We start from the raw sequence: 72,089 nt of genomic DNA on the forward strand, positions 1-72,089 counted from the left end.
TATAAAGTCTTGAGTATACTACATTAATTCTCACAAGCCAGGGATTATCACAAGCCTAACAACTAAGAAAAACCCAGGATCAGAGGAATTCTCAGCCCAGTTCTACAAGAAGTTGAAAAAAGAATGAACACCAATTCTTCTAAAATTATTTTATGAAATAGAAAATAGAAAAGACCTTCTAACCTCATTCTATGAAACTGATATCAACCTGATGCAAAAACCAGACAAAGACACATCAAGGAAAGAACATTTCAGACCAGTATTCCTGATGAACAGAGATGTCATAATTCTCAATAAAATTATGGCAAACAGCATACAAAATCATATTAAAAAGATAGTACAACATGATCAGTGGGCTTTGTCCCAGAGATGCAGGGTTGGTTCAATACATAGAAATCAATAAACATATTTTTTAATTAAATAGATGTAAATACAAGAATAAAAAAATTATCTCAATAAATGCAGAAAAAACATTTGACTAAATACATAGTCAAAACACTAGAAAACTATGTATAATAGAAATATGTCTTAATACTATAAAAGCTATCTATGGTAAACACATGGACAATATTCTCCTCCTCCTCCTCCTCCTCCTCCTCCTCCTCCTCCTCCTCTTCCTCCTCCTCCTCCTCTTCCTCCTCCTCCTCCTCTTCCTTCTTCTTCTCTTTGGAGTAAGGAGACTTTACTGAAAACAGAAAACAGGGAACAAAGGTTTACAAACAGGAATGTGGACTCCTAGCAAAACAAAAACAAAGAACAAAAAGGGCAGGGAGGAGGGGTGTTGGAAGGACAAAAGTGGGTAGTGAGAGCAAGGAAAAGGCTTAATATTTTTTTTTCTTTTTCCCATTTCTTTAAAAAAAAAAAAAACACAAGGAAACACACACAGGGACACACAACCATGTGTTTACGAGTAGAAACATAAATGGGGCAGAATCTAACACTCTGTTCTTCTCTTTCCCAAAAGCAAAACAGAAAAAGAAAAGGCAGCCTGGAGGCTGTGCCCCATAGAGACCCCTTCCGCAGTGGTGTGTAGGAAGGGGCAACCTGCGGGTTTGTGCAACACCTGGCAGCAGCGCAGGGAAAAGAGGCGGGGGGTGGTGGTGGAGGTCATGGACTCCACCCCCTAAAGGAGCAGGGGGTCCAGCTTGTCAAGCCCAGGGCACCCATGGGGATCCCTGGGAACCGGGCCCTCTCCGAGTCCTGGGCACCCTCGGGGAGGTGGTCGCCAGAGTTGCACCCTCCCAAGTCCAGGGCGCTCACGCCATCTCCCTCCCCTTGTGAGCCCGCCCCTCAAGGAGGGGGGCCGCGCATGCACCCAGTGCTTGGGCTCTGTACAAGGGCACCTGATGCTGGGGCAGCAGCTGGCAGCCACTGTTGATATGGCTGAGGACGTTCTGCTTGAGCTGCGCCACCTGCTCAGTCAGCAGGCTCCTGGTGGACGCCAGGTCGTGTTCTGGCTCTTGACCTCTTCACTTTCTCCTCCTGGGAGAGATGCTCCAGTTTGCCCTTGGGGCACTTGGAGGCTGCAATGTGGTTGAGCAGCCGATTGCGCTCAGCCTGGATGTGTTACTATGTGTCCATGTGGATGAGCGATATCCGCAGGCTCTCGCTGAAGCTTGGCAAGTCTGGCACCTTCTGTGGCTCATCCTTGAGCACAGCTAGGCATGGCAGCCCCAGTGCGCGGGGGGCGGGTGGGGGGCGGCAGTGACGGGGAGAAGGGAACGGGATTGGAGGTGAAGGGGACATTTGCAGCACCCCCGGCCCCACCCCTGTAGCTGCTCAGGTTCCTGAAGACCGATGTCAACTGGGGGGTGAGGGTGTGGCGCTCGATGCCTGACAGAGGGTCCTATTGCAGAGGCTGCAGCAGCAGCAGCAGCAGTGGGGCTGCACACTCGCCAAGCTGGTGCTGCTTTTCCAAATCCTCCAGGGCCTTGACAAAGTCCTCGGTGAACTCCTGCTTCTCGTTGGCCAACACCTTGGGGTAGAGGAACTGTGTGCTCCTCGGTGTAGTGGTAACCAGCCCATTGGTCTGGATAATGAGGCACTGGAGCTCAGGAGAGGGGAGCTTGAGCAGCCTCAGGTAGGGCTGGAGAGCAGGCTGTCAGGGGGCACCTGTTGTGTGTGCAGTTTGCAGATAGGGGGGGCCAGAGTTGGCTCTGCTGGCACCTGTTCCCTCAGGCTCAGCTTCAGGGCATCATTCTTCACCGCTGCCTGCCGCCCATGTTGGCGCCTCAGGGACAAATGGGCCTGGGACACAAAGTTGCTGCCACTGCCACTGACGCTGTTGCCCAGGCTTCTCAGTGCCTCATCACCATAGAAAAGTGTTTCCACCCTCTGCTGCACCGAAGGCTGGCTCCGCTGGAGGAGGGTGGCCAGGGCCTTTGTCCTGGGGTCTTCCCTGCCCAGTCAGTCCTGGGCCCACCATGCCAGTGGGCTCTGTGCCTGGCCCTTCTGTGGGGGCTCCTCAGAAACATTATTATTGAGGGAGAAAAAATTAAAGCATTCCCTCTAAAATTGAAATAAAGCAAAAAGATGCCTTTTTTTTGCCATTTTATTCAACATCATCCTTGAAGCTCTATCCAAAACAATTAGAAGAAAGAATTAAAGGTAATGAATAGAAAAATAGGAAATCAAACTATCACTATTTGCTAATGACATGCTTCTATATTTAGAAAATCCAAAAAATTTCACCTGAAAACTTTCTTGACTAATAAATTTAGTAAAATAGTATAACATGAAATAAACACTCAGAAACCAAATGAATTTTTATAATGAAGTGTTTGAGTCTGTAAACAAGTCTGGATGGCGCCTGGCAAAATGCCAGAGGAAGTGGTTTGTGAAGTAACAAAATGGGGCTCAAGCGGTAGCGCGCTCGCCTGGCATGCGTGCGGCCCGGGTTCGATCCTCAACACCACATACAAACAAAGATGTTGTGTCCGCCAAATACTAAAAAATAAATATTAAAATTCTCTCTCTCTCTCCCTCTCTCTCTCTCTCTCACTCTCTCTTTAAAAAAAAAGGGAGCCATTAAGTGTGGAGATTCCTTATTGGTTGACTGCTGTATCTAGTTTAAGCTAATTAAGATAAGCTGCGTGGAATGTATAAATACTGCTCCTGTCCTACAATAAATGGCTCCCATTCCTGCTGTATCAACGTACACAAGTTCGTCACCGCCCCCCCCCCTAGTTTGCTGCAGCCGGACTGCGGCAGATGGTGGCCCGTTAAGGGGAGCCCCGGGACATTCGGGGGTAAGTGACGAGGAAAAAAGCTGCCCGTCCATACATAGGACGGGAGCAAATCTGCTCGTCCCTAGGCAGATAGGGCGAGAGGAAAAATGGCCACTTGGAGAAAATGGAGAAGATTGATACAGTATGTTTTTGTCTTGTTTTGTCTCAGTGTATTGTATTGTCTTTGTGATGAAAATATGGAAGTGGTGTTAAGTAAATTACTAAGGGAAGAAGGCACCCCAGTGGAACCAAGAGCAGTTAGGGCATGTTGATGGAACTCAAGTCAGAAAGAAGAAAGTTCAGAGGAGGAAGGATTATCAGGAAAAAAGTTGCAGCAAAAGGCTACTACTAAACGCCACTGCGAGAACCCAAATCCAAACCTGACCTGGAAGCAGTTTGAGACTGGGACTCTCCCCAGGGCCATCTGGGGCTGCCTGGGACACTACAGCTGGCAGAAGATGCTACCGGCGTCCCTGAAGTTTGATCATTTCCAAGGCCAGTAACTACAATGTTTCTCCCACACCTGGAGGCTGATGAGTAATGAGTACTATTAAGGCTTATTTCAAATGTAAAAAACCTTGAGATAATGTACTAAATTATTCAGAAGGTTGTTTTCTTAGTGGAATGCTACAAGATTTTCTTTAGCATCATTGCTGGAGTTCCTGCCTTTGTCCCAGTGCCGGTGAAAACGAGGGTGGAAGAATTTCCAGTGTTGCTGAAAACCGGACGAAACTTCGGCTGAGAAACGGACGGACGAGACTTCGGATCAAGCTAGCTGCCTGCAGAACTTACCTGGACTGTGATTTAAGCTAGCTGCCTGCAGAACTTACCTGGACTGTGATTTACCTGGACTGTGAGTTAATCTATTGAGACACTGCTTTACTTGGACTGAGACAACAAACTGTAATCTACAACAAATTGTATCTTTACAAATTGTGTCATTGCTGGTATAATTTTTCCAAGGGCTTCTTGCATGGAGCCATCAAGTGGCTTGGTATTGTGGCATTTTGTATCCTCCCTTTCTGTTTATAGCAGGTTATTTATGGTGTTTGTGTAAAAACCACTATGGTCGTTATTTAAATTAAACAAAAGGGGGAAATGTTAGAGTCTGTAAACAAGTCTGGATGGCGCCTGGCAAAATGCCAGAGGGAGTGGTTTGTGAAGTAACAAAAGCGAGACATTAAGTGTGGAGATTCCTTATTGGTTGACTGCTGTATCTAGTTTATGCTAATAAGATAAGCTGTGTGGAATGTATAAATACCGCTCCTGTCCTACAGTAAACAGCTCCCATTCCTGCTGTATCAATGTACACAAGTTGTTCGTCACCCCCCCCCCCCCCAGTTTGCTGGAGCCGGACTGCGGCAATGAAACAATGAACCCAATGTAAAAACAAATTAGGAAAACCACCCCATTAACAATGGCCTCAAAAAGAAAAAGAAAGAATAAAATAAAATACTTGGGAATCAAACTAAAAAAGAGGTAAAATACCTCTACAATGAACACCACAGAACACTAAAGATAGAAATTGAAGATCTGAGAAAATGTAAAGATGTTACATACTCTTGGATAGGCAGAATGATCATAGTCAAAATGGTGATACTAAAAAAATAGTTATAGAGATTCAATGCAATTCCTTTTAATCTCCCAATGACATTCTTCATAAAACTATAAAAAGCAATCATGGAATTCATTTGAAAAAATAGGAGAGCCACAATAGCCAAAGCAATTCTCAACAAAAGGAGTGAATCAGTAGGCATCATGATACTAGACCTTAAACTATACTACAGAGACATAGTAAAAAAAGAAAAAAAAAAGTACCAAAAGACATATAGACCAATCCATACTAGACAAAGGTGAAAAAAACATAAATTGGAGAAAAGAAAGCCTCTTCAACAGTTGGTGCTGGGAAAACTGGAAATCCATATGTAGAAAGATGAAATTAAACTTTTATATCTCACTGTGCTCAAAAATCAACTCAAAGTAGATAAAAGATTTAGACATGAGAATGGAGACCCTAACAAAAAAAAATTGTCCACATCCTCATCCTGTTAGCTTAGGACCTGACTTCTTGAACAAGACTCCTAAAACACAAACAGTAAAATTAGGAATCAATAAATGGGATGGATTCAAACTAAGAAGCTTATTCTCTGCAAAGGAATCAATCTATAATATGAAGAGAGAGCCTACAGAATGGGAGAATAAATCCTTAGCACAAACACATCAAATAGAGCAGAAATCTCCAAGACATATAAAGAACTCAACAAACTTATTGACAAAAAAAGAGACATAACCCATCAACAAATGGATGAAGGAACTGAAAAGACACTTCACAGAAGAAGAAATACAATTGATCAACAAACACATAAAAAAGACCATCATCTTTAGCAATTAGAAAAATGCAAATCAAAGCTATTTCAATATTTTATTTCACTGCAGTCATAATGGCAATTATCAAGAATACAAGCAATAATATTGTTCACGAGAATGTGGGAGGCAAAGGTACACTCATACATTGCTTGTGCCACATCAATGTACAATAGGTCAATTCACAATAGCTAAGCTACGGAACCAACCTAGGTATCCTTCAACATATCAATGAATAAATAAAATGATATATATATAAAACATTTATATATAATATAAATAATAAAACATTTATATATAATATAAATAATATAACATTTATATATAATATAAATAATATAACATTTATAATATATATATATATATATATAAATGTTATATATATATATATATATATATATATATATATATATATATATATATATATATATATATCTGTGTGTGGCTGTATGTTTGTGTGTTTGTGTGTGTGTGTGTGTGTGTGTGTATGGAATATTACTCAACCCTAGAAATAATAAAATTATGCCACTTGCTGGCATATGTAACTTGAGAATACCATGCTAAGCTAAATAAACCAATAGCAAAATTTCAAAGGCTTAATATTTTATCTGATGTGCAGATGCTAATTCACAATGGAAGGCACTAGGGAAGAATAAATACACTTTGATTTATAGAGAGGTTAATAAGGGAGGGAAAGAGGTATGCGGTTTTGAAGGATCATGAAATGGATCAGATATTATTACCCTGTATGCTTATACAATTACATGATTGGTGCAATTCTGCATCATGTACAAAAAGAAAAATGTGAAGTTATACTCCATTTATGTATGCTGTGTCAATGCATTATACTGTTATGTATAGCTAATTTTAACAAATGCCAAAAAGATAGAATCAAATAAATTACAAAATACAAGAATTAAAACACTGTTTTACTGAAATAGAAAGCAACATATAGACCAATGCACAGAAAAGAGAACAAGGATAAGCCCAGACATTCACTGCACAATCATCTTTAAGAATGGAGCCAATGATACAGAATGAATAAAGGATAGTTAGTCTCTTTAACAGATGGTGCTGAGGACACTCAATATCTGCACAGGGGAGAAAGAAAACAAAAACTTATCTTACATCATATCAAACATCAACTCAAAGAGGAGAAAATGTAACAGTGAGAGGTGAACCTGTATAATTCCTGGAAGAGAGTACTGGGGTCCCATTTACCAATCTCTTCCCATCCTACTAAGGTGACAAATATGATCACTACACAGTGTTATATGTATTAAAATATCATGCTATATAACACAAGCAGATGAAGTTGCTATTTTTTAATCTAAAATAGAAAAAAAGAAAGAAGAGCATAAGTTTGTGAGCAAAATATACAAAGAAAACACAGAAGAAACACGTTACAAGATTGCTCTAGGTAATGGTCCTTTGGCTATGACAATAAAAGGACAGGGAAGAGAACCATGAACAGAGAAGTATAATTCCATTAAACCAAAAGCTTCTGCACAGCACAGTAAAGCATGAACAGCAAAGAGATTCAACTGTTGGCATGAGAGAAATGACTGACACATCACCTGAGAAGAGTATAAAATCTGAAACACAAAATATCCCTATGAAAAACCATTAAGTGAGCTGGGTACAGTGGGACATACCTTGAATATCAGTGATTTGAGAAGCTGATGTGGGAGGAACACAAGTTAAAAACCAGCCTCATCACGTTAGCCAGGCCCTAAGCAACTGAGTGAGACCCAGACTCTAAATTTAAATAAATAAATAAATAAATAAATAAATAAATAAAAAAAACTCTGGGGAAGTGACTCAGTAATTAAGTGCTGTGGGTTCAATCTCTAGTTGCAATATATAAATATAAACAGAGAGTAGCATGCTGTTTGCAAAGAAATGTGGTTAGCGTAAAATGTGGTACTGCTCTTCGATGGATATAAAATTTTAATTGCATAAGATAAACAACTTCTAGATATTTGCAGCATAATTCTGTAGTTACACTTTACAATAGTATAATGTTCACTTACATGTTTTCAGAGTACATATATCCTACTTAGTGTTCTTACTATTGTGCAAGGGAGGAAGGGAGGATACAAGGGACTGAGGGAGGGAAAGATGATGAAGAGAGTGTCGAAGCCAGAAGGCAGGGAAAGGAGGACTAGCCCCATGATGCTCTTCCTACACAGTCAGGATTCCTGCTCAAAGTGGACCTGTTCTTGATTGAATATTCGCTGTTGCTATCACAATTTTTATTGATTTTATCTTACTACTTATTTTTCAAAAGTAAATTCCAAGAAGGCAATGGACCACAAGTATAAACACAGCACATAAATGTAACCTGCAGGTATAGTGCTTTTGGACACCTCATAAACATTGAGTTTTCATTCCCATTATCACAAATTCCAGTGGGCCACAAAGATATGGGAGCTAAGAGAGAGTTGGGTACAAAGTGACCATGTCCTATCCACAAGTATAAAAAAAAGGGAGCATGATGAAACCCAGGTAGGACACACATTAATGTCGAACCAGAATTAGATTCAAATATAGAAAGAAGACAGCTTTGTCACTCAAGGTATTTCACTGTGTTAACCCAACTTTCCAGCTGAGGATGTGAAGGGATAGGGAAAGCAGGGTAATCCACAGTCACTTTTCTCCCAGCTCTTTCAAACTCATTAACAAACCAGCTGGAGAAATTGTTCACAGTTATCAAGGTGTAATAAATGCAATTGCACTGGTTCTGTGTAACATATTCACTGCTTTGGTATTAATGAACACAACATGGATGTGTAAGCTCTCCAATGTGACTTTCTCATAAGTTTGCATTTAGAATTGATATGGCATACAAAAAGATGAATGTTAGAAGTCTTGCTAATAATTTAAAATTCTGTAGTAAGAAGGACAATTAAAAGACAAATTGTACAATGACATATGAAGAGATCACAGAAGAAAGAAATAGATTTCTGTGGCATGATGTCAATGGTAGAGGTCACCTGCTTTTAGACAGGGAGTCTAAGTTTTCATTTTGCATTGGTCCTGACAAATTACACAAGTTGCCCTAAAAATACCAGTAAAAAGGTGTATACTTCCCTGGAGAAAATGGTGATTCTAGCATCATGAAAGATAAATTAAAAAAAAAAATGAGCCTTAACATATGAAGGAGGAAGAGAATTAAGAGTAGGAGGAGAGTCTCTCAAGGTTTCACACATGTGAATTCCTGATAAATGACATAAGAACTAAAGTAAAAATCCTGAAAGAGTGAAAGCTGGAAAATATGAGCAATAAAATTAAAAAAAAACTTTAATATTAAATTATAAGTGAAAGCAACAAATAAATGTATATTTACTGAGAAATATTGACTACATTGATAAAAATGATGGGAAAAAAATCTTTCATATACAAGAGTTCAAAACAATACAGGAGAATAGCATCCCATCCTGCATGTGGAACTTAGTATCTTTGTCATTTTATGGGTGGGCAGATTCAGTGACTTGATTGCAACAAATAGTGAAAGAATAAGGAAAATATTACAGTCCCAAAGGATGAACTTGGCACAAACTACCTTGACAGTGGATGGACTGTAGCACTTCAAATATTTCAGTGTCCATCAGATAACCTCATCATGCTGTGACAACAAGGCACTTCAAATCAAAGAAATCATACGATTTCTTCCAAAATTATTTAATCCGTTATCTTTATAGGTGACTAACAATGACCATTTTCACAAGCAGGAAACAAACCATAAGGATACTCTCTTCCTCAGTGTTGAGTGCCTACCTTTCAGTGATCAAATAGAATAATTAGTTTTAATTTGTTTTTAATTAACAAATATTTACTGCACATGATAATGGAGTTGAGCATAATATTTCCAAATGCATGGTACACAGTGATCATATCTAATTATCTATCTTCTACTTTCATTGATTGCCCTGCCCCAGCACACTTTGTACTCTCCAGAAATTACTATTGGGCTTCCATATTACTTCTAAAAAATCAACTCTAAGGTGTAGGTGATAAACATGGTAATAGAAAAAATATTTCTGCAGTCACAAACAAACATTTGCACGAATGAACTCTCCCCACATCTCTGAGAACATAAATGTTAACACCTGGTTGAGTCTCCCTTTATCTCGTTGTAAACAACCAGAAAAATGACCTCCAGCTATTGCCTTCACTATGCTGACCTTATTTTTTCCATAAATCTTCAATTTGGCTTCAATTCCCACCACCTGAGGACAGAGGTTCCACTGAGATTATCAGAAACCGCTATGGCACCAAAACTCAAAGTCCCTCCTTTGTCACCCTGTGGCTCACTTTTTAGTGTTTTTTAGAACAAGAGGTTCTGCCTTTCTTTTTAAAATCACCTCTTCCAGAAATTCATGTCATTACATTTTCCTGGTTTTCTATCTCCTTAACTGAATGCCCACACTCTGTCTTCTTCATATTATTTCCTTCTCCGTGGCTAAATATAGGTGTGTTCCCAGCTCAGAGAAATGCTCCCTGTACTTATATAACTTCACCCAAACCTGAGTCATGCTCAGTCTCATTGCAGTATTTTTCACATTCCCCTGCCTTCCAAATATTCATTTTCTTCCCAGTCCTCTCCTCTCACCTTATGTGGATATCAAGGAGAAATCACAAACATCAACACAAAAGCCTTCTTCAAGACTAACACACTTTTTTCCTGCCTCATGTGGTTTTTCTGCTCCATACAGGAATGCTTTTGACAAAAAGCTCTGAATATTCACTTAGGCTTACAGATGCCCAATGAACAACTACAAGTGAGATAACACTTGGCATCTCTGAGATATATTTATTCTATTTAATGGCTTTTAATAATCACAGCATAGAAAATAGAAAGAAATACCTGCAATATTAGTAAGGACTCCTGAAACATTCCAGGCACAACAGGTGTAGAAAGAGGCCATGATTGAATTGAAATCCTTATCCCACTTCTGAATAAATTTTGAAAAAAATATGTGTGTGTGTGTGTGTGTGTGTGTGTGTATATATATATATATATATTCTCACACACACATACACACACATATACACTGGGTAGTTAGTGTAATACTCCCTTTCATAGCTGGATGATTAATTTCATACATATAATTAATGAAGATTTGTACATAAAAAATAAAAAGCTGCTTGTAAAGCAAGTACTGAAGAGTTTTCTAAAGTATTTCTTAACCAAGCCAGCCAATAAGTAGGCAGATACTCTGGTGGAAGATAGAAAAAACATGTCAAAAGTACAGTTCTGATACCATCTAGTGTCTAATTAGGACTTAGCACTTCTAACAATGGGAAAGTACCCACATTAAGCAGAGCAGTAAGTACAAGTAGGGATGAGACAGGAATTCTTGAAACCTAAAAGAGGGGTGAGGAGATGCAACTGGAGAAGCAAACAAGGAAGGGATCTTTAAGGAGACCTTTATCTCACAGCTAGGAAAGGATTGGGGCAGCTAAATAATATGGAGAAGGGTGTGTTTTAGAATAATTGAGAAGGTAAAACATTGCCATGGATGGTAACATTAGATCAGATGCCTAAAGGGGGTCAGTACTTCATGTCTCTTTAGTGCCTGAATTCTTGGGTCAGTCCAGGGGAATGGTAGCCCCCACAAAAAATAAGAGCAGAGATTCCTTGCTGTTTTGTTCATGTCTGTGTCCTCTCTGCCTAGGACAGAGCCTGGTACTATAGTTTTTTTTTTATGCAAGGAGTTATGTTTCCATATATAAAATTAATGAAGGCTATGGTTTTGCCTAGAGGTAGAGTGTTCTTCTATTATGCATGAGGCATTGGGTTCAAGCCTCACCATAACATAAAAATAAAATAAATGTATTGTGTCTACCTACAACTAAAAAATGAATGTTTCAAAAAAATACTAAATGATAATACTGTCAAAATAGATCCCCTGCCCCATCCATTGCAAATTGCCTTTTAGAGAATCATGAAGCTGGAACTTGGCCTTACACCAGCCTGAGAGTCAGATGTCACTTTGTGTCCCAATTTACAGACTTAGGGAGTGTCCCGAAGTAGCACCTGGAAAGAGCCAAGGCCTCTTCCCTCATCAATGCTTTTTTTATTGCCCAGGTGCTATGAAACCCCTGCCTGTGAGTGAGTAAGTGAAGGGGACTGTGCGATCCAGATCAGACTCCAGCAAGTGATGGCTGCATCACAGGCTCACCCTCTCTGGACTTCAGGGTCTCAATATGTAAACAGCAGGCACCAAGAGAAGTCTCTGTGAACACACAGGAAAAAAAATTATTGTTCCCCAAAAACAAAGTGTCTCAGGCGATATCCCAAGGACCCCTTCAAGAAACCCCATGGGACCCAACCAACCTGAAAATATAGAAAGTGCATAGCATCCAATGAGTGGGAGGAAGAAAGAAAGGCTGTGCCATGGCATCTTCAGATTCCCTCCATTGCCTCAGTGGGTAAGAGGGGAAACTGAGGCCCCCAATGGAGCAGACATTGAGGTCACATTACTATCTCAGAGGCCAAAGACCCTGCTTCCCCTCTGGGTCCACAGTGAATCCTGACAGAATTACCGGATGGATGCCTCTCCTGACTCCATTTGCCTCCTGTGGATGCACCCACCATGCCCTCTGCTCCTGCATTACTGTGCCTCCTGGTTCCTAGGCTGTGCTCACCTAAGGGGTCCTGGGTGGGGTGCTGCCTCCCACATGCTTCCCCTGTCTTCTCCCTGCCCACTGTTCTTAGGAGTTGGGTTCCATTCACTCAGCCTGACTCTGCCTCACCAGCTCTGCCCACAAGGTCCTCTCCACTTTTTTCATAGGTGCCACCCAGCATCTGGCCTCTTACCTGCATTGTTCTGAGAGCCACGCCCACTCCACCAATTTGATCCTCTGCATTCTGTCCACATGACTCATCCTCCGATGACATATTTAACAGTCTGGGATTGCAGGTTTTTCCCTCTAGCCCTGGAACCTTTGCAGTCTGGCTTGGCCCAATTCCACCACCATCCACTAGCATACAAAATGGCTCTGCTCTTCTTCATTAGCCATGGTTTTCCATCAAGTTCACTCCTACACCAGCCTCACTGTCACCTGGCCTCTCCACTGCTCCTTGAAAACTCCATCTGAAATGAATGAAAGAGATATTGCTGAGATATCCATGGTTGTGACACCACTGAGTCTAAGGGACAATTACCTTTGGGCTCTGGTCACATTTGAACCCCACATCTTCAATGGTTCACCTTGAACCACTCTGCTAACCACAGAGTATCTCCATTTACAGAATTCCAACTGATGATAATACTTTTTTGCATAAATGTGAGCATGTTTTCAGCACTGTCTTTGTATTATGGATGCAGAAGAGGCACTGTACAGCAACTAGCAATGTCCCTGTCCTATTTGTGAAATAGCCCAGCCAGATTTAAAAAGCATGTTTTCAAAGACATGGCCTTCTGCTTTTTTTTTTTTTTTAAGCTCTGTGGCCTTCAGCACCTTCTCTCCCCCTTTCAGCACAGGATGGGCACAGCTATTTGGCAAACAAGAGTCATCTGTGATCTCTTCTCCAGCCAGCCTGGGGCATCTCAGAATGAGAAAGCATAGGTATCTGGTCATGGCCATCTTTCTCAAGGTTCAGTCTCAGAAGAGAAAGCCTCTTTATAATGACTTCTGTATAACTATGGTTTATTCTGACAACCTGACCCAATGCTGTAGAGACAGGGAAGCAGTTGGGGACTTGGGCTTCAAGCTGCAGAAACTGAACTAGGTGATTTATTTTTTTAAAAGAAAATGACACTGGGGAGGTCAAGGAATCTGTTAGCAAAGTTTTTTTTTTTTTTAAAGAGAGAGTGGGAGAGGGAGAGAGAGAGAGAGAGAGAGAGAGAGAGAGAGAGAGAGAGAGAGAGAATTTTTTTAATATTTATTTTTTAGTTCTCGGCGGACACAACATCTTTGTTTGTATGTGGTGCTGAGGATTGAACCTGGGCCGCACGCATGCCAGGCGAGCGCGCTACCGCTTGAGCCACATCCCCAGCCCTGATAGCAAAGTTTAATAAAACCAGGAGCTGGGTTTTCCAGGTGATTTCAGTGGCCAAAACCCATTTATAGTTCTCACTGAACCCCATTGCTATATGGGCACACTGAAAGCCTTCCTGCTGTTGCTTTGTTGCTGCAAAACAACAAAGAGAAGGGGTCCAGTAGGCTGGGTATAGGTATTGGCTGGGAGTACAAATTCTTCACATTCAACTAGGTATTAAAGGATAAATTGAAGTATGCTAAAGAGCAAAGGAAAGGACATTCTAGGTAAGAACACCATTTGTGATCTCACAAAGAAATTTGTGTCCTCTCAGAATCACACAACCACACTATGCCAGGTGCTTTTCTCACCATGTCATTCAATATCTCCAAACCTTTCAAAAATAGTGCCATACTTTGGGAAACTTATTTCATTGTTCCACAAAAATGCTAAAGGCTTCTATAAAGAATTCAAAATATACAGCAGAATACTGCAAAACTGGGCAAGGGGTGGAATTCTTGCCAAAACCCAGTGCCCCAAACACCAGAATTAACATTAGGCAGTATCAGTTCCCAGGACTTTTTAGTCACATAGATTGGAGGGTGAATAAAAAAAAAAAAGGATGGGTAGAAAGAAAGAAAATAATTTGATTAAAATGAGGTTAAATGTGGGCTGGGTTTGTGGCTCAGTGGGAGAGTGCTTGCCTAGTGCACACGAGGTGCTGGGTTATATCAACACCACATAAAAACAAAAAAAAATAATGGTTAAAATTATAAAAAGTTATTAAATATGAAAAAACAGCATTTTCACTTGAATTTATGGAAAGAAAAAAACAAAATCAGTAAAAAAGAAGTAGCTGCTAACATGACATATTTATTTTGTGATAAAAATGCTTGTTTGATATAAGAATACCCCAATATTGTGATTAACAATGTGTCTCAAAAGCTAAAAAATACCATTAAAAAATCTGAGGATGAGGCTCAGTGGTTATGTTCCCCTAGTTTCAAACACTTGTACAAAAAAAATAAAAGAAAAGAAATAAAAAAGGAAAAAAATGTGGTTCCTTTTTCTTATGTTACACATTACAATTTTAGCATTCATTTTTACCTGTTGTGGAGGCTGTGAAACATCAGTCTCTCACACATACGTCTTTGCCCACATCTGACATTTTGCTCTCAGCCTATTGTTTTATGTCAAGGTCTATACTTTACCTGCCACCTCACTTTAATTGGAAATCTTTTAAAATCCTAGGTTTCTCTGGAGGCAGGGTTCATCTTCAGTCCTTGGACCCAGGCTTCTTCCTTCTGTGTTCATTTAGATTCAAGTATTTTTTGGAGACAACCCACTTCAAAATTGGGAACAGTATGGCTTGCTTAAAATCACTTTCCCAATGTCCCATCAGTGCAGGAATTGAGATTGGGACCAGTGTTAGTCTGTTGTGGAACAGTTCTCAGGAGAGCCATGGGAGTCCTGGGATTTTGGACTTGAGTGTTGGCAACAAGAGGAAATATACTCACTCTCTGTGAACATTCTGGGACAGATGAGGGATCCTGGAGATGACTCAGGACTAACTCTGTCCCAAGGGCTCAGATTAGGTACTGTAGAGGTTTTGTGTTGTACTTCCACTCCATCCCCAGAGACCTGAAAAAGAATTGGTGACAAAGATGGCTGGTTCTTTTGACCTGCATTGTTCCTGAACCTGAGGACAATGAACAGAAAGTAGAACAAGGAGAAAAATCAATGCATCTGTCTTTCCACTGCTAGAAAAATGTACCCATCAAATACTGAAAAAGATTTCCTTTTACTTGAAAATCAAAAAGCCCAGTGGTTGGCAGTCTGGGCTGCTATGGCTATCCAGCTATGCCATCATGCCTCAGAACCCTTTCTGTTTTTCATTCTGCAGTCCATTCAATACAGCAATCAGGGGAAAGGGAAGAAGGAAAAAAAACAAAGATCTAAGAGGCCCAGTGGCTTCCACTGATATCTCATTGGCCAGCACAGAATCATAGAGACCCCTGCCTGCAAATAATATTGGGGAATACAGTTTGTTTTTCATTTTTAGTTTGAGTCTGGTTCTGTTTTTTGGTTGTGGGAACTGAATCTAGGATTTCTTAAGCACTGAACAACCATCCCCAACCCTTTTTATAGTTTATAGACAGTGTCTATCTAAGATTTTTAGGGCTTCACTACATTGCTGAAGCTGACATTAGACTTTTGAGCCTCCTGCCTCAGCCTCTATAGTCACTGGGATTATAGGCATGTGCCACCAGGCCTTCCTGGCTTTTTTTTTAAATGCTGGAGTTGGATCCTGTAGGAGGCCATTCTTACATGTGATTTGAGTTACCTCCCTGGCTGGGTGAGAGGGGCTTAAACACAGCCTGTGTTAAAAAGCCTTCCCCACCCTTTCCCAGGTCCGAGGGCTTGTTCATGCAGAGGTGTGCCTGGCCACTGACCTGAAGACCCAATTGCCAGCCCTGACCTTGAGATGCTGACCCCCTTATCCTTCATTGGCTGGTATTTTCCCTTGAATTTTTTTGTTGCCCAATAAAAGCTCACTCCCTGGCATGCTCTCCCTCTCTCGCTAGTCTCTTCTGTAAACCTCAACAACAGATTAGGTGGCTGGAGGCAGGAGCTAGGAGAAGCCATCTCAGAGCTGCATTAAAGGTATGAGAGTCTGTCTCTTTAATTTAAAACTCTCTAGCAATTTCTTATGCACTGAATCTTCTTTCATGAAGCTCACGCCGGTCGTGTGGCAGAGGAACCCAGAGCCAGGCACATGGGAAACACTCGTTTTACTACTGAACTGTACTTTCAGCCCTAAACCTGTCATTTTGAAGTATTAGAAACCCATTTTATAAAATATAACGTCCCAGTGGAATGAATTAGGGATACCTGTACCTGGACCTTAACAAACAGTTGTGCTCGGGTGGCTTAGTGTAGGCCCAGTGCATAGTCACACAGTGGCGTGAAAGGATGGGCATCAAGTGAGGAATGGGTCCTCATGGGCTGTTAAAGGAAAACTGCTGGATAGGTGGCCAGGCTGAGATATTGTTCTTTCACATGTGTCAGGGTGGGCATCCCGGGTGGAGAAGGGGTACAGGGTGAGTGCATTTGGGTGATTACCCACTGAGATACACCTCCAGTTTTTTAAAATATTTTTTCTTTGTTGATAGATTTTTATTTTGTTTATTTATATGTGGTTCTGAGAATCAAACCCAGTGCCTCACACATGCCATGCAATTCAATTGTATTACCACTGAACCACAGGCCCACTCATCCCCAGCACTTTTTATTTATTTATTTTATTTGGCCCTTCTGAGATTGAACTCTTGGCTACTCCACCACTGAGCAACATCACCAGCCTCATTTTGTATTTTATTTAGAGTCTCACTAATTTTCTTAGTTCATCACCATTGTTGAGGCTGACTATGAACTCATAATCCTTCTGCCTCTGCCTTCTGAGCCACTGGGATTACAGGTGTGTGCCACTGAGTCTGGGTCCTCTTTTCTTTCTTTTTTTTTATTATTATTTTGATACAGGATTAAATTGTTTCTCAGGACGTCACCAAGTTAATGAGGCTGGCTTTGAACTCTCAATCCTCCTGCCTCAGCCTCCACATTCACTGGAATGACAGGCCTGTGTTACTGAGCCAACTCTAATACAAATTTTAAAGTTATTTATTCCATGGAAATATAGATCTATTTAAATTCACAATACAAAAACTTACATATAATATATACACTTATTATAAATAAATTTATAAGAATTAGCATATGCCATTTTTATAAAAATAAATGTCACAAAACTTACTCTCATTGACCAAATGTGACTCATAAGATCTTGAAAACATATGTATATTTGATTTATATATTTTTATTCTTTTTCCAAATTTATTATTAGAGACAAGTTCAAAACACTGAATGAGTGAATGCAGAGAATTATGCCAATTTCCCAAATTATTTATTGAGGATAATATTTTATTTTTCCTAGTAATGACATTTATTTTCCCAAAAATACTGCATGTGGCATTCATGTGTTGAAGCTGAAAAGTTGATTACACAGAAACTGAAAACAGAAGTGCTAACCAGATTTATGATAAGAATGAGAAAGAGACTGATTTTGTGTAAGAAGTGTCAAAAAAAGTTAAGACCAGAAAGTAAGTCTTAGATTTTAAAGCACAATAAGGTGATTATGTTCTATAATAACTTCTTAAACAAAACAAAATAGCAAGAAATTTGCAGGTTTTAAACAAAGAATAATTTTAATGAGATGAAAATTACCCTGATCTGATAATTACACACTATATACACATGTTGAGTTACAATACTGGGTCTCATATCCAAGTACAAATAGTAGATTCCAGTTAAAAATTAAAATAAACAGAAATCAACACTTTGATGTTTTAACCAAATATCTACATTACCTCAGATTTTAAAATGGTATCCTATGTTCATAAATGTTTCACTATTTTGGTTTCTCTTATTGTTATGTCTTTTATATCTAAAAGGTCTAAAGAGTCATGGAACAATTTAGCCTCATCCACATGGTTTTCTGATAACTGCTATTTTTTTCAAACATTTTTTACACTTTATTTTATTTTTTATGTGGTGTTGAGGATTGAACACAGTTTCTCACATGTGCTAGGCAAAAACTATACCACTGAGCCACAATCTTAGCCCTGATGACTGGTGTTTTTAAATATGTGGCTTGAAACAATTTAAAACACATACCTACTATTTCAGACACTTGACTTAAAACACAACATGCCTTTTATAGAAAATATTCCATCAGATTAACATCAAATTTTCTGTATCAATTTTATGTATGGTTTCTTTACTGAAGAAACACATTCTGCTTCCTTCAAGCAGATGAATATTGGGATTTTATGGAAGTTTATCTTTTACGCTTGGGTCAAATTCTTGATCTTTAATTAAAATCCTTACAATGGAATGACTTTGAGTCTATCTAAACTGTGACTTGAATTACCACCTTTATTCCAGATGACTGAGGAGAAGACAATAATAAAATATTTCTACTGATATTCAATAGCTGGAATTTGGTCACTTAAGATATTTTTTCTGGTCATGATAATAACATATATGCAAGGTGGATAGCTACAATGGGGATTCAAAGACAGGCCTAAAATACTGCCAACGAGCTTTCTACACATATTGCTAGAATATTTTAACTTTATGAAAACAATTTGAAGCAAAAACATATGTAGCCATTATTAAAATAAAAGATTTAAATCTATTAAATCACATATATCAAGAATTGCATAATTAAAACAATGGCTAGAATTTCTACTGAGGACTTTTAATTTCAGAAACACATCCATATGTGTTCTTCTTTCATACACAATACCTCTAGAATATATGTAATAAGACTCTGTATATGTCATACAAGATGATCAGATTTAGCATCAAGGTAACATTTTAACTCAATAAAAAATTATAAATACAAATAAAAATATCGGGGCTGGAGATGTGGCTCAAGCGGTAGCGCGCTCGGCTGGCATGCGTGCGGCCCGGGTTCGATCCTCAGCACCACATACAAACAAAGATGTTGTGTCCGCCGAAAACTAAATATATATATATATATAAATAAATATTAAAAAATTCAAAAAAAAAAATAAATAAAAATAAAAATATCGCCTTAGAGGGCATGCTTCTCTGTGTCATCTTAGATGATATATTAAAGGCATTAGTTTGGGTAGTAAATGGTCAAAAGACAGCACTAAAAATATACATTGGTGTGCACTCCTACTACATTGAGATTCATTTTTTCAGATGGTTGCAATTCTTTACTTTTGTGCAATCCTTCCATTTCAATTCACTGAAAATTGTAGAGTTTTCAATATGTTCCTACTGCTTAATCAAGAAGAGAAAAATGAAATCAAAGTAACATACTACCCCAGAAAACCTCAACATGAGATTATATCAAGAACTATTTTGATAATATATGGTAATTCTGAATCTATAAGAAAGCTGTGTATAGTGGGAACACAGTTGCCATGATATAATTCAGACATAATTTGGTAATAATATTGGAATGTCACCTGGAGGATATTAGAGGGTGATAACTGAAGTGAGAAAAATATGTGTTGGGTGAATCCACATCTATCCCTAATAATAGGATAGGTTTTACTCAATCCAGAAAACTGTGTTCTGTATGGTTCACTGAGGATATTTTGTTCTAACAACGTTTGCTTCTTTAATTTATATCCTCTAAAATGAGTCATTTTTTAATAGGGAAAAATGATTAATTTTAGTTTTCCATTTGTTCTAACTTTAATGAGTTCTAGTGATACAACTTAAATATGGAATGTCATCTAGAGATTTTAAAAATTACTTATTTGTATACATATTATAAAAGAAGACATGAGTTTTACCTTGATATTTTATAAACTTTATTTTATTTTTATGTGGTGCTGAGGATAAAACTCAGGACCTCACACATGCTAGGCAAGTGCTCCACCACTGAGCCATATCCCCATCTGTAATTTAGCATTTTTTTTATTTATAAACTTGCTTTTGTAATATTATAAAATAAAATAGAACTACTATTGATGTGAATTCTATACTTTGAGTAATTATAAGTTTTTTTAAATTTTAGAAGGAAATGATATTCTATGTTAAAAAATTCATTTCATAGAGGGCAATATCACAATGCCATAAACTACTTATATTTATCATAAAGTCTTTGGATCCAATTTAACTCAAAAGATTAAAAATGTCAACACCCTGTACTCTTTAAGTTAGGAAATGGCAAATGAGAGGATCATGATAAAAGGGTTTGGAAGCACACGGAATATTTTTGAAAATCAATGAATGTACTAGTAATTACCCATTCCTGGATTAAAAATACACAGGAATATAATTTCCAAGTTTAGAGGAGGAATATTTGTGTTCATTCATTCTTTATGTATTAGTTTCATGTGTGTATATATATGTGACTATATACATACATATATGCCCTTTCTCATTTCTGTCACAACGGAAATGTCTGATTCTAATTTTTCTTAAAGGAACATTTAGGTCAGTGGAATCTCACCCTATCCTGATAACTGTACTTAAATTTCTGATGTTTTCACAAACTCAGTTGTTTTTTAGTTCTTTTTTCACTTGTTTGTTAGTTTTTTGTCTTTAGCATGAACAAATAATTGCGAACCTATCTCATTCTCTGGTCACTGAAACACAAAGAACAAGGTGACACAGGAAAGCCAAAGTTGTGGGGAAGAAAAGCAGGACTTGAATTTTACATAACTACCTCAATCAGAGGGACAGACTGCCCTCTAGGACTTTTTCTTGGGTTTCCCAGTAATGACAGCTTGATATCTGTGAAGAAGCACCTCTCTGGCTTCCTATTTCTTTACTTTAAGATTAAACATATCTTAACTTTATGAAACATATAAATTTATTGATCATCAACAATGTGAAAACTCTAAGGCTGGACTCTGGGATGAGGATTTCTTTAAGCCACTGTGCATTTTCTAGCTTGCATGGTAATTGATCTCTAATTTAGAAACTGTATGATTACCAAGAGTTTCTAAAAATATATTCTATAATTAGAAAGAGGCATATAACTCATATAAGCATATATTACATTAATACATCTGAATAAATGAAGCACATGAGATCACAAAACAAAAACATAGACCTAAAACTCCTCACACAGCTATAATAATGCTACAATTACAAAGCAAAATAACTGTCTTTTAGGTCCAAAGCATGTGTTTTCAAAGTCCTGTAGCTAATAAATATATATACCTTCTTTATTCCAAATTTATTGCTGTGCATGCATTATCATAATTTGTTTGAAGGATCATGTGTTCATATAGTGTTTCATTTAAAAAAATTCTCTTAAAAGAACTAAGAAATTTTCTTGTAACATCCATCACTAATTCATTAGTACCATAGTTATATGGTGAATTTTGAGCCTATACGAGAAGTTTACTTAAAATTTAAAAATTCTGTGTCACTGAAAAGGTAGGAGATATATTATATTAAAGCTGACCTTATTGTCTAGGAAATAGAAATCTGTCAAAGAAAATATATCCAGGTATTTGGTCATTTTTGAGGTACTGATCTGTGTATAATAAGTAAAATTTAATTGTATTTGCAGATTTATGGAACTGTGCTTCAGAATAAATGTGCCTTGAGAAATAATATTAGTGTATTTAACTTCTACATCTATGTCTAGAAAATTTACATAATATCATAAAAATTACATGATTTGTGTAGAAGTGCTATTCACTGTATATTATTTTGAGGAGATTCATGGATTTGGTATTTTTGCTTCAAATATGTTTTGTCAAAAATAAACAGAACTTGGTTATAAAGCTTTTTGTTTTATATTATATCATCAATTTATAGTGACATAATTATTCTCTTTCAAGCACAACTATATATAAAAAATAGTGATTCTTTTTCTTGTTGTCATGTTATCTTCCAAAATTCTTATCCTTTGTTAAAAACAATGAAATTTTGTAGTGCAGAATTACATCCTAATGAAGCCTATTTTATTTCCTCCAATTTTAATCATGGATCTAAATTCATATTAAAATGTATTGAACATTTTTGATTGTGTATTATAAGCCCATAAACTAAGCTAACCATTTTATTTAGAGATCTGGATCTTCAAATATACAAGTCTGGGGCTGGGGATGTGGCTCAAGCAGTAGCGCGCTGGCCTGGCATGTGTGCAGCCGGGGTTCGATCCTCAGCACCACATACAAAGATGTTATGTCCGCCAATAACTAAAAAATAAATATTAAAAATTCTCTCTCTCTCTCTCTCTCTCTCTCTCTCTCTCTCTCTCTCTCTCTCCTCTCTCTTTAAAAAATATATACAAGTCTATTTTACTGACAATAAATTAAAGTAACAGTAAAAGAGAAGCATAAAATGAGATAAACATCCACAATGAAAAGAGGAGGTAATCTCCAGTGACAAAAGACTTCCAAGAACTTCTGGAAAACAGAAAGTCTGGAAGTAGATGAAGGATGCTTTTGAGTTCTAATTAGGGCTTCCCAGGAGGTGGATTAAGACCATGACTAGGCATCTTGAAAGTCCATAAGTTAGTGTGCTTCAGATCAGCACAATGGAAATAAAGGGAAGAAAGCATATTTGGGCACACAGAATCTGGGTTTGCAGTCTAATCTCAAAGGAGGCTTCTGCTTACTCAAAGTGAAATTATGGATCTGTCTTGCACTCTCATATATTTCCTACTTGAGACATGGAGTGTGATTTACATGAGTCTCAAACAGTCTTGAGTTTAGGAAGCCTTAAATGGTAATAGCCAGAAAAACGATCCTCTACTAATGAAAATATTTTGAAAAGACCACTTTCAGCAATTGTCTGGGAAATGAATCCTTTAGTCCTAATGGTGCCATAAAGCATAGTTCCCTATAGTGACACCACAAAAATCTCATTTTTCAGTCTAAGTTCTTTACTTAGTTTATGGTACTGGTGAGACTCTATTCCTGAAGAAAACTTATGAGAATGGAAAACAGTGCAATTAATTACAGTTTTGACAGCTGTGTAGACTGAATGTCAAATTAATGGTCATCTTGTGTCTCTTCTGCTGTTCATTTCAGATCCACTAAACATACTTCCTTTGGTCTCTATACTCATCCCCAAATCATTTGAGGCTCCTTACTATAATTTTCTCAAGATACAACTCCTGCACTGATCCTTTTACAATTCCTGTATGGAAAGTAAATACTAAAAAGTAGAGAATTGGATCATCTGTTTTCAAATTGAATCATCTGATTTTTATCTTCAAATATACAATAGACTTTTATATTTGGATACAGTGGATACCATGGTCATAGACCAATAGTAATATTTTTATCTTTGTTAAGTGTTGTCTGAACCAATTTTAGGCATGATGTATTGGCACTTTATTAGTGGTACTTGCTTAGCATTGCAACATGGAATCAATGTCCTTCTGGTGAGGAGAGTGAATTCACCTAGCTAGGGTTGTAATTTCTCCTCTTGCTTTCTGTTTTCTTAGTACATAGAATTTACAGTCCTCAAATGCAGTTTAAATTTTAGTTGGAATTTTGTTAGACATCCTGTTGGAAAAGTGTCCTCTTAAATAATTAGGATTTCTAAGAGTGGAGGACGCAGAAGCATGGCGTAAAAAATATAATTGCCAAGAGCATTAGTAGGAGTGATGGTGAGTTAAGACTCTTAAAATTTGACACTCTGGTTCCTGGATCTATATAGTGTGTCTCTTGGTAGCACAAACTGATATAATGATGTGAAATTTAAGAAGTGTTAGCAACACCATCACCTGTTCCAGAATTCTACCAGGCCAGCAGCTTTTTGTTTCTTTTTTAGATGATAATACAGTGGATCCCATGGTCATAGACCAATAGTAATATCATTATTTTTGTTAAGTGTAGTCTGATTCAATTTTAGGCATGATGTATTGACACTTTATTAGTGTTACTTGCTTTGCATTTATTGTCTGTAAAAGCAAAATTAAAAAAAAAAAGTTTGGGTTTTTCTGGTTAAAATTATTTCTGCATTAAAAGATGTCCACTTGTTAATTTATTATGAGAGAATGATGAAAAGAATGATGCTGTAACAAGAACCTAGAGATAGACCTCTCCTCCTAGCTGGCTAGATATTTGGAAGAAGCATTTGATAGATAAAATATGGTGACTGGAAACCACTATGGTACTCAGTCCTCATTCATCCTGTGCAGCATCAGAGGCTGGATAAAAACAACTGGCCAAGTCAAGTTGTCAACTTGTTTGTCTTGTACAATGTCCATGATGTATGTGCTTTGGTATGTGATAGCATGAAATCTTATGATATTTACACTGCATTGTCTCTCTCAGAGATCCATCCTTATTACTGTACCCCCCAAATTTTATAGTCTTCATAAGTTTCTTCTAAACCATTGACCAAGTCTTGATTTCTTCCTATTATTTTATGTACCTTGTTATGTACCTTCTTACCTGAGGTAACTTCTTTTTCCATGTGAAATTAAGGATGAAGTGTGCTGCCAAGTATTCTGCTCTTTAGAAAGATTTTTTTTTCATTTTTTTTATTTTTCAAGGGTAATCCTGAAAGATACTGTACAATGGTGTTATTTTATTTCACTTTACTTCTAAATGAAGATAACTCATATTTATTTCTAGTAATATTTTGATAGAGGTTGGCCAATTTCCTCTTCTATCTGATTCACAAAAGGGACCTTTTCCCAAATAAGGAAATGAATAGGTGTTGTATCACACCTTTGCTCTGAAATTGATTGGGGTTTTCTGAGAAAGAGTGTAACTTCAGTGACTATCTTCTTGGTTACTTATTTGCTTAGTTATTGGTCACTCTGTGACCTCAGGTGAAATGCCAAGGAAGATAGAGAGCAAAATAAGTAGAATTTATCAATTGATTATGCTTTTGTAACCGAAGTAAAGTTTTTGAAGTACTATATGACTTCCATATCTCTCTGCCTTCCATTTAAAATCAAAACATAAAATTCATCTTTATTTTTTATGTATCACCAATAAGCTTCTAAAAATAAAAATTACACCTATTATTTTTCTAATCCTGTTCATGATTTCTCTATTTTCTTGATTACATGAAATTTTTATAACTGATACTAAGTTGATAATCTGTGTCGTTTTTTGATTTACAAACACTTATTGATTTTTGTCTCTTTTTAGTTATATTTGGCCTCCAGTGACTAAGGGAAGTCTGCTCCTTAGTCAGACTTCCGGTCTGCTCCTCCCAGCCCTACTTCAGACTCTCAGCTTCCCAGACCCTCATGCACTTGGTTGTAAATTCTTCCAGAAGCTGCTTTACTGTCTACTTTTCAGGATTAAAAATAAAAATCAAAACTTAGAAAAGATACTTTAGGGCTGGGGATATGGCTCAAGTAGTAGCGTGCTGCACTGAGTTCCATTCTCAGCACCGTGTAAAAAAAAATAAATAAAAATAAAGATATTGTGTCCACCTAAAATGAAAAAAGGAATTTTTTTAATAGATACTTTAAAAAGCAAAATGTAGAGGGAGAAAGTAGCAACATTTTTTTTTTTGGTAATTAGGGTTTTTAAAAATTTTTTAACATTTTTTTTTAATGTGGGTCACCCACTAACACTTCATCAAAATAACAGTTTATTTGCTGAGTTCAGGTGACAAAGGAATAGCCACACCCTTGGAACAAAACAAAACACACACACACACACACACACACACACACACACACAATAAAAAACAGAATTATTTTTAACCTAACTTTTTATATGATGTCTCAGATCCCCTTAACTTTGCACATTAGCTTCTTTGTTCAGTTGAATTTTAACTGCTTTTTGTAGTTGTAAAGAGTGTGAGTATTAAACTTGAGACCTTTTATTCTGGGTGTCTTGGTGGTTTCTGGTGAGGTTAAGTGGGTGAGAGGGTGAAGAGAAAGTGGAGGATTCTTTCCTATTGCAACATGAAGTTTCCCCCACAGTCTGTTCTCAGGTGCCAGACCTAAAGTATTTCTTACAGTGGTATACTTTGATTATTTTTACTTTTCCTTTACCCATAAGTTTTAACAGCATTTTATCAAAATGCACTTACTAAGAACCATTTTTTTTAAAATATAGTTATATTTCGCCTAACCAGTCTACACTTACTGCTTATGGTTTCACTCATCTGCTATGCCTATTTTTGGTGTCTGAGAAACAGATATATTATTTTCCATATTTTATCCATTTTCCTACATGTATATACTGAAAAGAACATTAGGTCTGGTAATATTCAATTTTGATTGAATGCTATAATCAAGAAAATAAAATTTAAATATGCTAAATATATCTCCAGATTTTCTCAGTAGCTATGCTTAAAACAAAGAAAATATCCTAAAATGAAAAACCATGGTCAGCTTCAAGAAAGCAAGAAAAAAAACCAAGTATTTATCCTTAATGATGGATCATAGATGGGGATTCTTTCCTATCATAACATAAAATTTCCCCCAAAGTCTGTTCTCAGGTGCCAGACCTCAATTATTTCTTACAGTGGTATACTTTGATTATTTTTACTTCCCCTTTACACATAGGTTTTAACAGCATTTTATCAAACTGCACTTATTAAGATCCATTTTTAAAATAAAGTTATAGTTCACCTAACCAGTCTACACTTATTGCTTATGGTTTCACTCACCTGCTATGCCTGTTTTTGGTCTGAAAAACAGATATATTGTTTTCCATATTTTATCCATTTTCCTACATGTATATACTGAAAAGAAAATTAGGTCTGGAAATATTTTATTTTTATTTAGTGCTATAATCAAGAAAATAAAATTTAAATATGCTAAATATATCTCCATATTTTCTCAAGTAGCTATGCTTAAAACAAAGAAAATATCCTGAAATGAAAAACCATGGTCAGCTTCAAGAAAGCAAGAATAAAACCCAAGTATTTATCCTTAATGATGGATTATAGATGATAAATACAGAATAACCTCAAGATTTAAAGGAAAAACAGTATTCAAAATGAAGCAGGTAGTATTCTAAAATGAAGCAGATTGTCCATCAATGATAAATAAAAATAGATTTTTCATAAATAATAAAAACCTAAAAAGCTATTTTCCATGCTTCATTTCATAAAGAGTTACTCAATATAGAAGAAAAAAAATTTAAAAAGGGAGCAGAGTTTTTGGACAGAAACAGTGGTTTTAACTGCAGAGCTCAAGAAAGTTATGCTGATTCTGCAGTAGACCTTGAAAACAGTTTTGTTAGCATACCTCAGTCCTACCTTTAAAATGATTATTTAATAGAAATATTAGCTAGTGAATAGTCAAGTGATTGAATGTAGCAAAAGTTAGAAGATTCTAGTGATCTATTTTTTCTCACCACAAAAAAACTGAATATTAGAAAATACAGGAAAAACAAAGTGATGAAAAAAGAAAGTTAAAACGCACTAAACACAAATAATGGAAAGCCAAGTTCTGTATATGAAATACAGTAAAATGTGCACTTTTTGTAAAATTTAATGGGATTGAAGAAAGTGGTATTGATTGTACTTGATGGTAAGAACATCCCTCCATGTGCAGCATTCATGTCCTGATATTGGATGTCAGAAAGGCTAATAAATTAGAGAAAAAAATTATTCTTACTTCTGGTGTTTGTTTTGTGATGAAAACTATCTTAAAGTCAAACTTGTGAAAATGCTTAAGGGTTTTCAACCTTCATAAATTTTCTGTAGACAAAGAATTCAACACATAATTATTTTTAAAAGAGAATAACTAACTGAGGAAGCATGAACACAGGGACTTGTAACTATTAAAAAATAGAGTGGGGTGTGGTGGCCTGTACAGATGCTGATACTCAGAAATGATAAAGTTTCCAATGTAGATTAAGCAAGAAATCACAGAACACATATCATAAATGATAATCAATTAAATGCTAAATCCTTTTAATATTTGATTCATTAGGCCTGAAGAAAAAGAAGTGGCCCCATAAGTTAAATTGGTTTTCCTCCCTTTCTCATTGCAATTAGAAAAAATAATGGGAACACATAAAACATTGTGAAGGGTCTTCTATGTATATATTTCAAGATTATGATCAATATAATCAGACAACTAGTAGTAGGTATGGCTAAATTTAGTTTCCTTTTAAAACATTACATACTTGCAGATAGAGTGTAGGCTGCTGATTTGGGTGTAAATTTTGAAAACTACTGTTTTATATGGCACTGGGGATTTAACTCGGGGTGCTTTATCACTCATATATATACAAAATTCTTTGATATTTTATTTTGAGACTTGGTCTCACTTAGTTACCAAGGCTGCCTTGAAGTTGTGATCCTTCTGCCTCAGCCTCTATGATATTTGGGATTACAGGAATGTACCACCACATCAGGCTTGGACACTACTTTTTTTTTACATGCATCTAATAATCAAAATTATTTTAAATATTTCTGCCTTTTCTTTGATATAAAATATTCAATACTATCTTACCAAATTGGTTTTCACCCTAATATTATTTTCTTGAAAAGGCCAATATTCATGTTGGGTAGTTATACCTTTTTTTCTTATCATAACAAGATTTACTCATTAGATTCTATCCTGAGTTAGCACGTCAATTTTATCCATGTTTTAGAAAAACAAATTGCTATAAATTTTTATGGTTATGGTTTTAATAGAAGTACCTTCCTCTTAGTCATAATAAAAAAAAATGATAGGAGAAAATTTAGTAAAGTCAAAAGCTAAGATCCAACAGTTTGCCAGTTCTTGTTTCAACCAGATGTTTATGATTTGACTGTTTCTCTTTTAAACTTCTTCTTCTGGTTACTCTGATGGCCTTTTCTATGATATTTAATAGTCAGCTTCATTTAAAAGCACAAGTTTATGTGAAAAGTGGATACTAAGGGAAATAAATATCTGGAACAAATTCATAGTACTCAATATGTTTCTCATGATTGTATACAGTTTCCTCCCAGCATTCTGGGATTGCAATTCATAGAGCTTTAAATGACTTCCATTCCTCACTATATTTCACTATCAGCACATGCAGAAATAATTATTCAACAAATTTATATTAAATAAGTAGCAATTTAGAGGAAACCAGATATAATTTACACCTGTGAAATTAAAACAATATATGTGGAAGTTTGCCAAAGAATACTTGGCATATTCAAATAATAAAATGAAGAAGTTTACCAGAATTGTTGCTTTCCTTTATGTGATAGGGCACAGCTTATTGTCATGTTGTTTCAAAAGACATTAGCATTTTCCTTATTAAAAAATAGTTGCTATTCTTTAACATAAATTTTACTTGATTTTTTAAAATTTTTACCCATTTATCTTGCACACTGAGAAGGTATTTGCTGGGGTCAATGAGATACTGAACAAGCAATTGTATTTTCAACTAATGTTGTAAAATGCATCTCTGACACATTTGCTTGTTTTCATTTTATATAATAGCATCATGCACAATCAGCATGAGAAGAGTTTGCTCATTAATTTTGGTATCAATAGTGGGTTAGGTACATTGAAAAGATGTTGAGAAAATTACATCTATAATGGTGGAATCTCCCAATTATTTGTTTTTATCTTTCCTATGGTGCTTCTGCTCTTGATATTAGAATGTTAACTTTAATTTGCATTGCCCAACAGTTTCTTAAAGCATAAGACACTTTGAATTGAGGAAATCACATATAGTAAGTTGATTTCATAAACTGATATAAAACTCAATGAAAGACTTTAGCATTATTAATGTAAATTTTATCAAAATTCCATTATATCACAATGGTACATACAGTATTAAAATTTTATATAGGTAAAGGTTTTTTAACAATGAATGATAGGCACCCTAAGCAAGTATGTAGTTCCAATTATTAATTTACTGAGCTTCATTCATTCATTATATAATAGTTGACAAAAACCACACATCAGAGTGTCTGTTTTTGAAAAAAAAAATTTTGGAGAATTACTAACAATGCAGCATGCAATTTTTATTTATTATTGGTTCATCATACCCACATCTTACTCACATAGTAAGATTGTTATAATATTCAATAATTTGTAGCTAAATTCAGATATTTTTTAAAAACCTGCAAGACCTCATTTGAAAAGAGCAGTATAGATTTCAGAAGTAACTACTGTTTCTCTAGTGAATAATGTGTATAGAAATCTGCTAAGGTCTTGGGGTATGCAAATATATTTGAGATGCATCAGAGAGTACATATGAAAAAACAGTACTATTTATCATGGTATTTAAATAAAGTGAAATATCATACCAAAGGTTAAAAAATTAACTTTTGGGAAAAAAAATGCAAAAGGGTGCACTGGTATTTGAAATAAGGTAATAATAATTTTTACTATAATTAGTTGTTTCTGAGTCTCATTTAACTCTTTACTTTAATTATCTCTCCATTGTGTTAAGAATCCCTATAGGTGTTAAACTATATAAGGCACATATATTGTGGTGTGAGTTGTTACTGGAAAATATTGGCATTCAGTGAATAATGCCATCAATTTTCTGTTTTGAAATATTAAAGAACTATTTCAGATTTATTGAAATGGATAGTTTTGTTTAAAGGTAACAGTAGTTTTTCAATGTAGAAATTACTAATAAAAATTTAGGTGTTCTCAAAATGTCTGTAACAATGATATTTGATGAACTTTGTGTCATAATGTATAAGAAAAGTTGCTTCCTTAACCCAAACCAGACATCATTGGAATAACCTTGTGTAGTATCAGCACATACAAATTCAGATGAGGACTTTTGCATCTTTTCTCCTTTTACTTCCCACCTACAACATGGCTTATTTTTCATAAGCAAATTTCTATGCTTGTTCAACCTCTCACATATCTCAGAATTCACTAGGAGGGATCCATGACAATCTAGAAACAAACATATCTGAGATAGTGTATATATTAATATATGAAGAAGTTCAAGAAAATATTGATCTGGTCATGAGATGGTGCGGTAACTATATAGAAAGCTAAAATTTGAAATTGAAAGAAATATAATACTCCTGAGAATTTCTATGAATTATGTAGTCTTTGGAAGCAGACATTTTAAGTAGGAAGCTCTTGAGACTCATGTCCACTGCATCTTTTATAGGAATATTTGTTCTGGTTTGAGGGCCACCAGATTTTAGCCAGTGAACTTTTGGCTTGATATAGCATAATCAGAAAGCCCAGCATTCTCTTTTTATACCTAGGCATGGTTTACTAAACATTCATTGAGTTTTTGCACAGACTTTTCCCTTACTTTAATATACCTAGCCCATTAGTCTTGTCACATTCAAATTCATTCATTCTTCAAAAAGTAATTTAATTAAATTCCCTATTGTCTTTAAAATAAAATATCAACTTAAAATAATTTCTATACTCTAAAGCATTTTATTGCAGTACCTATAATCTTTATAACTACTAAGAAATCACATTCTATGTCTCATTTTTACCATTGTCTCTCTCGTATTACTTTCATTATTATTTGAGTATGTCCACCAAATGCTAGTGTGTTTGGAACTTAGCTTCAAAGGGAGAGAGTTGGAAAATAGTGGAATGTTTAAGTAGTGAGACCTAGTAAATTGTGGTGAGATCATTGGAGGAGATGCTCTTGGAAAGGGCTAATGTAACTTTCATGGGGCACAACATAGTTCTTATTAAAGCCAGTTGTTACAAAAGAGCAAGTCTTTTTTTCTGAATTTATCTGACTTCCTGTCTCATTATGTTCTCTCTAACTCTCAAATGAGCCCTCACCATAATGCCACCTCATGTGTAATGCAGGTGAAGGAGCTGTCACAGGAGCTGAGAAGATTCTGGTACAGTGCACTTAAATCTTCAGAACTATATACTCAAAAATATTTTTATTTATTTATAAGTTGTAGTTGGACACAATACCTTTATTTTATTTAATTATTCATTTTTATGTGGTGCTGAGAATTGAACTCAGATTCTTGCATGTGACAGGTGAGCACTCTACCACTGAGCCACACCGCCAGCCTCTCAGAAAATATTTTTATGCATTTATATCTCTTTTTATACATTGGACTGTTTCTGGTATTTTTCTTTAACATTATAAAACAGACTAAAACAACCTCTGTGTCTTATTTCTAAAGAAGACAGGTGAGACTTTGCAACGTATTACCAAAAAATTCTGTAAAATCTTTAGAGTAAAAACTGTTATGCATTCACTGAGTGAGTTTTAGTGAGTGATTAAATATCTTTGAGTCTAAGGCATCTTACTATGAGAGTGAGTAGAACATCTAAGTTTACATGTTAAAAGCTCTGGTATAGTTTAGATGGTAATGGCTTAGCATTTCTGATTCTTATTTGTTTTTATATTTCAAAGGTGATATCTTGTGTTTCTTATTCCTCATGGTGCTTAGGTTAATGTATTACCATTTACTTTGGGACTCAAATATGTGGAATTTATTTTGTTTAGTAAAGCAAAAACAAGAGTTGTTCCTTAGAATATAGCAAAGACTCTATGAGAATGTTTTTATTTTTAATGGGAAGAATTGTCTCATTGCTAATGATTATAGTGGGAATTTACATCTTGATGACACCAATTAATCAGAAATGGTCTGAACTGACTAGATCAAAACCATTAGAAAACCATGAATAAAGGGGCAGATTAAAAAATAGGTTTTTCTAGCACCATTTTGAGTCTCCTATTAGAGTACAAATTATAGTATTTTTTACCAGGGAAAGGACTCAAACACATTTTAAGCTTCCTGTAATCACACAAGTCACCATAAATCATAATACCATTGTAGGAAAATAAATGTAGATCTTCACAGGCAGAAAAATCAAATACAAAAAGTGCAATTTGCCTTATGCAAAACAGATCTCTTCATTTAGGTCATACTTTTTTTAGCTCCCAGGTAACATATCTTTGAGCTCAAGATATTCAACCAGAAGAAAGTGGATTTGTTTTTTGCTAGATGAGTTAAGAACTGATATAATTAGAATGTAGAGTAAACATATTTTGATTTGGGTTTCAGTTGTTTCAAGTATGATGGCTTGCTCAGGAAAACAATGCAGGAGATTTTGACCTCCACTTCACCCAAATTGTATGGAAAAATCATTATTTTTTTAAAACTAAAAGTGGAAGCCACAGGCAATCTACAGCAGGTATTGAAATATCATGATGAGATATCAAACTGCAGTTGTTTTTCTCATATTTTTGTATCATTGATTGCTGTGGAATTTGAATATTTGAAATATAAAAACTATATTTAAAAATAAACATTAATATATATTTTTTTGTATTTTAAGGTAATTTTAAGGCTCATAGCCTAAGGTCATAATACACAGTATAATTACCTCATATTTTTTTCTAATGTAATCCCAAGACAAAGGAGTTGGGATATATTTTTCATGAAAAAAAATATTTTTACTAAGTAAAATTATGTTGTTCCATGTATCATACTTTTCTATGCACTATATGTTTGGCCTTAAAATTAGCAGAAGTGAATGTCTTGATGGGGCTGCCAAAAGGTTTATATTATCTTGTCCAGTGAATATTGTGGAAGAATATACGGAGGATGAACCAGAAGATTTCTGAAATTGTGTATTTTTGTGGCTGGAAACTGTTGAAAGGTACATCATTGTTATTAATGAAAAAGACTGACTAAAAACAGCAATGTTTTTTAAGCATACATACGTGAACAAATTCTTTGTTAAGCAAAAATGCCCTGTGCAGCCAGGGATGGCTGAAATACATTATACTTAGACTCTGGTAATCTCAGTTCTTTTTTTTTTTTTTAACTCTAATGAGTAAATTTTTCTAGCTCAATAAATCTCACTCTCTTCCTTTTCTTGCTTTTAAAACCAGAAGAGCAATACTTGTCTTTTTTAACTTTCTGGATTGTTTCCCAATTTGACTGCAATAAAATAAGCAGAATACTTTTGGAAAATATTGCAAAGCATACAAATGGAAGTGAATAATCTTTGCTTACTTTGTGACACTTTTTCTTTCAAATGATGTTGTAGCTACAAGTGGGTAACTTATCTTTCTTCAATTACCTTTAACTGATTATATGTCCATTTTTCCCTAGCATTGGAAAACACACTTCATCCAGTATTGGTCTCTTGCTTAAGTATTTACAAGTTTTTATTTCTATATCATTGTGTGTTGATATAATTGATTTTTCTTCTCATTTAGTGTAGTTTCATGTATAATTAAATTGGTATGAATATGTCTATATTGGAGAGTGTACAATTTCTTCAGACCTTCTTCTTAAGCATATGTTGCTGTAAACTTTATTCTTCATGAATTATATGTAATGTTTATAAAATTGTGAATGATATTCAATATGATTTTTGTATGGATTCTGTGTATAAGAAGCTTTTACCCTATTGTAGCTGAAAAGTCAACATTTTATGATAAGAAACATAATCTTTACATACAACCTTCTCAGTTTACCTCTTACTACTTGGTCCTCAGAAAATGAGACTATAAAACATAGCTCATTGATTATTTTGTCATAAGTATAAGGACTCACTCAACCTTGACTCTACATCCATTTCTCTAATTCCTGCCCTGAAATAACACTACCTATAGAATAACAAGGATGTCAGAATTTATTAATGTTCATGAAAACACTGATCATTGACCTCATTCACAGAAAAATTAAAAGTCTCCAATGAGGACGAAGTCTAGAAGACCATTATGCACACAAGAAAGATAAAGCTCTTCTCTCCTGAAAGAGCTACCTTTAAGTTTGTGGAAATTCAGTCTATTAAAATCACTAGGAAATGTTAAAATGTTAAAAAGTTAAAATTTTAAAATTTATAATTCAAGATATGAAAATCTGGGGCTTATTTTCCTATATCTATATCCTTCTTATAACTCTTAATTTCACCATAAATACAAACAGAAAAAAATAATGATCTGACTTATGCAAATTGTATTCCACATTAAGTTTATTTAAAATGTGTAAAAGTATTAACAGATGCTAGAGTATTATTTACTCAACAGTATGTTTTACTGTTACATAGAACATTTAGTCAAGTGGAACACTATTATAGCTGTCATTTAACAACAGGATGCAATACATGAGTGTTAACATATAAACAAATATTCAGTTATAAAGACATATTGCATACATAAGGTAAATATAGGTAAAAAAGATGCACTGTAAACCTGGCATGATGGTCCATGCTTGTAATCCAAGCAAATTGGGAAGCTGAGTAGTTTCAGAAGTTTAAATTCAGCCTCAGCAACTTAGTGTGGTTTCAAACAACTTAGCAACACAGTCTCAAAATTTGAAAAAGTGGAGAGAGGGCTTAAGAATGTGGCTCAGTGTATAAAAATACCTAAACGTAAACTGAAATACAACAAAAAATTAAAGTTTAAAATATTACACTTGAGTGTTAAACATAAAAAATAGATTTCATATAATTCTTTTCTCAGTATTCAAAAGTGAAAATAGTAATTTTTGATTTAGAATAACAATTATATTCTTTCAAAGATGACGTTTCTTCACTATGCATTTATTTATGACTGTTATTTCTACAAAATAACTTGATAATGCTTAATAAATTTAAGCAAAAGCTAAAGACAACTACTTGTTTTCTAAACTTAAATGGGTTCTGTATTTTACTGATCCTCATATACATCAAGGTGTAATATATAGATAATAACTTTACTATACTCTCATATTTATTATAAATGTTACACTGTTATATAAGGCATATATTTTGGACAAAATCTGTTCAATGTTCACTACTAGTATAAATTTTCAGATGTTCAATGAATTTAAAATTTAAATACATTTTGGATATATTATTTAACTTTTTAGGGTTTCTGGGCACAATGAATTTTCCAAAAATAAGCAGTGTTTAAGAAACATGTAGCTACATTTTTTTTCCATTTGTATCTTTTCTAACCAGTACATATCCACAGGTTCTGAGTATTGGTGAATAAATTTTGGAGGCATTGTCACATTGTCAATTTTCACATTTCAAAACATTGTGATGAGGATTAAATGTTGTCCCTTTCTTAGAGTAATGGTACAATGGTCTCACTTTTATAGCTTCTCTCCAATGTGCTTTCTCTGATGTCTTGTAATTTATGATATATAATTTAAAATGTTTCTACATTCTCTACATTTATATGTCTTCTTTCCAGAATAAGTAGCCTAGTGGTGAAAATAATTGATTTCTTATTAAAAGCTTTGCTGCATTTTTTTTTTCAATTTGTAGAGGTTCTTTTCTGTATAAATTCTGTTGTTAATAAGGTTTACTCTCTTTTTTTATGTTTATTTTTTAGTTTTAGTTGGACACAATACCGTTATTTCACTTATTTATTTTAATGTGGTGCTGAGGATCAAAGCCAGGATCTCACATATGCGAGGCTAGCACTCTACAACTGAACCACAACCCCAGCCCCACATTCTTTACATTTGTAGGACTTCTCTCCAGTGAGTACTGCTGTGATGAATAAGGTCTATTTTTTGACCAAAAGCTTTTCCACATTCTTTACATTTGTAGGGCTTCTCTCCAGTGTGAGTTTTGCTGTGGTGAATAAGGCTTGTTTTTTGACCAAAAGCTTTGCCACATTCTGTACATTTGTACGGCTTCTCTCCAGTGTGAGTTCTGCTGTGGCAAATAAGGTGTGATTTTTGACCAAAAGCTTTGCCACAATCTTTACATTTGTAGGGCTTCTCTCCAGTGTGAGTTCTCCTGTGGCATATAAGGCTTGATTTTTGACCAAAAGCTTTGCCACAGTCTTTACATTTGTAGGGCTTCTCTCCAGTGTGAATTCTCCTGTGGCAAATAAGGCTTGATTTGTGACAAAAAGCTTTGCCACAATCTTTACATTTGTAGGGCTTCTCTCCATTGTGAGTTCTTCTGTGGCAAATAATGCTTGATTTTCAACCAAAAGCTTTGCCACAGTCTTGACATTTGTAGGGCTTCTCTGCAGTGTGATATCTGCTGTGGTAAATAAGTTCTGATTTTTCAACAAAAGCTTTGCCACAATCTTTACATTTGTAGGGCTTCTCTCCAGTGTGGGTTCTTCTGTGGCGAATAAGGTGTGATTTTTGACCAAAAGCTTTGGCACATTCTTTACATTTGTAGGGCTTCTCTCCAGTGTGAGTTCTCCTGTGGCAAATAAGGTCTGATTTTTGACCAAAAGCTTTGCCACAATCTTTACATGTGTAGGGCTTCTCTCCAGTGTGAGTTCTTCTGTGGCGAATAAGGTGTGATTTTCGACCAAAAGCTTTGCCACATTCTTTACATTTGTAGGGCTTCTGTCCAGTGTGAGTTCTCCTGTGGCAAATAAGGTCTGATTTCTGATGGAAAGCTTTGCCACATTCTGTACATTTGTACGGCTTCTCTCCAGTGTGAGTTCTCCTGTGGCAAATAAGGTGTGATTTTTGACCAAAAGCTTTGGCACATACTTTACATTTGTAGGGCTTTTCTCCATTGTGGTTTCCTCTGTGGTAAATAAGACCTTTTTTTTTTTTACTAAAAGCTTTGCCACATTCTTTATATTTGTAGGACTTCTCTCCAGTATACATTCTCTGGTGGAGAACAAGGCCTGATTTTTTATATGATTTCTGGTGTTCACTCTCACTTGGAGTTTTCCCTATTTTCTTTTTTGGTAAATATTCAAGATCACAACTTCTATATTTTGCACTTATCACTTCATGAAATATATGTTTTAGGCCCTTTTCTGGTGAATATACTTGGGTATGATTAGGAGTCATGGCTGAAATAAACAAAAATAAAAACAATACCTATTAGACTGGGATAAATATATTTTGCATACATAACATGAAATTAAGGTAAAATAAGTACATCAGGAGTGTAGCATATTAGTAAGTCCAAAGTCACCATAAATCCAAAATATATATTAGTTGAATAAAAAATGTACAGACAAAATTACATTGAGAATATTACCAAAATTCTTGTAGAGACCACAGTATCCAAGAGGAGTACATCATAAAGAAGAGTAATATAATAAAGTGTAGAAAAGTATCATTAACAGCCTTTTTTCCTTCATAAGATAGTATTGTGTATTTAGGAAATATTTACCAGCTACCTTCACTGTCAGTAGAACAAGAGAAATGTAAAACATATACAAACATTTCTGGCTTTTTTAAAGAATGTCCAAAAAATGTTTTTTGTCTACCATGACATAGAGACATGAAAATAACTAGTAGAATTTGAGTGATAATACCATAAATATTCAACAAGTGTAAAGAGGCAATGGACTCTTAAAAAGAAATATGAACAAAAAATTTACTAAGAAATATACACAAATATGTCTATAAAATTTATCATAAAAAACATTTTTTAAAAGACTATAAAAACCTTGCATAGCCTATGGCCATAATACTTGGATGAATTCAACACATGAGAGTCAAGTATATTAAATTTATTTTTATATTTTTACATTCATGTGATATGAGAATTTCCTTTATTGACAAATACAACTTTGTTTATCTATAAATATATCATGGTATTTTATATTATATATACAATGTAAAATGACTAAATAGAATGAATTAACACAATCATTATTTCATATAATTATCAATTTTGTTCTTACAAGGTATTATATTCCTTCTACTAGTATTTATGAAGAACATAATACACTCACTATGTGGTAAAATAAAACTCTTGACCCTATTATGCTCAATAAATAAAAATATGGAGACTTTCACTATAATATCAACCCTACACAAAACACAGTACCTGGTGAGCAAAATTTTGCTCACTTAATTTCTGAGTTCCACATGTGAATCAAATGCTCCTACAACTTAATATCTGCCTGCCACCTTTCACTTAATTCAAAGTCCTGCATATATTTCTTATAACACTTTAAGAGACAAAATATTTTATAACTAAATAATAATAGTATATATGTACATATTTTTACACATTCGACATTGATGGGCAAACACATTTAGACCCTAGCTTTAATACTGAGAAAAATGTTTACACTAAACACAAAAGCAGAGGTATCTCTTCAATTTTCTGATTTAATTGTTCATGGATAAATATTTAGTACTGGCAATTCTGGATCTTTAGGTCATCCAACTTTTAATGTTTCATGTATAATGCTTGAGATTACCCCCAAAAATTCTATATCACAAACTACAACACAAGTCTTTTTTAAAATTGTTAGAGCCATGTCGTTTCTAAATTTCTGTGACATCTCTCAAATGAAGTACTTTTTCATGGCCTCCCAATTAGCAAATATTACAAGGATGCAGCACTGTTCTTGCCTATTTTTATTTATTTAAAAGTTTTTATACTTTTTTCCCAAAAATGGACTATATAATCTACTGATGGCTCCTTTAATGAACAAATAAAAAATAGTACAGCAAATATAAACAAAGATAAGCATGGCTAAATCCAAGTGACAAAAAAGAAAAAAAAAAACATTAAGAATTTAACATAAGGAGACTGACAGTTATGAATTACTCAAAGAACACTAAATCACTATTCAAAAAAAGTTTAGAGAGTGTAATTGAAAAATATTAACATCAATGAGCACAATGTTTATGTGAATAATTCTTTAAGAAAAAATGAGAGGGGCATTACTAGTGTGCAAATCTGAAATTCTACAAATATGGGAGAGGCTTATCAAGCAGTACCAAGTTTAAGAAAAGTCTAAGCAACTTGTACAATACTGTAAAAATTAAAAATCTAAAGGATATATAAAGAGAAGTGTTATATATGTACATATACTGTGTTTTGTGTAGGGTTAATATTATAGTCAAAGACTCCATATATATTTTCACATTTCCTATATATATAGGAAGTGTGAAAAGAAGCCAAGCATACCACAATAAAAAAACAATGATCCAGAAATTAAATCACTAATCAAAATTAAAAAAAATAAAAAATATAAAAAAATCACAAAATAAAATTATAATGATTCATTCACTTCCAAATATTTATGATTACTAATGCATTATTTGAAAACACAAAACAAAAGAAAAAAAATACTAACAGAATCAAATCTAAAAAAAGAAAATGTCAAGTCAGTTCCAGCAGACAGCATGGAAAGAAACCAAACATGATCTGCTCCTAGAGGCCCTATTTGTTTAAAGATGGATAATGCTCCTGCCTTTACATCTCATCCTTTTGCATAATTTTTAATCAATGAGATATAGTTTTAAATCATGAAATTTCTCATTATTCTTTTGGACGAGCTTTGTTGAGTGAGCAAATTGTATCCTAATACTTGCCTTTTAAAACAGAAACAAACAAAGATCTAGCCTCTCTTTTATTAATATGCATTAAATATTGTTTTATTTACAGGTAATGTGCTCAATATACAACATAAAGTTAATACACAAAATTGGTCATCTGCATTGAATAGACTTTTTATTCTCAAACAGCCATTACTAAAAAAATTATGTAATATATGAGGTTCCATCTGACCAGCATGACAAGATGCCTTTGATCATGTGGGGAAAAGCATAAACTGCTACTCTTATGCCAACATGTCCTGTTTGGACTCTACCTTCATGCATGAAAAATAGCAATTATAAATGTACATCAGGGACTTCACAAGCTGATTTCTAAGTTTCATTTAACCCTGGAAGATAAGAGTTCATCCAAACAAGAGAATAATCATTCTTCTCAAAAGAGGAGAATCATTAAAATAGGACCCCAAGATACATGAATTCTAGTTAATTCTAGTTACTGGGCGGGGGGTATAAAACCATTAACAGCCTCAGCATAAGAGGTGTTGGCTAAAATGGGGTTAGAATGTACACTAGATAACTTTGTTACTGCTTTGATTGATAAACTCACACAAAACTCTGTAAATGCTTTGGTCTTAATAACAATTTTGCTCTGTTTCTGTACACCAGCTCTGGGAAAATCAGTACTGTCAGATCCTGAACTTCTAGAACCCATTACAATATCTTGACTCACTTGCATAAAATTGTTATATACCTGCAAAAAATTCTCATTGTTGTCTTAGCAGAATAATGTGTCCTTACCATCCACATAGTATTTAATAGGTCACCATCCTGTGCAATTTATACATATAAGATCTATTCCTCTTGATAAAAAAGTGATGATTCAGTGAAGCTTCTCTCTAAGGCAGAATTTCATAGGTTGACATTCTCCTTAGTGGGTTTACCTGGACTAGCTCTAGGGGCTTATAAAACTTCTATGAAACTCGCCTATGCTATCATAAACAGTATTAGTCACACCTCCATGGATGTAAATATGCTTAATGAAGAACAAAAACAACATTGTCAAGCCATACTTGACAATCATGCTGCAACTGATTGTCTGTTATTGTTACATCATAAAGGATATCAGAAGTTTAATAACATGTGTTCCTTCAATTTAAGTTATAATAGTAATTTTATTTCAAAAGACTTAGATTACCTTAAAGATATCATTAATAAGGTTGAACAAGATGATGGATTTTGGACTTGTTGGATTGGTTAACTTCATGTTTACTCAATTTCATCTGGGTCAAAAATATTCATAGGTGGATGTTTACTGATGTTGGAACTTGCTGTTGTCTATGTCTGCCCTATTTTTTGCCCCCACCAGCATTACGGAGATAAGTAATATTATTTATTCAAAAGGCCTTTAAAAAGAGGGGAGGTATTATGTATTCTGACCTTGGAATAGACAGGAAAGTGTTGGAGTGATTGTAACTGGCACCCTGAGTCCCAAAATTGAAATGCCCAACAGTTTCTCCCTTACGATATTAAGACAACTCTACAGGTGCACTATCTAGTTTCTGTGGTAATGTCCTTAGGGAGAAGGGGCTCTATATTTGTATTAACTGTTCCTAATATTGGTTAGCTAGCACTTGGGCTTAAAGAAAAACTGGGTTAGAATGTATTCATGATATCAGAAGGTATGTAATTTTGGAGTATTATATGTGCAGCTGTTAAGAGGGGTGGCCAGTTATTTTTTTCTTTTTTCCTTTTCACTGTGTGTGTCTCTCTCTTCTCTTTGCTTCTTTAAAAGTTTCCTTACAAGAAGATATGAAATAGATCATGCTGGCTCTCAGAACAAAAGGTAAGTTTTGATGGCTAATTTGAATAAACTGGGACATCACTAAAGAAGAAAACAGAGAACAAGGAATTTGAAAATGTGATAAATATAGGACAGTATGTGTTCAATGATTACAATCAAAATAAATAAACCTAAGCTTCTGAAAATTTCTTCTGCTGGATAACTACTCTTTCAACATTTTTCAGTTTGGTTTTCTCCTTGACATTTGAATGACTCAACTGTGTCCCCTGCTATGTGTAGTCTACAATAGTTTACATCACTAAATTATACTAGGTACTACTTATCTAAAGTGAAGAATATCTGTACTAAAAATGCCCTTATGCCCTTTTTCTTTGAAACACAAATCTGAAACTCATTCTTATAGAGAAGTTCCCATAAGATACTCTGCAACAGAAGTAAATTAAATAATAATTAGTAGTTAATAATTTTAAAGGGAAATTAAACTTACCCAGGAAGGCAAAGTTTCTATAATTCTCTAGCATCACATCTCTATATAAATTTTTCTGAGCAGGCTGAAGGCATTCCCACTCCTCTTCAGTAAAATCAATGGCTATATCCATAAATGTTAACAGTTCCTAAAATAAGAATAGGTAAATAAATAACACATTGACCACATGAACATTTGCACAGTCTGTAATGTAATTAAAGTTGAAATGAGAGGTAGTAGACTATCATGTAGGTAGTGTACTTCTGCAGAAAAAGTGATTGAAGTTCAAAAAAGTATACATACACCACATTTATGAAACACAATATAAAACTCAGGCATTATCACAAAAATATATATATTTTTTTCATTTTTATATCTTGATCTAAATTATACATATTTTTCAGGTGAGAAAATCATGGTAATTAAGAACGGGAACCCTCAAATTTTAATTGTACAACCACTAATCAGAGATTTACTAATGTGTAGAATCTTATTTGTTATTTCTCTAATAGAGCTAGCTATTCTGAATGTGTAGTGAGATCTCTAGTAACTCCAACATCAATGGTATAAGAGAAATTTTGAAATGCAACAAGGTAGACAGACCACTTAATGGAAATATTTAACAGTTTATTTAAGTTCAAACATTTATGTTTTTTATGTGTGTTATTAACATAAAAAAAGCAACAACAATCCTGTTTGAATTATCCTTTCTATAATTTTAACATCTATTAACATACAAAATTACATATATATATATATATATATATATATATATATATATATATATATACACACACACACACACACACACACACACACACACTTTAATCGATGTTTATATTGTATATTTATAATAGAATATACGTATAGCTCTTAAAACAAATAAATTGGTTTTTTATTTGTTCTTTCTAGTTCTACCTGACAGTAAAATCGATTTTTATGATATTATGAAAGCATGTGATATCCTAATTAAAATCCTGTTCTTATTGGTGGTTACAATGGTAGGATTCACATACAGATATATATCTTTTATATTTTTATCCTTGTCCCTTTTATTTATTTATTTATTCATTTATTTATTTTTTGTTTACCATTGTGCAATCTACTGATCTTCTTTTCTTACCCTTCCCCACTTTATGAGCTTTAGATTTCACATATCAGCAATAACTTTCAACTTTTGGTCTTAAAGAAATGGTTTGTTTTACTTAACATAAAATCTCCAGATTCATCCATTTCCTGGCAAATGTCATAAAGTCATTCTTCTTTATGGCCAATTCATAGTTTATTGTGTACATAAGCAACAGTTTTTTGTCCTGTCATCATTGAATGGACCCATTTCATCATTGAATGGTTGGTTTTATAGCTTAGCTATTGTGAATTGTGCTGCTATAAACATAAATGTGGCTGTGTCAATGTAGTATGCTGATTTTAAGTCCTTTGGGCATATACAGTGCAGTCAAAAAACTGGGTAAAATTGTGGTTCCATTTCTTTAACAATATTCATACAGGTTATTATGTTTCACTTAGACCTCCATACAGCTGGAAAAATTGGAATTCATTTTTACCTGAGGTGAAAATAAAACATACACAAAAATATTATAAGCCATAAAATGGCTAGGATTTATTATCAAATCATCCATCCCAATAAAAAGTTATTTTTTTAATATTTATTTTTTAGTTATCGGTGGACACAACATCTTTGTTTGTATGTGGTGCTAAGGATCGAACCCAGGCCACACGCATGCCAGGCAAGTGAGCTACCTCTTGAGCCACATCCCCAGCCCCTAAAAAGTAAAATTTAAAAACTAAAAGTAAAGAAAGTCTAAGCAAAAGAGAAAAATTAGAAGCTATCAAAGATAAACATAATACAGTAACCAGTATCAATGTTGGTGCTTTTAAAAAGCAAATGAGCCCAGTCTAGTGATGGACAACTGTAGTTCCAGTGACTAAGGAGGATAAGAAAAATGGATCATAAATTCTAAGACAATATTATATATAATATTGTCTTATATATGTTGTATTGAGCAACTTAGTGAGGCACTTAGCAACTCAGCAATACTCTGTCTCTAAATAAAATATAAAAAAAGGACTGAGGATGTGGCTTTATTGTTAAGCACCCCTGCGTTCAATCTTCAATACAAATTTTTAAAAAAGCAGATACAATTAAAAAAGCACTAGCAAATTTGAAAATTAAAAAAATAAAAAATATATCAATTATACAGTGTGTAATTGCAAATATAGGCATATATAATGATTTCTCACTTTATGGAAATACACTCTGGAAAATTTATCCTAAGAGTCTTCTGCAATTTTCCAATTCTCTGAGTGCAATGACAGAATCTAGATGGTATAGACTAATACATGGCTAAGATATTTGCTAGATCCATGGTTGTACATAAAGTCTACTGCTGACCAAAATACCATGATGCCACATGATTGATGTTATGAAGTAAAATCAATCAGGGTAAACCTCATAATAATATAAATGGTGGAACTACAGAAAACACCGACAACAAAACTCTTAAAACATGCTAGGATATTGGGAAAAGAGTGTGATAATAAAATGCTATTTATCCCTTCACTCATAAATCATAACAACATATTTTGACACAATAAATGCAGAATATAAGTTATTAATAAATAATACTGAAATGTATATGAAAGTACAAAGCTCAAAAGTTTATATACAAATATAGGGTTCATATGGTGGTGTACACCTGAAATATCTACTATTCTGGAGTCTAAGGCATGAAGTTCAAAATTTAAGGCCAACTGAAGTTATTGAGCAAACCCCATCTGGAAATAAAATTTAAAACAGAGCTGAGAATATGCTCAGCATTAAGACACCTTGGTTGAATTCCTAATATCACAAAAGAAAAAAAAATAGTTTTGTTTTGTTTTGTTTTCAAAATTATATAACAGACTTAAACTTATGGATTACAAAATATTAATACAAAAAAACGTATTCATCAAATGATTACATTAAAAGCTGCAAAACTGACAAGGGAAAAAAACCCTAATTTCCTCACATATAATCAAATGCTTATAAGAAGAACAAATACAACAGATTGCAAAAGAAAAACAAAAAATTCTTGAAGAGTCACAATAAAAAGGATATATCTAAGTGTTCAATAATCATAAAAACTCAAAATCTTTAGAAATTAGATAACATTGAATAAAATCACATCATATAGATGAATTAAATAGTATTGATGAATATGTGGAATAAATGCATTCACAAAAAAAAGGAAAATAATAATTAAAGCTTTTATTATCCATTTGTAGAAACTGTTTTGTAATCATATGTATATGATACACCCACACAGTAATCATAGACTAAAATTACAGCAACTGTACATGAGAATACAGCCACATTCTTCCAGAGTTGAAACCAAGGGGCATGGATAAAGAGGAAGAAATAATTATTAAATTTTGTAAAATGTAATTTCTAGGAGCTAGAATATTTGTTGATGTATTATATCCAGTTTGACAAATACAATAAAATACCATGTATATTTTATGCTGATGTCACATGAATGTTGCATTTCATATGCAAGTATGTTTACAAAAGAATATGCAGTATTTGAGAAAATAAAAATACAGAAAAGAACATAAAAGACTCAAATATTCAACATATTTAAAAAGGATAAAACTATTATACAAATGATCACTTTTCTCAAGGTACTCTTTAATAAAAACTGGTCATAATTTTACCATTCTTTACTTTTTGTTAAAGAATAAATCAAAGCAAAAACTTCTAAAATTTTCCTGGAAAGTTGAATGTATATAAAATTAGACAAGAACTCTCTCATATATAAGAGCAAATGTACTAGTGATCATTACCTGACACTAATACATGTTATAATATTACAACAGTGTAGTATTTAAGATAAAGAAATCACAATACAGAAAACAACTTAGGGCAATTCATATGTATACAAATATCTTTTTTCTGTTAATTATTATAAGTGTATAAATCAAAACATATCAATAAAATATTTAATGTGAGTGAATGCTACAATCCAACCTCAAGGTAGATGTGAGAATAAAAGGCATAGATTACAAAAGCGACTTGTATACAGAATGTGTGTGACACTGGAATTATACACAAGCATCCACCAAACAGCAGATATAAAGAGAGATAATTTTAAAAAATAAAATAAAAATAAATAAAAGCAGAATATAAGCCTCCCTCCATTTATGGATACACCAAATAAATATATACTCCTGTTTTGAGTCCATCTAAAACTGTTAAGGAATTAAAGGCACACAAATTGGAAAACTGAAAAAAAAATATCTAGCAAGACATAAGTAGAGGGGCTGTGGATGTGGCTCAAGCGGTAGCGCGCTCACCTGGCATGCGTGCAGCCCGGGTTCGATCCTCAGCACCACATACAAACAAAGATTTTGTGTCTGCCAAAAACTAAAAAATAAATATTAAAAAATCTCTCTCTCTCTCTCTCTCTCTCTCTCTCTCTCTCTCTCTCTTTAAAAAAAAGACATAAGTAGAATGCACTTGAAGATTTTCCTAATTTGAGCAATATGCAAAATTACTGGAACAAATGCCCAAATCCAGTGTTAATATAAATAAAGGAAGATTGATTTGGGTTTGAAATATATTATTTAACTCTAAATTCCCTGTAGTTTAAATGCTAATTTATCTGTACACACAGAGGAAGGAATAAGATATACATGAGTACATGAGTATTTACACCAGGAAGGAAAAAAATAAGTGGTTTTCTATGGCCATGCAAGATCCATGGGCTTTATTCCATTAGACCAGAGTGGAAGAGGTGTTAAATCTTAAGGGAACCCCTTAATCCCTGAGAGGGATTTGCCAACATTTTCTAAAAATGCAAATAGCTGTTGCTGGCAGTTGAACTTTTATCTAGACAGTACCAAAATATTAACAGAGAAATACAGACCACCACTGAAAGCCCAAGTGGCAGTTTAGCACTTCTTGAGCTCTCTCACCCAGCTCACTTTACTAATAACACCAGACCTAACCAATTCTTTCTGTAAGTAATTTGTCCCGATATTAACTTTTTCCATTCAATGGACTACATCTGAAACCTCAAAGCATTGAAAACACTGGTAACTGTGCAAGTGCAAATCTCCCTAGAACAAAAAGAAGTGTTTTCACATTGGTGTGCAAACATTGTAATGGGCTAAAATCTCGAATATCAGTGAAGAAAAATGGTTACAATCACAGATCCCTCTTTATTTCTAAAATAGGTGCATATCAATTTTTTTCCAGTGAGCATAAGGCACCCTGGAATCTAAAAAGCTTGCATCAGAATTTTAGTTCACCATCCAATTATAAGATCTTCTGCATGAGCAGAGCTGTTAGAATGGCTACTCTCAAAAAGTGGAAAAGTAAGTAGTACTCCAATTATATGAATATGGAAGAAAGAAACAATGTGCTAGACTATAAAATTAGTGAAGACATTTAAAAAAATGGAAGTTGAGAGTTCTATAAGTTATTTCTTTGAGAAACTAAGCTCTCTACATTTATACTGCTCTTGAACAAGAAAAGCCCCTAGTACTGGTCTGGACTTATGAGAGGCATTAGATGTGCCAGCTGTGGCAATCTCATATTACATAGTTCTGAAACACAGTTCCAGGAAAATACCAGAGTATGGAATGAGAATGCTCTCATATACATTTCACAAATGAGCATAAAGACACTCTGACAGGTTGTCTGACTTTAGAGACACAAAGGAAGAGTAGAAACACATGATTTTTCCAAGATCAAGTGATTCTTCTTTACTTTTCAATTATGTAAAATGCTTATAAACAACAACAACAAAAATTTTTGCTTTTGATTTTTTTCTACGGTACTGGGGATTTGAAACAGCAGCATGTTAATTCTGGGGTACATACCCAGCCATGTTTTTAAATTTTGAGACAGGTTTTTCTAATTGTCTAATTAGTCTACCTAAGTTCCTGATGTTTAAGTGGAAATTGCAATCTTACTGACTTAGCCCACTTGAGTCTCTGGAATTAATATGCATATATCATTGCACCCAGAGAGAAAAAAATACTTTAAAGTCTCATGCAGTTTTTGGTATAACAATTGAAAATACCATGTTCATTTGAAATATAATATGGGTAAAATAACTGATAATACTGCAAAAATGTAACTGATAATATTGGAAAAGGGGGAAGTTGTCATTGAACAGAAAGCTAAAATTTTATATATAAATGCAACTCACAATACTGGGGCATAAATTTAAAATCACACTCAGCAACTGTCTGAAGATAAAAAAAAAAATTAAAAGTACCAGGTATGTAGCAAAGTGGTACAGTACCTGTGGCTCAATCCACAATACCACAATCTCCAAAAAGAAGGAGAATTAATTCAGGAGGAAAGAAAAACTGAGATACCTATAGAGTATCTCACCCCGCTCCTGGAGGAAAAAACACATGGATTTTTGATTATGATGATCTCCTCACTCCAGAATCCACAACACAATCTGAGAAGATTCGGAAATATTGCCACAAATGTTCTCACATAGAATTTAAGGTAGGGGCTGAAGACATTCTATAGGATACTATAGGACTTCCAGTGTCTACTGTTAATATATGATCCAGTTGACTGGCCAGTGGAAATTCATGGCTGACCTTTCTCAGAAGAAGACACAGGAATGCAGAAACCAAAGATTACACCAGGGATTCTAGCCAACCATTGCCAGTTCCCACCATAGTCAGTGCAGCCAGTTTCAACCAGACTCACCATCCAGTCTCAGGATTTCACTGCACACTCATCATTTACTCTATTTTTAGGAACCACATGTCCTCTCTATAAATCACAAAGTACCTATACAGGAGAAAAAAAATCAGGTTCACTGAACATAAGTGAGGAAGCCTAGAAGTGGATACCCACTCTGGCAGACTTGACACCAGATGGTCAAAACTTGCTTCTCTTTACTGAATATGTGTAGATTGGACAATGCTTATATAAGGAGTCCTGATTGGACACAACTTATGTCTTCATATGCTCAATCTGAACCTAGTGAGTTTTTTGAGAGTCAGGATATAACCTCAAATCCAGAAATAAATTATGTCACAATTGTAGGGTCTTGTCTGTACACTTATTTATTTATTCATTTATTTTATTTTGAGGATCTGGGAATTGAAATCCAGATCCTTAGGCTGCATCAAATTTATGGCAAGGTATCCTTGGAAAGTAAAATCCAGCCAACCCAGAAAAGCATTTGCATTTAAACTTGCATATGAGGCCTTTTGAATGTGTAGATTATATATGTAAATATATTATTTATGGATGGAAATAATACAGTGACAATCCTGTAAAATTTCAGTTAACTTCTCTTGTATGGAAACAGATTGAACATTAAAATTATATGAGGTGGAAAGATAATTATTTTTTTAGAATTCATATAAAAAGTAAAATTGAATTTTATAGTATAACCCATAATTTCCACTATGTGAAAATTACCATTATGTATTTAAAATATTACTAGTAAAGTATATGTATTTTTGGAACAGCACCCTCAAAACTATGTCAAGACTCCAGAAAATCTCAGTTCACAGAACCATATTTGAGAGTTATGAGTTCAGGAAGATGAAGGACATGATCACTTCTTTTGATTCTACAGGTGAATGATACATTTATTTTTTTTACCAATATTTCTCCTGAGATATAAAAAACTAGAGAGAAACTGCCCTGAGTGAGGGCAAGGAGATTTCACCAGAAAGTGTATGGTGTGTGTGTGTGTGTGTGTGTGTTTGTATTATATATATATATATATTTCCCCCAGATCCAAAGATTTGAGTCTATTATTTAAATTGACTAATGGAATATTCTTTATTTTTATGACATGGCCTTAGATCCAATGGCCTGTCTATAACATTTTCTTTTTATTTCTATGATGAAATCCCCTTAAGAAAGTGAGCTTGAAATGAAGATGAATTATGTTGGTGAGGATGTAAGGAAAAAGCCCCACTGTAACAATGTTGGTAGGACCCTAAATTTGTGACACCAATCTGGAAAAGAATAAGGAGATTCCTTAGAAAACTTGGAAAGAAACCAAAATTTACCCAGCTACCCAACTCCTCAGTTTAGACCAACAAGAGCTAAAAACCGTATAATACAGAGGCATATCCACATCAATGTTCGTAGCAAAACAATTCACAATAGGTAAACTATAGAACCAATCTATATGCTCTTCAATAGATGAATGGATAAAGAAAATATGGTCTATTTACACAGTGGAATAATACTGAGCATTAAAAGAGAATAAAATTATGGAATTGGGAAATAAATGGATGGAATTGGAGAGTATCATGTTAAGGCAAGTAAGCCAATCCTCCTAAACCAAAGACCTAAGGTTTTCTCTGCTAAGTGGATGGTGATCCACAACGAGGGAAGTGGAAGGTAGCATGGAAGAAATGAAGAAACTTTGAATAAGACAAAGGGGAGGGAGGTGATGGGAGATGTTATAGATGGTGGAATGAGATGAAAATCTTGTTATACACAAAGTAGAGTTACATGGGTTTTGTAACTATACTTTCTGTACAACAAGAGAAATAAAAGTTTGTGCTCCATTTGTGTACTATGAAGTGAAATGTATTCTGCTCTATTAGCAAGTTAGAACAAATTAATAAATTAATTGATTTTTAAAAATTCAGGAAAGAGACTTGCATTTCCCTAGATCTATATATAAACATATATAAGGATATATATATATATATATATATATATATATATATATATATATATATATATATAATGAACATATTTACTGTATATAATTTATGAACAATTTTTTTCATATTTCTATCAATTTTTTTAAAGAAATGACAACAGAAGCATTATAATTCTTATTTCTTGTATAGAACACAATTTTTCATATCTCTGGTTGTATATAAAGTATGGTGATACAAATTTGTGTCTTCGTACATGTACTTTTGATTATGGTCTCTATCACCTTCCACCATTCTTGCAAATCCCGTGTCCCCTTTCTTTTCATCCCACCCCTCTTCTTTATTGAGAATCCGTCTATTTCTCTCATGCTCCCCCTCCCTACCCCATTATGAGTCAGCCTCCTTATATTTGGCAATTTTTTTTTGAATTGGCTAACATCACTTAGCATTATCTTCTCCAATGCCATCCATTTACCTGCAAATGCCAGATATGATTATATACCTAGAAGACTCAAAAGCTCCACCAGAAAACTTCTAGATCTAGTAAATAAATTTAGCAAAGTAGCAGGATATAAAATCAACATCCATAAATCAAAGGCATTTTTGTATATCAGTGAAAAATCTTCTGAGAAAGAAATGAAGAAAACTATCCCATTTACAATAACTTCAAAAAAAAAAAAGATACTTGGGGATCAACTTAATGAAAGAGGTAAAGGGTCTATACAAGAAAAAGTACAGAAACCTAAAGAAAAAAAATCAAAAAAGACCTTAAAAGATGGAAAGATCTACTTTGCTCATCTATAGGCACAATTAATATTATCAAAATGACAGTACTACCAAAGCACTATACAGATTTACTGCAATTCTGATCCAAATCATAATGGCATTCCATATAGATATAGAAAAAGCAACAATGAAATTTATCTGGAAAAATAAGAGACCAAGAATAGCTAAAGTAACCCTTAGCAGAAAGAGTGAAGCAGGTGGCATCACTATACCAGACCTTAAACCATACTACAGAGCAATGGTAACAAAAACAGCATTGCATTTGAGAAAAAAAAAATACTGCAGACGAATGGTACAGAATAGAGGTCACAGAGACTAACCCACAAAATTATAATTATTATATATTAGACAAAGGTGTCAAAACATGCACTGGAGAAAAGATAGCCTCTTCAACAAACCACCATCTCTCACCATGCACAAAACTCAACTCCAAGTGTATCAAGAACCTAGGAATTAACCCAGATACTCTGTGTCTAATGGAATAAAATACAGGCTCTAATCTTCATCATGTGGGAATTAGGCCCCAATTTCTTCAATAAGACACTGATACCACAAGAATTAAAACAAATAATCAATAAATGGGATAGAATCAAACTAAAAAGTTTATTCTCGGCAAAAGAAACAATCTGTGAGGTGAAGACAAAGCCTACATTTTAGGAGGAATATTTTACCACTCACATATCAGATAGAGCACTAATCTCTAGGTTACATAAAGAACTCAAAAGACTAAGAAAATAATACTAATAGTGATGATGATGATGATGATGATAATAATAATAATAATAATAATAATAATAATAATAATAATAATAACCTAATCAAGAAATGGGCCAAGGATCTGAACAGAGAGTTTTTAGAAGAGAATATACAATTAATCAACATTTTTTTTTATATATGATTGGTTATGGTCCTCCCTTTTCAGTACCAAGAACACTTCTGGTTCAGTTTCTAATGAAGGGAAACACGAGCAAGAATTATTCTCAGTTCTTATAAATTATCAAATATAATTATCTATGTCATTTTCTAAACATAGCTGGACATGGGAAATATAGGTTTAGAGCAGAGAACACTTTTATTAGAAACACAGTGTAAGAGAAAGAAAAAAAGAACATAATTATTTGTACCACATTGAACCACAAGAGAAATGGAACCTGGAATTCAGAAAAGAAAGATTCAAACTTTTATACTTTGGAATGTGGATGACATGGATGCCTAAAGTGAAAAGGTTATTACAAGCTTTTGAAAGAAAATTTATGTGAGTGGCAGATAATGGTTAACCAAATAGAATCTGCACAGTGTATTCCAGGGGCTTTGTCAGCTGTGCACTACAGAACATACAGGTATTCATAGCCTCATGAAGAGCATTATTCATCTGTGCCCTCTAAAATTATTCCCATAGTACAGATGAAAAAACATGGGTATCTGGATACTAAATGGCAATTCAGCAGCCCACAGAAAACTACCCAGAGACAGAACTGTATGAAATTTCTTCAAAGACCATCAATGTATTGTCAGCTCCTGACACAGGGATGTCAGTCTGGGGAAATATTATTTTCTCTCCATTTTGAAGAGAGTACATTGAAAATATATTTCAGTGGCAACATAAATACATTTTTTCTTTCATATTAAGAAATTCTTCAGAAACAGAGCTCACAGGACAGATTTCTTAGAAGGGTAAATGTCTCGAGATTACAAAAAAAAAAAAAAAAAAAAAAATCAGTGGCCCTGAGTGACTCAGCTCAGTAAGGAAATAAATCTAAAAGACTTATAAGAAACTGAAAAGCAAAAAAGTAACTATTTCTAAAAATAAATATGTTCATTAGTTGCTATCTCCACAACATGTCATTAGATAAAAAACAAATTATGGATGAATATTTATAGGATTGGCCAAATTTATTCCATATGATTTTATATTAAATTCCAAAGTCCAGATAATAGAATTCATGATTCACTGACAAAAATATTACAGAAAAAAATTTTAAGGAGTCATTTAACAATTTTATTACCATATGATTTTAAAGAAATTTATTCATTTTCCTGCAGCCATAGTGTAGAGAAATTTCTTATTTATTTTTCCTGTAGTAATTAACAAAGATAAGCCCTAGAATCCACTTTAAATAATCTACCCTTACAATTATACAAGAAACCTATAATAAATGATGAGTAAAAAAAAAGTCAATTTTAAAAAATAATTTAAATGTTTTTATTGATTTGAAATCAATCTCTAGCTGCATTTTTGGATCCTTTTCTCATCTTTTAAGCCAAAAATATATAAAAGACAGAAGTTTGAACTTCAAATTTATACATGAGATATGTTTATTAACTATAAAAATTCAAAATCTTTAGAAATTTAAGAAACAAAAAATAAAAACCCATCATGAGAAAAATTAAGTAATGTTGATGAACATTTAAAATAAATTAATAATCATTAACTCAAAAGGAGTTTAAATTAGTACCTATTTGTGGAAACTATTTTGCTATTGAATATACATGATACTCCCCATCACAGAGACTTACTGAAATTAGAGCATATGTGATCATGATAACATGTAAGTATGCAATGGTACTCATCCAAACACTTGGAGCCAAAGGGCATGGCTCAATACAATATACATCTTGGAAGAGACAAATAATAATCTGTAGGAAAAATGGTCACTGGGGCCAGTAACATTTCATAATATATCCAGTTTAAAAAAGAGCATAAAACACTATGTATAAATTTTACATAGGTGCCTTATGCAAGTGGTATTTCACATGTGTACATTTTTAGAAACAAAATATGTAGAACTTATGAGAAAATAAAAGTCACAAAAAGCACATAAAAAGACTGAATTATACATCCCATGTAAATAATAAAACTCACCATTACAAAGGTGATAATTTTCCCCCAAATTAACCGACAATATATCTCACAAATGTACAAATATGAATATATCACAGTGAAGTCTACTTTTATGTGTATTCTATAAAGCAATAATTCAAAAAACTTTATATAAATATACGATAGAAGAAAATAGGAGAATAGAGAAAGGGGAACTACTGGATACTGAAGGGGAGCAAATTATATTTCATGTTTTATTGTTATGTCAAAATAAACCTGACTATTAAATACAAGAATAATGCAATAATAAAAAAAAATCATCAAGCTTTACTTTAAATGAAGAAACCAAAGCATAAATTTTTAAAATTCATCTACAAAGTTATATGTAACTTTAGCCAAAAACCTTTTCAATTATAAGAGCAAAAAAAGAACTTATCCTGGCCTACTATTCATATATATTGTGAAATTATAATATTGCAATAATAAAAAATCACAATATAAATAAGATCCCCATATGAATACATATGTATGTAAAAACAGTATGCTTTATTGCAATAGCAAATTCTAGATAAATCAAACCATAACAAAAATGATCTCAGCAACTTAGCTAGGGCCTTTCTCAAAATAAATTTAAACCTGTTAGGGCTGTTTACTGATGAAGAGTCCTTGCTTCCCCAAAGCTGAAGTATAACACCAGAGAAGTGCACCAAGGCACGTTTAGAGTGGAAAGTAGAAGCTTTATTAAAGGACAGTAGAAAAGACTTCTCCCCAGAAGAAAAAGGGGACCAAAGAGGTAAAATCCATGAAATGGATTTTTTTTAAACTAAGGTCTTTTTAGCTTTTTTATAGCTAAGGTCTTCCTTCAACTATCCCACATTCCTGTCACATTCCTGTCCTTTGTTCTCTTATCTTGCAGTGTTGGAATGTAGGTGGGAAGACCAAAAGTGTGGAGGACAGGTGGGCTAAAGGAGTAATTTGGGCTGGAAGGGCTTTTGGATTAGCATCTCCATGTTAGCTGTGAGCTGCTTCATTAAAATTTCCTAGGGATGGGCTCAGGGCCTTGGGGACATTTTCAATTCCTGTTATCCTGGACTCCATTCTCAATATGGTATTCATTATTGATTTTACTGGATATTAGACCCAATTTGCCTAACTACACTAACTACCTATCTATAAATCTGGGTTCACTACCAAGGATATGGCTAAGTAGTACAGTATCCCTGAGGTCAACTAACTTTAACAAAATAATAATAATGAACAAATTAAAAATAAAAGAATGTCAAAATGAAAATTAGCTAGCTCAAAAGGAAATTAGGTACCCCAAAATGACAGCTCCTCTCCTACAGGAAAATGGAACTTGGAGATTTAATTTTGATAATTATTCCACCTGTCAATCTCCAGCATCTGGTAAGACACTGGGCTGCAGGAACACACCTGCCACATAGTATTTTATGCAGATTCTGAGCAGATTTTATGCAGATTCTTTGAGCATAAGGAAGGCAGCAGAGTCTCTGCCACTGACATGTTCCCCATCTGGTTGGCCAGTAGGACTGAGGAAATAGTGGCCCAGTGGAGGAGTTAAGCCTGCAGACTCCAGAGACTGCCCAGATTCCCAATCTGCTAGCTCCTGCTTTCAACACAGCCAGTCTTGTGGTTCCAATAGTCTTTCTCCACCAGCCTCCCTTGCTAGGCCAATGCACACTCACCATTTCCTGGTTCTCAGAAGTAGGGCTACTTGGGATCCTCAGTTTCTGCAAAGCAGAACAACATGTGACTCTGAAGTGTGAGACTACAGATGGCAAAAATGGAGGACTCAGGAGATAAGAAGTGAAAAGCCCACCCTCCCTGATGACACAGGACAATTCCCACAAAATGCTCTTGATTGGAAAGGGCTTCAGATCATGAACATTGAATCTGAGAGAAGTGAACAATTTTTTGAGTGACAGGGAATATTATCCAATCCAGGCATGAATAAAGGCTAGAATCTCAGGTCTTTGAGTGCTTTTTTTTTTTTAATCTCAGAAATGTACCCCAGAGTCTCAGGCTGCTGTTATTTTAAGGCAAGGTTGTTTCCCATAAGTGGGAACTAACCCAACCAACAGAACATTTTCATTTAAACTTAAAATGTAAGGGTAAAATAAATTGAAGTTAAAGTGTAAAAGTTAAAGGGTAAAATACCAGGTGTTGTAAAAGTTTCTAAGCTGCAAGGAAGGTCTGAGTTAAAATGTAAAGGAGGTATTGTTAGGTTTCTATGCTACCTGCAAAACCCGAAATTTCTGTAGCTGTTAAGACAATGCTTAGAACTGCCCAGTAAATATTTCCCCTGACTATTTGGTTGTTTAGGGCTCTGTGTGGTCGCACATAGGCATTGCAGGGCCTGGACCAATCAGTTTAAATGTAACCCCCTCCTTAGGAATGACCTATCACTCCAGCCTGACCTGTTCCCGCCAATGAATGAACCAATCATGTTTAGGAGTTGTTGTTTAATTTTCCCGTGCCTCATGATGATTTGTTCTGATGTATACAAAGCCCTCCGCCTTCCCCAAAAAGTGTACTTAAGCAGTGCTCAGCCCCTGCTCGGGGCTCTGGCTGCTTTCCCTTCTTGAGTGGGCACGGAGCCCCAGCATGCTGGTTCAAAAAATCCCCCTTGTGCCAATTGCATGAGTGGTCACTTGGTGGTCTCTTTCTCCGAAGTTTCGAGGGACCCTTACACATATAAAGTAATTTGAGTTTATGGATTATATATGCTTGTATATTATTCAGGATTTAATATAAAATAATGACAATAATTATCAAATTTTATATATTTATTTTTTGATCTCTGTTCTTTTTAGGTGACAGGTTGAACTTTGAACTGGGAAGAAAACCCCTAAAGAAAAAGTGCCCAATAAAAACAACACATAAGGGACTGGGATTGTGGCTGAGCAGCAGAGTGCTCACCTCCCATGTGCAAGATCCTGGGTTCGATCCTCAGTACTACATAAAAATAAATAAGTGAAATAAAGGTATTGTGTCCAGCTACAGCTAAAAACAAACATAAAAATACATAAGGTAAAGGTTAGAAACCAGCCTCTACCTCAGAGCAAAGATTGTCCAAAGAAGGGGGCATGACTCTTATCCTTGGAAAGACACACCCAAGCACTCCTAGGCTCATACCCACCAGGCTGAGTTGTTTATCTACAAATAACAGGAAAGATCTGCTGTGCCTGGTGTCCCTGACTCAGTCAGGCTAGGTGAGGATCCATAGCAACCCCTGGCAGCCACCAATCAGGATGAGAAGGGAAAATTCCTGGGATTCCAAATGACACTTCCAGTAGTTTATGGTGGTTGATAACATTTTGGGAAACCATATAGTGCAGAATATACTCCCCTCATGGCCTAAGCCAATCTGTTCAAATGAATCCCCATCTTGTACTAACCAATCATGCTTACCCAACTTGTTCCCACCAGTGAATGTGCTAATCATATTTTAGAGTTGTTTATGATTTTCCCAAGGTGTGTGATGATTTGCTAAGAGATGTTATGATGTATGTGGGGTACCTGCCTTCCTCAAATAGTTATAAATCTGCTGAAAACCCCAGGCTCAGGTCCTGTAAGCCACCAGTTGCTGTGTGTGTGTAGGACTGACCTAGATTGCAATAAAAACCTCTTTGGTTCTTACATTGATCTTGGTCTCTGGGGAACAATCTCTCCTGAAACCCATGGGAAAAGAATTCAGCACTCCAGTTCTCTAGGACTGTAGGTTTATAGCACAAAAAGTTACAAAAGGGGGTGACTTGAGAACTTACACAAACAACAGGATTTTCACAAGCATAATACAAAGACACTTAGTAGGTTAATGGTCTAAATTGTTTAGCACTTAGGGAGCAAATTTAGATCACAACATCAGAATTTATGATGCACCACTAAAGTTTCAGAGTGAGTTGTTATTTGGTCAGGGAAAGCCAGAATTTATGAGTCATCACTAAAGGTTCAGGGAGAGTTGTTATCTCATCAAGGAAAACCAGACATGGGTGAGTTCAAGGCATTGGTAGGGATTTCAAGCAAGTTTACAAATCACAGAAATTTATAATGAAGCAGAAATTAACTTTTCATGCCTTTATGATGAGATGGCTCCCAATCTTAAAAGGAAATTAGGCTGGATTTTTTACTTGCTATGGCTATAGCTTTTAAAATATATGTTGCATACTTTAACAAGTATGAGAATTAAATTATTAATATTAAATACTACTGATTTTTAGAAGACTGAATAAAATAGGAAATTAGATATTTGTTATTAAATGCATAAAAATTTTGATTAATATATTGATAATATAAACGTGGAAAATTTTGACAATGATAAAAAGACATTTAATATAAGGGATTCAATATTATAAGTCCCTCATGATCAGTGTGTGAGTCCTTCAATAATTTTTTTTTCATTTTTTTAGGTCATTTTGAATTACACTTCTGCAAATGTTTGTTAAGTATACAAATTTAAGATTTTGTATTTTGTAAAGTAGAAAAATGGCAGATTTGAGCTCCTGTCAGGATTTTAAAACTTATAAGACATGTAGGGCATCTTAGCAATTTTTTTTTTTCATATTTGCACACAGTCCAATTCTAGAGAAGAATGAGTTGGAGACATAGTCTACTGTTCTGAGCAAAAGAGAAATTGCCTTAGGATATTTCTAAAGCTTTTAACTTTTCTAACATTTCAGTATTTTTTGTGATTTGAAAAAAATATTTATTTTAAGAAATGAATTGTTTGATATTAATTATTTATCTTTCCTGCATTATTTTTCACTTTCATTGATTTTTTAAGAAGAACTAACAGAACAGAATTCCAAAAGTGTTCCATGTAAATTTAAAGGTATGTTTCTAATAATCAAGATAAATAGCAGAAGCAAAACATCATCTAGTTTGGTGGTTCTGCCTCAAACTAGATAGTTACTTATTTATTTCTGCTATTATTCACTAGGTTCCTAAGGTTGCAGAAATCACCAACCAACACAGAGAAATGTCTTTTTAGTTTGTTTCTCACAACCAATTCAAGCCAAAATACATTAGTATCACAGTAGTTTCATACCAAAGTGTGTTTCTAAATAATAAAAATATGTATACATAAACATATAAATAAATATAAAATAAAATATAATATTAGATAGATTTTTTTTCCTGGATAATCATTTTGTACATATTTCCCTTTAGACACAGTTCTGGGAACAAAGTGTCACAAATAAGACATAAATCCTACATTGCTACACAGAGTAATTAAAGCACATACTAAGAGCTTGGTATAAAACTTGGCATAGAGACATAAATAAATAGAGAACATTATAGATAATTATACCTAAGTGCTAAGCAGCAAATTCGTAGTCTTTTAAGTATATGAAGAGACAAGTTATCATAGCAAATTTTATAACTCAGTTGCTGCTAATATAGAGAGATAGAGATATTTATTAAGAGATGGTTTTATGCAGATTTTTGGTTTAAAAAGGGAAAGATCAGATAATGCAGGTGATTTAAACATGAGCAATAATATTTTTTCTGCATTCAGTACCTTTTTTGTAGATATATGAATTATAATTAATTCCAACCAGTAAAATGTAGAAATAGTGTAAAGATAATTCACTAGGAGTAAAATTACTTAAAAAGAGAACCAAAACTTCCATTCCTGTCCAAATGTTTATTCCTAACAAAAATACTGCTTTTTTGAACCATTTCTGTAGATATGATTTTTTGTAATAAATATTTTGGTGATTTTTTCACATATCACTTAATATATTTATGCTTCACATTTTCTCTTTTGTCCTATTTTACTACCTATATACTGAAAGAAAAAATTTCTAAATCCTAAACTCCCTTGATATTTGAGATATCTTTTAATTTTTAAGCTTATATCATTTCTATAATGAATACTGTGCTTTCAGTAAAGAATGACTATTTGTATGCACCTGGCTCATTTACAGGAGTTCTGTTGTGTTCTTTGGTTTTATTTACAGTGAAGTTTAAAAAAAAGGTTAATGTTAAACCAAAACACAAAGAAAAGACCACCAACTCAAATTTTAAATCAAATTAAATCAAGATAGTATTGTGTGCACAAAAGCTGGCCAGGACTGTCTCTTACAAGATTCTATGCTAGAGATCATCCCCCTGATCTTCAGAAAAAGTTTTTACAGCACAAAAGTTACAAAGGAGGTGGGTGTCTAAGGTACATACAGGTAACAAGATTTTGACAATCATAGTACAAAGGCAAATAGCAGGTTAAGGATCTACATGGCTAACATTTCAAGGTAGATAATAAATTCAGCTCCAGACATTAGAATTTATGAGCTGCCACTGAGATTTAGAGAGAATTGTTATTAGGTCAGTGGGAGCCAGAATTTATGAGGCACCGGTAAGGTTTTAGAGAGGGTTGTTATCTGGTAAGGGATAGCCAGGCATAGGTGAATTCAAAACACAGGTAGAAATTGCAAGCAAGTTTAAAACATCAAAATATTGTCAGGCCAAAGAGAAATTTTAGTTTTCTTGCACAAAACAGAAATAAACTTTTTACCTCTAAAAGCTCTATGAGAAGATTTTATTTTTTTTTGTATTTTCTCCTATCTAATGGCTTCTGGCATTCCTTTGTTTGTAACCATAAATGCTTCTCTTCTGTTTTTATGGGGCTTCCAAAACAAAAAAAATATAGATAAGCCCTTCTCATAGGGAAGATGTTTCTAATATAGCAAGTAACTACTCTTTAACCCACAGGGTCTGACAACCATATTATAGGATATGAAAGACCCTCCAATATGCTTGTTATTCCAACTATTGTTTGCAAAGATTGACAAAAGTCAATTCATTGCACAGAATGAGTGAGGTGAGTCTCTGCTCTGCAGTCCAAAACAGGAGGTAAAAGGGCCCCCAAAGTGAGTTTAAGACATGACCTACCTGACATAATCCTAAAAACAAAAGAAAACATAAATTCAGAGAGTACCATACCCACATAATCTCATTTGACAGAATCAAATTCATAAGAGGAACAGAGGACATAGGCAAATCTAAAGGGATTTGACTATATTTTCTTTTTCTAAATTGCTATTAATGTCTCTCACAATTATAGAGTTCTGGATCTCCTCAGTTACTACTTTATCATTACCTTCAACCTACAATGCATGAGGCACACTGAATTTACCCTCATACTCATGTACTTATCACGTATTTTTTTCTATAGAAATGCATATGTATATGAATATATTTTTCCCACATTTCCAAGATTCTACCATGAAAATTTCTATGATATCATTTCTCTGAAATGCATTTTCATTTTTCATGTCAGTTCATCTAAGGATTCCATATCATGTCTTGGAAAAGATAAGACAACTCTAAGGCTGTTCTTATTTGACTATTTATAAACTATAATTAAAGGTCCACCTCAGTACCTCCATAGAACTTAAGTCTCATTCACCTTTCTCATTCATAGTACTTTATTTTTCAAGTAGGTAGCAGAAATTTTATTTTGAAGAAGAGTAAGTGATTTAAAGCCATTCAGTGTACTTTAGAGGATCTCAAAAACCTATTGTTGTGGTTCTTAAACAACCTTACCACTGAAAGATCTGGATTACACTCCAGGTTGGACACTGATACTATGCTTCCATGGGAAATGGTTTCTTGGTTGTGAATATTGTCTTTCCCTTTCCCCTATAGTCTTGGAAATGTGTAGATTGTGTGAACTTTTAGAATCACTATTTTCAACACAGTTAGCATGGACCCGTTTGATAATAGAAGACATCTATATTCTGAAAAAAAAAGACCCTTCACCAAACCCTAAAGAAGTGATAAAATAATATCTGGAAAAAATAACAGTCATCCATTAGATTATTTTTAAAAAATACTAAGAATAATTTTAGTTAGTAATACATTACTGTACTAGAAAAAGTGATATAAATGCAATTTTAATTTTTAAAGTTGTTTCTGATTACTACAAAGAGAGTATAAAAAGCTGGGTACATGGGCTAGAGTTGTGTCTGAGTTGTAGACTACTTTGCTAGAATGTGCAAAGCACTGAGTTTGATTCTCAGAAAAACATATAAAGAGTTTTTTTTTTTTTTGTTTTATTTTTTAAATACAAGATAGTGGAATGCATCGCAATTCTTATTACACATATAGAACAATTTTTCATACCTCTGTTTGTATATAAACTATGTTCATATCAATTCCTATCTTCATATATGTACTTTATCTTTTTTAAAGAGAGAGAGAGAGAGAAAAAAAATTAATATTTTTCTTTTTTAGTGTTCGGCGGACACAACATCTTTGTTTGTATGTGGTGCTGAGGATCGAACCCCGGCCGCACGCATGCCAGGCAAGTGCACTACCACATAAGCCACATCCCCATCCCCATATATGTACTTTAGATAATAATGTCTATCACATTCCACAATCCTTGCTAACCTTTACACAACACTCCTACACTGGCTACTTCACATAAAATTGCCTCAGGGATTTAATGCATTAATCAAATAGATTTTATTCAGCCTATGCAGTGCTGTTGGAATGGCTATTATAAGAATCTAAAATTGTCATGTATGGTGGCATATGCCTGAAATTCCTAGAATCTATGGAAAATGACACAGGAAAATTGTTAGTACAAAGACAGCCTCAGTAACATAATAAGACTACAATCAACTTAATGAGAGCCTGTCTCAAAATATAACATGAAAAAGAATGTGGATGTATCTCAGTGGTATGCACCTCTGGGTTCAATACTCAGCACCAAACCATACAAAACCAAGCAAATATCTAATAATTAATAGGGATTCCAGGGTACACAAATATGTAAAAATGTTGGTGACAATATAAATTTAATAAATATATTTTTATAAAAGTGTTAAGGTTCTTTAAAGCCCAAAATAAAAATGCCACATAATCCACTAGTAATAATTTGGGGTAGCAGTGCAAAATCGTACATGCCTGTACCCCCAGTGGCTTAGGAGAATAAGAGGTAGAAAACTAGGGATTCATTCTCAAGTTAAAGTCCAGCCTCAAGAACTTGGCAAGGTCCTAAGAAAATCAGTAAAAACCTCTCTCAAAAATAAATAAATAAAAGTGTTGGAGACTGGGTATGTAGCACACTGGTAAAGTGCCCTGGGGTTAATCTCCAGTATTTAAATAAATAAAAGATATAAATAATAATTCTCGGTAAAAAAAAAAAAAATGCCATAAAATCTAGTAATAAAAACTCTGGGTATATATGTAAAAAATTGAAATCCTTTTGCTATATGTATTGCCACACATCTATTTTTATTGTACCTTTATTCACAGTATCTAATAAAAGAAAACAAATAAAGTATCTTTTAGATAGAAAGTATATCAGAGAAAATGTCTTCCCGCTGCAAAGCATCCAATTAGTCCATCCCTTCAAAAGCTACACACTTAAAATTCAAACTGGTCCCTAGAAGGCAAGACTCAGAGAGTGGTGTTTTATAAATACTCCAAAAAATTTGGAATCTCTGGGAACCTTGTTTCAGATATTCTAAAACTCAGAACTAGGTCCTATGGGAGGTCAGAATGAGAACACAAGACATAATAAATTCTTTAATGGAGAATCTTGTGTTGGAGATAAAAAATAGATTCTGTTTCACTGATTTCTGGGTTATGTATTGATATCAAATATATATTAGAAAAAAAGTTAAGGCTACTGGTTAAAATCTACATAAAACAGTTATTATAAATGTATCAGGGGCTGGGTGTGTTGGTTCAAGCCTGTAATCCCAGTTGCTGAAGAGGCTGAGGAAGAATTATCAAAAGTTCAAAGCTAGCCTTAGCAGAATCGAGGTGCTAAGAAACTCAGTGAGATCCTGTCTCTAAAAAAAAATCCTGGGGATTTGTCTTAGTAGTCAAGTGTTCCTGAGTTCAATCTCCAATATCCCCCACAAAAAATGTACCAGGGGGCTGGGGCTTAGTGGAGCTCACTTGTCTGGCACATGTGAGGCACTGGAATCAATTCTCAGCTCCACATATAAGTAAATAAAATAGAAGGTCTATCAACAACTTTATATATATAGTACCAAGATATTGACATGGACTTTGATCTAATTTGTGTGTACTTTAGCCCTTAAGACTGATGTTGGTTGGGGCTGGGGATGTGGCTCAAGCAGTGGTGTGCTCGTGTGGCATGCGTGCAGCCTGGATTCAATCCTCAGCACCACATACAAACAAAGATGTTGTGTCTGCCGAAAAATTAAAAAAATAAATATTAAAAAAAAAAACTCTCTCTCTCCCTCTCTCTCTCTCTCTGTCACACACACTCTCTCTTAAAAAAAAAAAAAAAGATTGAAGTTGGCCAGGCATGGTGATGCATTCCTGTAATATCAGCTGTTTATAAGACTGAGACATAAGGATCATGAATTCAAAACCAGTCTCATCGATGGTGAGGGACTAAGCAACTCAGTGAAACCCTGTCTCTAAATAAAATACAAAATAGGGGTAGGGATGTGGCTCAGTGATAGAGTGCCGCTGACTTCAATCCCTGGTCTCCCACCCCCAAAAAATGGGGCTGAGTAAATAGCTCAGCTTGTAGAGTGCTTGCCTTCTAAGCATGAGGCCCTGGGGTCAATCCCCAGTACAGAGAGAGAGAGAGAGAGAGAGAGAGAGAGAGAGAGAGACTGAAATTGCATGTAATTTAAATTCAAGTTAGTCCCACTTTTACTTTTTCCTGCCACACCAGAATAAAAGGGTTTCCTGAAATATTTGGAATGTTTCTGTGGGTTATTTATTTATTTATTTTTATTTACTTATTTTTATGTGGTGCTGAGATTGAACCCAAGACCTTGCACGTGCTAGGTGTGTGCTTTATCACTGAGCCACAACCCCAGATTGTCTGACCATAAATAAATAAACAAACAAATTAATAAATACATAAACCCTCAATTGATGACCCATTACAGTTTTTAAAAATCCTTAATTGGGACACATAAACCTCACTTAGGAGAGATTCATTCTTTTTAATGTCACCTAATTTTATTCTGCTTTCTTCTCATGAGAAAATCTCAGAATTATAAATTAAAATCTTTTAAAAAGTGTCCTCCAGTTCTTGAAGAAAAACATTATAAATGATGCATACCTTTGAAATAAAACATGGGAAAATAATGATCCATAATGCTGAACGTGGATTTTTGAGATGAACCAAAATTTCTCAGTTTGCCAATTGAATCTGGGTGCTTGTCTCATAAATTTTGAAGAAAAAAAAATCTATTTAAGCAAGAAGAAATAGAATGCCCACCATGTGGTATGAGGAATGATACCAGAAAAAAAAAAAAAAAACTCATTTTTCTGTACCATCTTAGAAGTTTACAGATAGTTTTGGGCAGAACATGGGGCATAATGCATTTAGAATAGGCTTTGGAAAAGGCATCCTGACTACCATATGGGTTCACTTTCATTCTTTCTGTGACCCATCCTTTTTTCTTCAAATTCAATCAGGAATCACCCCTGGGACAAAGGACTTTGTTGAAGGCTTCAAGGCCTTTTACATTTGAAATACGCCTTAATGGTGCTCATTAACATCTTTCAGTTAGCCACCAGGTGTGTTTGAGTGAGGCCCATTATCCACATTACATGGTCATTATACTATCTATTCTATTTTATACTTATTCCCTGTGAAAAGAGAACCCTAGATTTGCATATGTGAACAGAGAGCTAGAAAACTAGGGGTTTATTCTGAGACCTATGGAGAGCTAAACTGAAGTTCTGGATTTCAGATTTTTGTTTTGGATTTGAGATACTGCTTTTGCTACATTTAAAAATCTCAGGACTCATGAAGAGAATGAGTTAAAAGCCACTATCATCAAATTTGTGAGACCCTAAGAAATTCAAAGGGACCCTGTCTCTAAATAAAAATATTTAAAAAGGGGGTGGGAATGTGAATCAGTGGATGAACACCTCTGGGTTGAATTTCTGGTACCAAAAAAAAAAAAAACCAACAATACACACACACACAAAAATAATAATAAAATGGGGCTGGGGATGTGGCTCAAGCGGTAGCGCGCTCGCCTGGCATGCGTGCGGCCCGGGTTCGATCCTCAGCACCACATACAAACAAAGATGTTGTGTCCGCCGAAAACTAAAAAATAAATATTAAAAATTCTCTCTCTCTCTCTCCCTCCCTCTCTCACTCTCCCTCCCTCCCTCTCTCACTCTATCTTTAAAAAAAAAATAAAATAATAATAATAATAATAATAAATAAACAAACAAACAAACCCTCATGAGTGACAAGCCCTAAAATTAACAGCTTCTCTCATGCATAAATACAATAAATGGATTTGGAGTTCTCTCTTGATAATTATCTCAGTCTTCACCATGCAATCTGGAGACATGCTGGACTCATGGCACATGGAATCCCACAAAGGGCTTTAGAAAGAAGCTGAAAACACCATACAATTATGGAACAAAATGCCCAGGTTTTCAACTGCTGATCTAAGCCTCACTAGACTAGTCAGAGGGAGGTGAAGGCTAAGATACAACAGAGAGACCCTCTGGCCACAAGACTCTGGAGAGAACCAGGAGGAGTCCCTAACCATGACTGCCAGTTTCCACCATTGCCACTCCTGTCAGCTTTAAGCCACCTTCCTAAGCAGTCTCAATATAACAAGGCACACTTACCATCTCCTGGCTCTCAAGGTTCTCAGCGTTCTCCCTGTGGTTTTTTTTTCAGATTCTGCATAGCACAGACACCTGGGCTCTGGATCCAGGACAGAAGCTACAAAAAGATTGAAAAAATGGCGGGCTCCAGACACCAAGGGAACAGAGGATTGTGGAAGCCCTCCCCCTCATCACTGGCTGCCTGACGATTGGACAGTTCTCACCTAAGTGACTGATTGGTCAAGGCTTCAGGCACTGCCTCCAACCTGAGCCAAGTGGGCACAGAATCAAAGTCTAAATGACAGGCTGCTCCATTGTCATTGTTAACCGACTACAGATCAGGGCTGAGAATATAGCTTAGTCAGTAGAGTTCTTGTTTTGCTGATATAAGGCCATGGATTCAATCCCTGCACTACACGCACACACTCCCCCGCCCCCCCCCCAAAAAAAAAAAAAGATTAAGTAAAGGACTTTGGGGACTAGGGTTATGGATCAGTGGTAGAGAACTTCCCTAGCATGCATGAGGTACTGGGTTGAATACGAAGCACCGCATTAAAAAGCCACCCAAGAGGGGGATGTGGCTCAAGCGGTAGCACACTCACCTGGCATGCGGGCGGCCCAGGTTCGATCCTCAGCACCACATACAAACAAAGAAGTTGTGTCCGCCAAAAACTAAAAATAAATATTAAAAAAAGCCAACAAACAAACTACTAATGATACTGTGTCCATCTACAACAAAAAGTATTCAAGAAAAAAATAAGACTGTGTATTGGACTTGTGCACCCTCACTACAGAACTCAAAAACACTTTTTATAAATAATATATACATATATGTCTTCAGACAATGTATAAATTTCTCCTGTGATGTCTTTTCAAGTAACTTATATTACAGGTATGCTTCACAACCTGAAATCCTCTTCACCTCACATTATTATTATTATTATTATTATTATTATTATTATTATTATTAGAGGCCTGTTAATTGCATTAAATGCCTCTGTATGGGGTTCTTTTAAGGCAAAGTTTTCTTCCAATAATAGGACCTAGCCCAGAGAGAAATGTATTGACACTTATAACTGTTTATAAAGTTAAAGCAATTTGTGAATAAATATGTATATATATTTTTATGAAAATGATATGACAATTACTTTAATATATATATTTTTTAATTTTCTATTCTTTGTCTCAAAAAAAAAACAGTTTGAACTTTAAACTCTTTAGCAATGTTCTTATATCCCTTCCCCCCAAAAAGTGACTCACAATTATAATTCAAATTATTGAGACTCATAAATTTTGATCTTTTTTGACCCTTACACTACATACCCAGTCTCCACCACTTTTATTTGTTTATTTATTATTGAGACAGGGTTTACTGATATGCTTAGGACTTTGCCAAGTTTTTGAGTCTGGTCTCTAACTTGAGATCCTCCTGTCTCACCCTTCTAAGCCACAGAGAGTACAGGCATGTACAACCTTGTAGTAGTACCTGACAGGAGTAAACATCAAGGATGAATAAACAGCATGGATCAGCAGAGAAACTTGTTTGGACTTGTTTGGACTTTGCAGTAACTCAGTGACTTTTTTAGTGCTGGTCACAAGATGACCAGAGAGTGTGTCTATGTTAGATAAGTGGATGATGTAACCTTTTTGAGTGTGGATGATGTAACCTTCTAAGTTGTGGTCATAGGATAATAAAGTAGTCAGGCAGTATGCTTATGTTAGATAAGTTAGGTATGAACAACTTGTAAAGTATATAAGCGTGGGGGAAACTCCATGTAATTGCTCACAACTAACTCTCGTCGCCTGAGAGTAAGATCGTACAGTTGTGTGCCAGCCACCTCGTGTATTGCTTTGTGTGGTGTGCGAATAAACCAGCATTTCAAAAGGCAATCGAGTTCGTGCTTGGTGTTCGCGTACGTCGCGGTCCGGGGTCCAGTGCAGATATCCGGAAGGGAACTCCTGGTAACCAGACAAGGCTGAGAAGCTGCTCGTGACAGTTGGCGTAGTCGGCAGGATACGGAAGAAGAGCTCCGGAGCAGGTAAATATAACCCACATGGCAATGCACAATTTCTTCTACTGAAAACCTAGAATGACCGTGATCGTCCGGCGTCTAGGTTGAAGGTGGAATGAAAGGGGAGTGCCCCCACCAAAATCCTTAGGAGGACGGTGGTCCCTGTGCATGGGGTGGCTTAAGGAAAGGATAGAAAATTGGGCACTATATAGCTGGCATCAGGGAATAAGTCAGATACCTTATAAGATAGAAACAAACGGGTTTATTGCTTGGAAAGTTCATATAGCTAAACTGAGGATCCTCTTAAAAATAGCAACATGGGCTTCAAGGAAGTAATAAAAGGATTTAGGCAGAAATGTAGAATAGGAAAAATAAAGCTCGAGCAAAAGGAATTAAAATCTCAATCGCCATGGCGAGGTATTGAAAGAATTGTTCAGGCAAAGATGCCTGAGTTCCAGAAAGGAACCACAGTTGAGGTAACATTAAGTAATCCTCAGACCGTCAAGCCCATAATGGAACGGGCTGACAAGAAAGAAATCCCGGGAATATTATGTAAAATTATAGATGATATAGATGATGACAGGCTAAGAGGCAAAAGGTTAGTAAAAGAAGCCCTTAAAAATGGAAGTAATAACCCATTTTTGAAAGATATATTGAACCAACTGGAAGCTCCTGATAAGGCCAGCATGCCAGTTTCAGTAATTAAAACATCCACACCCGGACGGGGACGCCCAGATGGGTTGGAACAAGTTATTGAAACTAGGGACTTAACTAGACCTGAAATGGTTCAGTTAAGGCAAGATTTTTCACAGAAAGGTCAGACCGACAGAGACTTTTTGTTTACAATTCATAGTAAGGGAGGCGAGTCTATAAGACTCGCAGGCAAGGAGATGCAGGTGGTTAATATCCAGATAGACAATCCGAGTGTTGCGGACACTTTAGCAAAGATTATACAAGAAGAACCTGACAGGGTACGCACACTTTGGGATTGGATTGCAATAGCCTGGGCAGAGGCCATCCCACATATAGATTGGGGTGTCTTTGAAGGCCAGGTACAGTGGAAGAATCCCAGTGAAGGGATTAAGATAGTAAAGAAGTTAGCTATTTTTAGCAAAATTTATAATCAGTTTCAAGGATCCCCTTTAAGTGCTCACTTAACAGCCGCGCTTAGGAGAATAATTATAAAAGGAGCACCAGAACAGCATAGAATGATGTTGGCAACCATGCTAGCTGGAGCCAACACCCTATGGGATGTAGTTGAGTTCTTAAAGCAACATCGAGAATTACAACAAGAGCACAAAATGTCATTTCAAGCTGCAATGTCATTTCAAGCTAAAGCCCGAAACCCAGTCTGTTTTCCAACAAATGGCAACGGAAATATTAAATGCTACCAGACAAATGGGAACAGTCAATGTTTCCAGACAAAAAACTTCCGTTTGGGAGGCCCGTCTGGCCAGCGGAGCCTCCCAAGAAACAGAAATATGTTGGGAAATGGCAAAGACTGGAGAAAGGTGCGACCAGGACAAGCCTGGACACAAGGAAATGTTGCTGTAAACAACAGGCAGATAGGAAGCAGAATGAAGCCACAAAGGCCGGTGCCGCGAGGAAATCAGGTGCAGGGCCAGAGAGGAAGGTTTGGTTTAACAATGCCAAGGTTTGGAACATCCAGATGGCAAAACGGCCGGACACCCGGCCGTTCATACAATTAAAATTTATAGTTGATAATCAAGAATATACAGACTCCTTCCTGATAGATACGGGAAGCGAGGTAACAATAGTCAGAGATGATTTTGTAAATAATAAACCAGCTAAGGAAAAAGTTATAGTACAAGGAGTATCTGGACATAGGGCAGAAATGAGAAAAGAATGGGTAACATTTAAAATATATGATTTGGATTATACAATACAAGTATTGGTAGGCAAAGTTCCACATGGAGTATTAGGAATTCAGGAACTCAGGTTATTATATGGTGAATGGTTACCTTTGAAGAGATTGAAGTGTTTTGAAACAAAAATTTTAAGTCAAGTAAAGATTGATCCAGTAAAATTGCCCCATACTCCACCAGTGTTTACTAAACAGTATCCTATTAAAGGAGGACATGAAGAGATTAGCGCCACAATAAAGGAAATGTTGGAAAAAGATATAATAGAAAAGGCATCATCATTTAAATATAACAGTCCAGTATGGCCTGTTATGAAACCTAATGGCAAGTGGAGATTGACGGTAGACTATAGGAATATAAATAAAGTAACCCCCTCTATGCCAGGTACTCTTCCAGATGTAGAGTCTATTTATGCTCAAATTAGGAATTTTTCACCTACTTGTTTTTGTGCTATAGATTTGAGTGATATGTTTTTCGCTATCCCATTAGATATTAAGAGTAGAGAATTGACTACATTCACTTGGGAATCAGTACAATATAGGTTTAAGAGGTTACCACAAGGATATAAAAATAGCCCAATTATAGCACATGTAACTCTACAAGAAACGTTAAAGGATTTTCAAGATAAAGGAACTACTAAGTTATGGTCATATGTAGATGATATATTAATTGCTGGGAAAGATATGACCGAGTTAAATAAAATAAAGGACGAGGTAGTTACATTATTGAAGTCAAAAGGATGGTCCATCAATCCTGATAAAATTCAGGGTCCAGCCACGTCAGTTAAGTATCTGGGGGTGGTGTGGACTACAGAAGGACCTAAGGTTCCGGATGCAGT

At 34.8% G+C, this 72,089-nt stretch overlaps 1 long non-coding RNA gene and 1 pseudogene across 2 annotated transcripts in view; one reads left to right on the plus strand and one right to left on the minus strand.

The window, feature by feature from the left end:
- Nucleotides 1-506: 506 nt before the first annotated feature.
- On the minus strand, nucleotides 507-12,498 carry LOC139704333 (transcription factor JunD-like; annotated as a pseudogene).
- A 56,387-nt stretch (nucleotides 12,499-68,885) lies between these two features.
- The window catches only part of LOC139704341 (uncharacterized), a 10,925-nt gene continuing 7,721 nt past the window's right edge, over nucleotides 68,886-72,089 (plus strand). The window contains exon 1 of one of the 2 annotated variants that reach the window (XR_011706307.1): nucleotides 68,886-69,395. This is a non-coding gene — a long non-coding RNA (uncharacterized lncRNA). The remainder of the gene's footprint in view (nucleotides 69,396-72,089) is intronic. The other variant, XR_011706308.1, reaches the window with a different exon arrangement.

Source organism: Marmota flaviventris, unplaced genomic scaffold (assembly GCF_047511675.1).
Source record: "Marmota flaviventris isolate mMarFla1 unplaced genomic scaffold, mMarFla1.hap1 Scaffold_54, whole genome shotgun sequence".
Taxonomy (NCBI): domain Eukaryota; kingdom Metazoa; phylum Chordata; class Mammalia; order Rodentia; family Sciuridae; genus Marmota; species Marmota flaviventris.